Source organism: Nelumbo nucifera, chromosome 1 (genome assembly GCF_055504915.1).
Source record: "Nelumbo nucifera cultivar China Antique chromosome 1, China Antique-T2T, whole genome shotgun sequence".
NCBI lineage: Eukaryota > Viridiplantae > Streptophyta > Magnoliopsida > Proteales > Nelumbonaceae > Nelumbo > Nelumbo nucifera.
Genome location: NC_142649.1, coordinates 102366763 through 102438552, shown reverse-complemented (window position 1 = coordinate 102438552; position 71790 = coordinate 102366763). Strand labels below are relative to the sequence as shown.

Below are 71790 nucleotides of genomic sequence, written 5' to 3'. Positions count from 1 at the left end.
AGTGGGTAAGACCTACCCGGACTCAAGCTCACTCGGACGAGCTTCTCCTCAGAAGTGAAGTCTTTATAATGCAACCCGAGCTGAGCCAGTGATTGGAGCTCCTTCTTGGTCTTCCCATCCAGGATGACACCAGGGTCTTGAACGGCTATCCTCCAATTGGTGGGGAAGGGCCACCCCGTACTGCTCCGGACTACGAAGTAGTCCCGCTTCCAAGTTGGGACTTTGCTCGGGAGCTTGTGCATGAGTTTGAAACCCGGGCGAGGGGACAGGTAATAGGATCGCCTATGCCCGGGGAGAGCGCCTGAAGCGCTCTTCTTTATAGCCAAAATTGTACTGAGAACATTTAAATCTATGGAGAGGGAACGGTCAAAGCAAAGAGAAATGGACCCCACCACATTCCTTATGGAGTTCGGGTGGAGTTGGTCCAGGGTGATGTTAAAGTGTACCAACACCTCAATGATCAAAGGGTGAAGGGGAAGTCTGAGTCCGACTATCAATTGTTCCCTGAAGATCACGATCTCGTTGGAACCGTGCTCCCATGGGAAGTTGCTAGTGGGAAGACTATATGAGTACTCGTTAGGGAGGCGGAACCTCTGTATGAGGTCCTGAAGCCTCTCCGAAGTCATTATGGAAGGCCCGAACTGATCTGGTTCCCGACCTCGGTGGGAGGTGGACGCCAGATGACCCGAAGCCACCCGTACTTCGAATGGCTGGGCAGCAGAGGAGACACCTCGAGCCGAGGTACCTACCTCAGGCTCGTCGATGAGACTGTCTACACTAGACGACATACCGAACTAAAAGAAAGAAACAAACTAGAAGGGAAAAGGAAGCTCGGGAGGAATCACCAAAGAAACGCAACCGGACTGGAAGAACATAACGAACCGGAGGACCCGAGCTAAGAGACCCCTGGCGCGAGCTCAAACGCTAACGACGAAAGCTTTGTGGCGAAGAAAATGGCCAAGGGACCCCCTATTTATAGCTGCAACTGCGGGTTCATCGAGGCGAAAACAATTTAGCGCGTTTTTGACGTCCGCAAAGTCCAAGTTGCGTGAAGTCTGCGCGTAATCTGGACGCGACTTGAATCTTTTTTCGGTCGAACCGGGTGTTGGTACAGCTGGACGGAGCGCAAGACAAAGCGACATAAATACCGATGCCAAATCCACCCGACGCGTCATGACCTCCCCGCGCTGGGTCACCGCCGCCAGCACAGGGAGTGGGGGGCAATTGATGGAGGGTGATTTGGCCCGACCTCGTGGCACAGGTACACGTGGGTGTGACCTTGCTCAAACAGTGACTCAGCATGACAGCGCAACGAGCGTGAGCACAACTCGGAGGGAAAGTCCCACCGAGTTCAGCACAGCAACTTGGCAGGTAAACTACTCGCCGAAAGCCACCTTGCCCACGCCTCCTCCCCGGGGTTAAGGCGCTTCGGGGGTTCCCAAGTTCGGGGCACCCTGACCCCTTTTTGAGACCCGAGCTCCCCCCAACGGACCTCGGGTCACTCCCAGGCAAGAACGCACCGATTCTTCTCCGGACGCCCCGAGGGTCTATTTGCTCGGCATAACCGGCTACAGGCGGCCCGTCACTCAAAGGACAGCCCAGCTCAGGGTAATTCGCAGGAGAGCAGTTCGGTATACCACAAGAGGGCTTCCTGCCCGACCTCCGTACCCGACAAACCTATGAACAGCAGGCATGTCCCCCTCGCCGCGCTTGCCACCTTTTGAAAGGCATCCCGCACTTGACAGACACGTACCCTGCAACGATGGCCCCGCGCGTGCCACCTCAACCCTGCCTGTAATGGCTGTGGCAGACTGACAGTGGCAGTTATACCTACCCTGTCAGAGATCAGAAGGCCTGAAGCAACGGAATTCAGTTATAAGGGGCTTATTCTCAAGGAACAAGGTATCTTCAATCACTCGCGCAACCTGCACTCTTAGCCTTCGTTTTCCTTTAGCTTCTTGCACACAATACTAACTTAAGCATCGGAGCGTTCCTGCCGGAAAAGCCCCCGGGAATTCTTCCTCTTTCCTCTCGTTTCAGGTATCTCTCAGGAGCCACGCAAGTGCTAGGTAGGAGTGACCGGATTGCGCTACATCAATATATATAATTGTTAATATACATTATATTATATTTCAAATTATAATATAGTTATAGGTAGGTTTAAAAAAATAAAAAATAAATTTGTAAGTATGCAACTAGGAATGAATGGGGAAGAGCAAGGAAAATTTGGGGATCCCAGTTCCTCACAAGGACGGGGATGGGGTTGGAATTTTTAGCCCCAGTGAGGTTTACTACGGGGTATTTGAATTCAAGGTTGAGGATGGCTACAAAACTCGGTCCCACCCTACCCCATTGCCATTACTAATGACATCCACCCCATAAATAGGGAATCCTTCCAAGGTATGGGATGCGCTCCCCTCTCATTTTCTACTCTCACTTGCTCACTATTCTTAACACACCTCAGCACACGTACAAAGCACGTGTCCTTACACTAATAATATATTAACGGTAAATTTCTTAAAGTATCCTAAGTTTTAGGAAATTGACTTATTTACTCCTAATATTTTGAAATTATCTTAGAATACCCCTAATTTTTTAACGATTGACCAAATCCTCCCCGGCCATTAACATCCATAACAATTCGTTCACATGTGACACCACGTGACGTATATAATTTTTTTAAGGGTAAATTTCTAAACTACCCTTATGGTTTATCTAATAAATTGACTGACACTACCCCTACTATTTTTGACAATTGACTAACTTTACCCTTACCGTTAAGGTCTGTTAATATTCCGTTAAAACTCATTCGAGCATGTCTACAGTGGAGACACTGATCTTTTTCGAGGAATACCAGTAGAAAGACCTAGCCCTAGAACCAACGACAAGGGAAACCCCTCTTACTCTCGAAGGAGTGCAATAATAGCACATGGCGCTGGCGGGATAGAAAGCCAAGACGAGAGCAATTCTACTGCTACCATGACCGGATCCTTCTCCTATCAGAAGAATTGAAATGGTATGCCCTTGCAAGATACATCATCTCTTTAACAAAAAAAAAAACAAAAGATATAATTCAATATTGGGCTGCCCTTTAATATTCAATTGCGAGGGCCTTCTTTTTATTCAGCAAATGAGTACTTAGCGGTTTCAAACATAGTTCATTTTGGAAATTTAAAGAATGATGATAAAATAGTCTTTTCCGTCTTCCCGTTAAGAACGTTAATGTACAGTAGAGGAAGATTTGGGTGGCGTTCGATAACTCTTTTAAGAGGTTTGAAATTTGAAAATATTACTTTTCAGATTCCAGAAGTGTTTGGATATACATCTGAATGCTGATCTGAAAGTGCATTTTGGATCTAAAATGTTTAGATTGCAGGCCATCACTGAGCGCTCTTAGATGCGTTTCAGATGTGTTCAAAAGTCTAAAATGCTCTTGATGATATTCAAATTAATAGACATCCCTCTTAAACCAAATTTCTTCTCATTCAAGCTCCCAACCATCAGTGATGCAACGGTCAAGTCTTCTAGCGGTCTAGGTTTCAGTTCTCTTGGTGACCTATATTCTAGCGACCAACAGTCGTCCGAATATCGATATTCCGTTCTTCTGGCGACCATTGGTGACTCATTTCCTGGGACAGTTTCGTCGATGCCATGACAACAGAGGGAGAGAAGTGGAGAGCTCGAAAGGAGACGGCGATGGAGAACTCATTTCCGTTCTTTCGATTTCTCTCTCCCTCCTATCTTCCCATTGCCGCTCAACTCTCACCGCCATTGCAACCCTATAGTCGCCGACGTTTGATTTCCCTCTCCCTCTCCCCGTCTTCCTGCCACTGCTACTACAACTCTTAGTAGTGACGGTTAACACGCGTATCTCAAAAAGCTCTCTTTCTCTCTCTCTCTCCATCTTTCCGCCACCACCGCTGCAGCTCTCAACAGCGGCATGTCTTCGATTCCTCCTCCCCCCCTCTCTCCCTCCCCTGTCTTCTAGCCACCGTTGTTGCAACTCTCAGCAGCAGCGGCAGTTCTTTCCAATTTTATATTATTATTTTAATAAATTGTTTTTTGTTTTTTATTTTTTATAAATTATATTTGTATTAATTATTAAATATTTTAATAGTTTTAAGATATTAATTTTTTTATTGCTTCATGTTCTTTATTACTATTTTCATTATTATTTTAACTCTTAATAATTTATTATTATTTTATAAATTGATATGTATTTTTCAATTTTATTCTTATTTTAATAATTTATTTTTTTTATTTTTTTATAATTTACTCATATTTTTAATATTATTTTTCATTTAATAAATTATTTTTATGAAATAATGCAAATTGAACTCAAATTTACCAAATAGTCTATTTTAGGAGTAAAATAGTAAAATCAATGAATTTAAGATGTTGAAACTTTTAGATTTCAGACACTTTTAATATCTTTTTAACCTTTTAGATTTCAGATTTCAGATTTATCAAATGCCACCTTAGTCAATTGTTAGAAAACTTGGGGGTACTTTTAAGGCAATTTCAAAGTAGTAGGGGTGAGTAGGTCAATTTCCTAAAACTTTGGGTTACTTTAAGAAATTTGCCCATATATTAATATTAAAACATTATAATAGGTTCAGACTTAACCCTGATCCAACTCCTGATCTCCCATACTTTAAGAAATTTGTTTGGTTCAATTATTTTGATTTTCGATTTTTTTCCGATTAATTCGACTTGATAAAATTTCAGTTTCTGTTTCATTTTTCAGGATTACAAATTTGATTAACTGAAAAGGCTGAATTAACCAAAATTTATTATATATAATATAATATATATGTTATAATATGTTAATATAATATATTATTTCACCAATATATATATACGTATGTATGTATGTATGTATGTATGTATGTATGTATGTATGTATGTATGTATGTATGTATGTATGTATGTATGTATGTATGTATGTATGTATGTATGTATGTATGTATGTATGTATGTATGTATACATATATGATAATATATAATATGTACTAGTATAATATTAATGAAATTCAATTTAACCAGAATAACCAAAAATCAAATAAAAAAAATTTCAATTCGGTTTTTTTTCCAATTTTTCAATCATTTAGTTTCGATTTAGTTTTATATTTTAAATATTCAATTTTTAGAAATCCAGTTTATTCGATTTGATTTTTAACCAAATAAATTGAATTCTCACCCCATGAGTCCAATGCCTTACGACCCACCAATAAAACAAGGACAAAAAAAGGGGTAAATTTCTTAAACAACCCCTATTGTATAGCTAATTGTCAAACTCTTCCCTTACTGTTCATATATTGTCTTAAAATATCCCTACTATTTTTGACAATTGACTAATTACTCCCCTATTGTTAGGGTTCCACCACAATCTGCTCACATGCCACACCACATGACTGTTATATTTTGAGAAAATGATAGTAATACCCTTCCTCCAAAATTAGAGAAAAAACGCCGATGGTGGTTGTGAGCTCTGTGAACTCACAACATTTTTTAGAGCAAATGGACCCTCATTTTAAGATTTGAAAAACTTGATTTAGGTCTTTGATAGTGATTCCGTTTTCCATGGCAAAGGCAATAACCAAGAAATTTCGGGTTCTGAGGATTGGGAGAGGGAAGGTATTAGGCACTTCTCTCTCCAAGCTACTATAGCAACCCAATACGGGAATTGTTCAGGCTCAGTTTCTTTAAAAGAAAAACATAAATGGTTGCAATAATTTTTCAAATCCGGAGGAACATGCTTTCAATTTCTCCTAAGACCGATTTTGAGGTGATGTTATCGAGTCTTAGGTACTGATTTCCCTAAGACTCTCGCCTCTCTACCTCTATTCTCAGTCAAGAAGAAATTGCAAGCAATGGTTCTCCAACATTTCAGAACCTCAAGTAACCCAGAAAAAACTAAAAAAGACTTACCTTTCATATGTACTTTATCAAAAGATTTCCAGCAGCTAAAAGGACTTCAAACAAAACTTGAGTAAGGCAGGAGTTGGGCTGAGTGTTTTTGGTGTTCAGTTTGGAAGACAGGGGACGAGGCTTGAGCTTGGCTTTAGGGATTACAAGCAAAATGGGTATACTACAAAAGTTGGGAAACTCTCCCTTCCTTCTCTCTCTTTCTTTCTCTAGGGACCTCTCTCAGGTTTCCTCCCTTCAGTCCCCCTCGTCTCCCTCCGGTCTCCCTCTCGTGGGCTCAAATTAGATCAGTATTTATAGTGAAAGGGAGGGGGGTCTGGTTTAAATTCGCTCAGTTACAGTGCTTGAGATTCCACAGAGATTTTTCCCACAAATAGACAAAGATTCTTTAAAGAAATAGGTGCCTAGTCAAGCTTTCCTGTTTGGTGAAACTCTTTCTTCGATTTAGGGGTACTTTTCATGGGTTTTGTGTGTCCAATGGGATCTTGGGGCATACCAGACATTGTAGCCTAGTATTTGGGGTTATCTGTGGCAGAAAATGTAAATTTGATGAATTTTTAAAAGCTATTTTGTCTTTTTTTTTGTCTTAAGTAAAGGTCTGTTTGGTATTTTGAGCTTTTTGGGTCTATTAAGCTTTGTTTGATTGGTACAAGTGTTCTAATGGGTCAAGAACGGGTCTGACATCAGCCATCACCCTTTTAAGGCTTCAGGTTGGGCCAGATGATGTGGTAATTTAATTTAGTGTGTCAAAATAGTATCTTTCTAATTTAATGGTCAAACAGATGAATTATGATGTGAAATTTGGTGTGTTGAGGTTTTTTTGGGTCTCTGAACACAGTGGTGAGCTCTGATTGGACAAATAGTACCGAAATGATGGAGATCTATGGCTGACAAGTTTGGATCAACAAGATTTGCTAAATTATAATTTTTGTTTGATGAAGGGTCAAATTGAGGAATTTTGGGATGAAATTTGGTGGATTGGCACTTTTGAACATCATGAATCTAATGGAAGTGATGGATCTTTGATCAAAAGGTGTGGATTGATTGTTTTAGTTCAGATCATGGTCTTAGCTTATGGTTTTTCAATCAACGAAAGGGCATAAGAAGGAATCTTACTTTTTTAATGGTCAAATGGAGGTGTTTGGTCGTGAAATTTGATGTGCTGGGGTTTTTTAGGTCTTTGGATACGATGGTAAGGTCTGATTGGTAATATGAGGTTGGAATGATAGATGGTAAGCTCCAATTAATGAGATTTGCTCAAATAGGATCTAGGCTTGATGATGGGTCAAACGGGGGAATTTTGAGCTATAATTCGGTAGGTAACCATGGATTAGGGTGAGGAGTCAAGTGGATGATTCTGACCTGAGAAAGATATGGTTAACCTTGGTAACCGTTCAGGGCCATCAGAATGTGATCTTGATGTTTTTACGGTTGATTATCGTAGATTTGTGGTGGGATTCACTAGTTGATTGATTCCTACTGATCTTGAGGTGATGGGTGTGTTTGATTTGATTTTGAGAAGTTGGAGTTTGAACATTGCATAAATCGGGGCTGTTAGATAGGGAGTTGGCATGATGAATAGTAGATTTTTGCAGTTTACTCATGAAAAGTGATGTGTAACTAAGTCGTAGTTTTCCCAAGTATGGGGATAATGTCTGACCAAGGTTCTTGTTTGTCCTGTGGATTGTGTCAAAGGAGGGCATTTTAGGTTTTGGATAGTCTCAAGTTGATCTGGTTGTGTCTCTAACTTTTTGGGGTCTAAGTGGGGGTACAAAGAGGTAGGGTGAAGGGACCAAGCAAAAATTGGGTGCTAACAGTTGTCAAGATGCAACACCAAAGAGGGAGGGAGAGAGAGAGAGCAGGGGTGGCCACGAGCCGAGCTTCTCCTGATATATAGGCTCGTTTGTTAATCGAGCCAAGCTCGAGCCTAGTGAAGCTCGGCTCATGAGGCTCGTGAGTCTAGTATAATACATACATACATATACATATACGTATACATATATAAATATATATGATTTTTATTATATAATAATATGTTATATATAAACTTTTATTTTTATGTATAATAGCAAATAATTTTTATAATTCTGAATTTTTTGTATGTAAAATATTTATAATTTTTATTTTTAGAAAAAAACTTGGCTTGCAATCGAGCTTAGCTCGAACTTGCAAGCTTTGAACCAAGCCAAGTTCGAGCTCAAGTTTCTAACTCGAATTGAGCTCAAACCTAACACAATTTCAGCAAGCTGAGCTTGAATAGTTAAGTATTCGGCTCGGTCCAGCTCGACTTCAATCCACCCTGGAGGGAGAGAGAGAGAGAGAGAGAGAGGCCGCTTGGCATGGAGACCGGATCTGCTCCTCACACCTTGCGCCTCATACATCTCCCGTACTTATTAGTGAATATTCACGGGAGATGTTCCCAATGCATGGTGGATGTACCTGTGAGGCGCCCATTTGTGAGGAGCAAATCCCGTCACCTTGGCATGCTGCTCTTCACTAACTCACGGACATGGAGTTCAAGCTATGATTGGAGAGGTACAAGGAGCACAGCATGGTGGTCCATGCGTTTGGAATCATTTACCTAGAGGCTAGAATGTATCCGGAGAAGGTGGGTTGTCTTGTTGTAAAGTAGGATCGACCATTGTCACAACTAAATGTTTCTGCTTCGGTTGATCTAGATTGTTGGAAACATGCGACTCCAGCACGGTAGCTCCAAATTCTGGCTTGAAGAACCAACATTAATCCCCATATTGACACCAACATTCTCAACAACCACCATGACCGGAACACCCGGATAGGATAAATGATTCTTTCCAAAATTTCTCTCTGATTTCTAATTTGTTTATTTTTATTTTCAATTTGGAAAAGAATTGGATAATGCGATCTAGAAATCGACAATTTTTCGGTGGAGCCAGGATTTTCGAGCATCCCTTCTACCCTCTCTTCTTTTCCTCCGCCATAGGTTTGGAGCTTTGACCCAGGCGAGCCCAAAGATTGTCTTTGCATGTTGAGAGAGAGAGCATCTAAGCTGTCTTCTCATCACCTTAAATCAGCAGGAGAAGTAGGCCAATAAGGAAGAACATTAGAGAGAGAGGATTTCAAACTAGCTTCTAAAAGTCTCGCTAGCAAAACACACCATCGTTCTTCTGATTAAAGCTGGTTCCATATCTCTCCTCAGAGGGGAGATCAAAAAACCTATTGCACACATCGATCATCTTCTATATAACATCCATGGGAATGCCATGGTTTGTCACCTGCAATTGATCTACTATGATGAGCTTCCTGTCTTTGAATGACCAACTTAATAGTTCACAACAACTAAATCATTTAAGTTAATTGAAATTTAAAGCTGATTGTCCACCTGAAAGAACCCATATTCTTCACAGGCTTTCGCCATGTTCTTTAGAACTTGGGACCTCTCAGACCTTGCAATTGAGAGGGAGAGAGAGAGAGAGGTGGGGTGGGGTGGGTAGGGAGATGATGATGATGATGATGCGTTTGCATTTTTGAGGCATGCGGTAAACTTTCTCTGGAGGAGGTTTCACTTTGTTTCTCATTTCTTTACCCTCTCCCTTTTGTTTCTCAATTCTTTGTTTTCCCTTTCCTTCTTCGTACTGCGGAAGGGGAGGCCTAAGACTAACATGCTCAAGCAGGGGCGGGTCCCGTACACTCTTCCCAAAAAAAGTAGAAAATCAAACTCAAATAACGATCTTGCCTGAAGAGTTGCAATAGGTATCTCGTGAGGAGTTGCAGAAGTGTAGAGAGAGGTCGCAATTTGAGGCGTGCGCTTGTGTGTTTCTTCAGCTTTCTCAAAATTTTCGTTTGATAGGTTTTATTTTGAAAATTTGAGGAATAATAAAGGGTAAATTTGAAATTTCATTAAAGTTTGTCGATTAGCTAAAACACTAGGGGTAATTTAAGAAATTTGCCAAAAATAAAAAAACTAGTCTGGCGCGTTCGTTTGGATTTGGTTTACAATCGGGGGTCGCAGGAGATTTGTACTCGGCGGGAAGACATTCGTCTGGTTAAAAACTTATCCGGACGAGCGCGAGAAGGAATCAACCCCCGATTTTCCGAAGTTTGAACACGAACTATGGAACCACTAACGCAGGTGCAGGAGGAGAGACAAGATGCACGGCCGGCCTCGCAAGCCCACGAAGTCGGAAGACGCCGTTTCAACTTTCAATCGCTAAATCTACTGAGCTCTCAGCTTCCCCACAATCATCACAACAAAATGTAATCCCACAAACCCGAAAGAAAGCGGAAAAGGAAAACCCTTTACTTGAATTTATATCCTCTACACTGTCAGATGTGATCGGGGAAAATTTTCAATGATCAGGGTTTTAAATTTTACACCCATTTATGACGACGAGGTATCACAAATTATGCTCGAAGCTCCTAGAAAGTACAAACAAATTCTGAAGCTCACACTGGTTGGAATTACAGAAAGCTTGCCGTGGAGCATAATCTCCGCTCTGAAACCGATCCCGACACCATTACAGCCGTAATTTATATCCTCTACACTGTCAGATGTGATCGGGGAAAATTTTCAATGATCAGGGTTTTAAATTTTACACCCATTTATGACGACGAGGTATCACAAATTATGCTCGAAGCTCCTAGAAAGTACAAACAAATTCTGAAGCTCACACTGGTTGGAATTACAGAAAGCTTGCCGTGGAGCATAATCTCCGCTCTGAAACCGATCCCGACACCATTACAGCCGTCCTTGAACTCAAAGTCGTATGTTTTGATCGACCCTCTCATCGCTGTTCCATTTCCTCTTCTCTTGTCTAGTTTCATAAATAATAACCATTTTCTTGTTGTATTTCTAATAATGTAGGTGGAGAGTGCATTGAGAAGAAATTCTAATGAGTCTTATGGAGCTTGGCACCACTTGAAATGGGCTTTAAACAAGGGATTATTCTCACTCAATCATAAATTCAGGCTTTTGGATCAGTTCAAGAAAGCTGATTCTCGTAATTTTCATGTATGGAATTACCGAAGTTGGGCTCTCTGTCTGCTCGTGCTTTTTAAGTAGTACAGTTGTGAGATTCTTATTAGTTCTGATTTTTGTCGTTTTTAGGTTTGTTGTAGAATTGAAAATTGTGAAAATGTGCCAGAGGAGGAGGAGCTAAGGTTTACTATGGACATGATACATATCAATTTCAGCAACTATTCCGCATGCCACAATCGTAAGTACGAAAATTTATTCATCGTTGATGATTTAAACTACGACAGAAGATTCATAATTGGAGTTTCTAGACCGGCGGTTTGCTCCAATTTCTTGTATTGCAATTTGGAGTTACAATTTGTATAGATTGTTGAAGATTTTATGAAAATAACAACTGAACTTGTGTTTCTGTTCTTAGTTCTGATTTATTTGAATTTAATCTCGTAAAATCTGTAGGAAAACATATACAAACATAATATAGGTGAATGGAAATGTATGGATGTTGGAAATTTTGAGCTGGAGAGGGAAATTTCTATGCTTAGACTCTTTTAAAGACATGTGCCGGTGTTGTTGGTATTCCTGATTGATGGAACCAATTAGGGGGGGGGGGGGGGGGGCGGATTGGGTATTAAAATCTAGTTCATTTTTTAACACCATTCTTTCTCTAGGTTTTTGTTTAAGAGTACAAAAATAGGTGCTAGGAAATCACCAAACAAAAGAGACACAGATAGAACAGTCCGACCATTCTTTCTCTAGATTTCTGTTTTGATAACGTATTGAAATATTTTATTAGAATTCAAATTTAGGGTCCAAGACAAGGCTACACTCAGGAGAGAAGGGAAAATCTTTTAGTATTCCTAACTCTTGTCTTCAATCTTAGTGGATTTCAATGGATTTAAATTTCTATTGATGTATTTATAATGTACAGTTTGTAATTTCTCTCAAAGTTTATACTTGTAAACGTTTTTATATGGCTTCAGCCTTTGTTAGTAAAATTTTTTCTTTACGTATCAAAGAAATAAAGGATCAGCGGTCAAAGTTGAATTTTAAAGCTTCTCCAAGAGACTCAGCAGTTTGATGAGTATATGAGTAAGACAAATTTTGGCCCCACTCAAATTAGTAATTTATTAGAAGTCACTTTAGAAGAGATCCAAGTCCCCCTCTCTCTTACAACGATGCAATTGAATTTATTGTTCAATATTCTATTACCTTTTTCCTCCCACATTGCCAAGGAACAACTACAAAATGCAAACACATTCCCATGAAAAAACTTTGCCTCTTCTTCCAAAAGACACCTCCATGCAAAATTGCACATTATGGCTAGACCCATGCTTATGATAAGGGTTTTTCCTATATGTAACAATATGAGAGAAGGTAGACTTGGATGCTCTAGACATGTGCATTTTTTTATCAGCTCTCTAATCATGTGCATCGCAGAGCATTTTTCCTGTCTTAATAAATTTTTTGTGGCAGAGGAAACAAAAGCAATAAACCCTTCTTTATAAAAAAGGAATTATTATTAACTATTTTAAGTACAGCATCACATATTTTGTTAACCTAAATCTGCCGTTCACAAGATTTAGTTTAATTAATGTCAAAGAAAATATGATAAGTGTCAAGTGCACTTGAACATGATAAATAGGAAATCATTGCATTCATTGGTGATATTTTAGATCTTTATAATTCAAAGTTCAAATCTTTCTGGGAGTTATCCCCCCAAAATAAAGAAGGAAAAGCAGCCACTCCCTATCCCAATTTCCTTTTCTGTTGCTACATGGTTATAGCCTATGAAGGATGTATCTTCATTGCTTTGGATGAACATTTTACTTGTAATGAATTGAAAAGAAAAGTATTTTACTTGTGGTGTCTTTACTGCACCAAGCATCTTTTACAATGTATTTTCAACCAAGAGACTCCTGCATTTTTTTTTCTGTCTCATTTGCCGAAGCAGAGGGTTCAGGGTTTATTCCAAGAGAGAAAGTTTTGACAGAAGAGTATGATCTTGTACACCAAGCTCTTTTTACAGATCCAGATGATCAAAGTGGGTGGTTATATCATCTCTGGTTTCTGGATCAAACGGTTACGCCAGATGCTCCTGTGCTGATTTCTTCTTGGCCTTCATGGTTTGGATTTGATTGTATCATTTAAAGGAAATTCAGATGGTTTGTTATCTACATTTACAAGCTTCTGTTTGGACAAAGGAGCATTTCCACTTGTTATTTATTTTAAACAAGCAGTAGTAGGGGTCAATTCATCTACTGTAACTGTAAAACTTTTTTTGTTTTTGACAAGAGTGAAGATCTTATTTGCGTGCAACTTGCTACAAACAACTCAGGAAATTCCCTAGTTTGGATGACATATTGGAGATTTGCTGATATGAAAGATAAGTTTTTAAAAGCTTATCCAGTCAAGGTTAGAGTTGGTTGTTCCCACCATTATTGTCCTTCTGATTTCGTGTGTACAGTGAGTGTACATTCTATTAATCGGGAACATGGTGAATGTACACTTGACAGAGATGATTGTAGGAAAAGATGAAAGTTTTCATGCTAATGGATCTCCTTTTCTGAGTTTAAATCCTGTTCATTGTTTCTCCGGATCAAGTAGTTATCAGCAGACAGACTCTGGGTAGCATGAGACTATAGCTAATGAGATTGCTCTTGTCTGGCAGTTGTCTTAAGTAAACTGGTATATCTATCTGCTTTGATGAGGCTTTGAATACAGTTTCTCTATTTATCCAATTACATCTTATGTTCCTTACCTTTTCTGCTTTCTAATTGTAAGATTGGAAAGCTTACACTTGCATGCCTTTTAATGGCTTATGATGCGATACTAACATATAAAAAGCCATTCGTATATGGTTGGACCCATTCTAAAGAAGTTCTAGAACTATTTAGCAACTTGAAGTTGGACCCATCTCATTCCAGATATTACAAGGACAAATACAATTTAGTCTTATTGGAACTGGTCTCTCTCTCTCTCTCTCTCCCACCCACCCTACCCCTTCTTTCTGTGTCTATGTGCATTTTTGCTGTTTGATTCATGATTTTACGTGCACATGTCATTTTTCTTTAATATCCTCCTGGACTTCTATGTATTTGGAAGCACATGACTCTTTTTCATCTTATCTCACTAATCTTTAAATGGAAATGAAGCTAACGAATCTACTGCGAAAGTGGATTTTCTTTACTTCATTTTTTTTGCAACAGAAGTCGAATATAGTATTATGTTCAATATCTCAAAAAACTCAAAAATATTACATAAATGTGCTTGCATGTTTCTTTCATTCTACATCCCCCAACAAACAGAAAAGAAAATGAGACTCCACAAGACTTTTGGCTTAAAACAGTCAGAAAAAAATGATCAACTTTGAAAGGATCCCTTTGGGATACATTGTGTTTACTAGCTATGTAAATCTCCTATTTAGGGATGCAAATTGGGTTGTGCGATTTGAAGAATTTCAACTACTTTGGCCTCAAGTTGAGGCTCAGGCCCATTCAAAAATTGAAAAGAAAAATGCTGAAATCGACTTGATCTAAGTTTCACCCTTACCCTTTTTCTTGAAATGGTCAATAGTCTATATGCTGTATAGCATGGTATGCCATAGGAAAGGTATTTGTGTTTTGTCACCATGAGCTTTGAATCTATGATGCCCAGATATGCATGCCAGAGCCAGACTGGACATGAATACTGGAATGGGGATATGACTCTCCATTTCCCAAGATCCCGAAATGGAGACAGGTACATGTATCATCATCATCCATGCCTTATCCCTACAGACAGGTGCATGTATCACATTTAAAATACTTATATCATGGCTTTATACCTAGTTTTTGAAGCTGAGGCTGTTTGGTAACAGCTGAAATAGCTGAAATGAATGACCTAGTGCTTTTGTCTTTTAGCGGATAAAATAGTTGTACAATAAAATATAATGGGGTCTAGTAATCAACCCAACATGTCATCCATCCATCGAGCAGCTCACAGTCTACTTAATGACTTATTAACTAAAAGCCAAAGAAATAAGTTATTCAATTCAGCTACTTCGAAATGGCTATCAAACGCCCCTAATTGTACTCTGCAGTATCCAGTGTTGTATCATGTATTCTGTCCAATATATGTATGCTAGGCCATTTACAGGTATCTGTGTGTCATATCTTTGGATCCAAGATGGAAGTTGGCTATCCAAATCATCTGTCTGACAGCAGGTTTTCTGAATTAGTGATGTGTATATTTTTGCTGCCTATCAATCAACACTTGACTAGTACATTTCTCTTCTATGAATTATAGCCCTTAAATTTGATAATGAAGTAAAAAAGTAGGCCAGCAAACAAGCATGTGTTGTTACATTCTGAAGGGCTCTGGAGTTGACTCTTTGAAGTCATGATGACTACATCCTTAACTGCAAATTTTACAACTCCATGTTTTCTTTTAGTAAATGTAATTCTGACCTGCCAATAAAACATGGGTCACTTTTATACCATTTAAGATGTAATTGGAAAATCATATTTGTTTATTTCTGCAAGTGATTTCTAACATAGAGTCTCTGCTGATGCACTGCCGGAAATACACCGAGCCAACCTCTTGTCCTTTGCAATTCTATCTGCCTTTGATTACTATCATGAATTGGATGTATTGAGAATTTACTATGGGTCCAGATGCTAGATCTCAGCCACAATGAACTATGGTCAATTTTTAACTGCCATTACCCAATGTTGGTCCCGAAAATCTGGGGTCTTGGGAGGGGTGGACTGAATATAGTCCTAACCTTGGCATTTTGTTTGCACAAAATGGCCACTCTCAGATTTGAACCCACAATGAACTATGATCAGTTGAAAGTAAAGTTATGTACTAATACTGTAACATTATTTACTTCACGGAAGTCTTTAGATTGTATTTCTTCTTTCTCCTTTCTCCCATTAATAACATTTTATTTTGTGCCAATGAAAGGAAAAGAAAAATATGATTTCTTTCAAAATTGACTTAGATTACATGGTTTAGGCATATTTTCAGTACTTTTTCTAACTGGCATTATACAAATTGGAAATTATCTGGGGAATCTGGGGTCTTGGAAGGGCTGGACTGGGTATGGACCTAACTTTTTCTTTTGTCTCTTGGCATAAAGTAGCCACTCTCACACTTGAACCTGCATTCTCATCCTGGTCAGCCCAAGATTCATTAAATATCAAACGGGAGGAGAAAATGCATGAAAAAGAACACAAAAAACTAAAAAACAAAAAAAAAGATATATACTGAGAGTAAACAGCTGTGACTGTGTCCCCCGAAAACAATATATATATATATATACACAGAGAGAGAGAGAGAGTAGAAACAGCTTTTAGAGAGACGAAATAAACCTTGGCCCTGCTACTGCACCTCCCTTTACCTTGAACCAACCCAATCTCTTTCCAACCAGCAAGAACACAAAAAACTAAAAAACAAAAAAAAAAGATATATACTGAGAGTAAACAGCTGTGACTGTGTCCCCCGAAAACAATATATATATATATATATACACACAGAGAGAGAGAGAGTAGAAACAGCTTTTAGAGAGACGAAATAAACCTTGGCCCTGCTACTGCACCTCCCTTTACCTTGAACCAACCCAATCTCTTTCCAACCAGCTTATGATTACAAGTAAATCCCCTTAAATGAAAACATCTTTTAGCTTAGGGACTTTGCAATCTTTAACCTGTGCAATTCTGCCCACAGCTCTGCCTTGGTTGATTCTTGCCATCCAATAAGCTTGGAATATACTGTGAGGATGTTCCTTCACAATTTCTTAATACTTCCAACTCCACATGATCTTAGATTCTCTATGCTGCAACAGTCAAAGTTCTTCTTTGTAGTGTTGGGAAGGGAATTCCAAGGACTTCACAGCTTGTTTCTTGTTAACTAGGACTATTTTTTTGCCAATTCCTGGTAATGTGATCAATGGTGGAGGAAGCCAAAAATCTGCCACTTTTGTTGTGAAGCTCTCTATCATGTCTTCTCTGCTCTTGAATCTCTCCTGAAAAAGTTCTGTCATTTCTTTCTTCCCAAACAACACTACAATACAGATCCCTCATGCATTTCCTTAATTTTTTTACCTCTCTTCTTTGTAAGGGAGAAGAATCATGTTCTATATAGGCTTCCCAATGTTGATTTTGTTTGTTGGCAAAGGGGGATTTGATTCCATATTTGTGCTAGTTGGTGAATTCTCAGTACTAGAAAGTAGAAACCTTGTTAAATTTTCTTACTTGCCAGGAAACTCCTCTATAAGGTTTTAGTCTTCATGTCCTGACAGGATCATTATATCCATCTTTTCTGTGATTAGAACGTGAAATGTGGAATTTTTGTGTTCTAGCACTTGATAATAATTTGCAGTTGTCAATATAAATGAAACAAATCTTGAGACTAATTAATGGGATTTGGTAACAGGTTTGGAGGCAATGCAACTCCTGACTTGCTTGAATCTAAGCAACAACAGAATCCGCAGTTGTTGTGCACTGGAGTCTTTAAAACTGCTCAAATCTTTAAAAAAGTTTTGGATATCTCCTACAATGAGACTGGTGCACACTCTATTGGCACCTCTAGGTATTTGTGCTCTTCTTTATCTCATACAGTAGGTGCTGATTGGAATGTCGATGCATTCGTTACTGATGGCGTCAAACCGACAAACTTTTAGGGAGCTGCAATGATTTTTAAATACCTGTACTTGAGACAATTAGATCTTGTGGGGAATGCAATAGTTGATAACAAGTTTAGGCTATTGCTGATCCATGTTCTTCCTAGTCTTAGTGGTTTGATGGCGATGAGGTACATTAGTCTTCAATTTTTGTATGGATGGTCATCTCTTTCCTTTTTCTTTTTCTTGCCCTTTTTCTTTAAGACTACAGGTTTTTCCCTGTCCTTTTGCTTTTACCTGCAGAGAATTGTACATGTAAATTACAGTTACCATGCTGTAACTCACCAAGGAATCCTATGTTTTGATTGCGGAATAGCTATTGACTGCGAGAGGTAGTGTTAGTTTATTGTATTAAGTATGAAATATGAAATACTTTTGTCAGTTGACACTGTACCTTTCTTCTCTTCTTCCTTTTTCTGTCTTCCTTGGAATGAGATGCTCATGTACCTAGTATGAAATACTGTCACTCGTATTTCTTCCTCTCTTCTTTTAGTCTTTCCTTTCAATGATCAAACGCTTCATTTCTTGTCTAGTTCTACCTACGTGGGCGTATACTACTACTTTAGAAAGTACATGTGGGTACTACTTAGTACCAACTACCAAAAGCTATTTGTCAAAAGGCTAGATACTCCATTGGCTACCCAATTAAGTTGGATCAACTTTATCTTTCATATTCAACCGTACAAAGAGGATATTGATGGACCATTTGATCTCTTTGGCCTGAGACTTTTTGTGGATCCCAATTCCAAACCCTTCAATGTGGGTCCCAATTTCATTGAATTGGGTCAATGAAAGAGGGAGAAGAGGAAAAGAGAAATACAAAGGAGTCCAAGGAAATGATGGTTTAGTGTATTAATATTAATAGATGGACAGTGGGCAAGATTAGTTTACTTTTAATTTGATTGTTTTGCAGAGTTTATTACGCGGAAGTAAATAATCTTTATCTTCGAAATACCATTCTCATCATGGTCTTAGTCTCTCAGATGAAGACCGAGGCTCCATGGAGATAGAGCCCAAAGCTCCCACAACTAGGCTAGTCATAATTGTTTTTGACCGTTCAACAACGTATTGCCGTTCTGATTGGATACCACAATCATTGACACATATTTATATAAATCTATATTCTCTCTGATTCTGTTCATACCCAAGTTGTCTCCTGTTCCTCTGGTACCCTTTTTTTTTCACTTTGTGCAGAAATGGGTTCCATTTCCAGGAGACGACGCCATAGTGATAAGGTGAGGATTGTTCATTCAGTTCATACTGGCCTAGCCTATGTATGCCTTCGCTAAGCCAATAATTTAACACTGTTACTTGAATTTGAAAATTTGTTGAATTAGTTGCTTTCAAGCTTTAAGCTAACAAAGACCCAGACACAGACCCAGAGAATTGATCCATCCCAGACAGTTTGAGTGTTTAGAGCTTTAGACTGACTTTAGCAGCTTAAATGCTTCCATCTTACGTCCTTGGAATTAAAAAATACTAAAGAAAAGAAAAGGAAAAGAGGGAAAGAAAAATACCCTGATCCAAAAGGAGGGGGAGGTGGAAAAGGGAGAAGAGACTAGAGAGGGAGAACAATGAACAATGGTTGTTATTCTGGATGGTGTGGACCCCGAATGTCTGGTTTCTCTTTTTGGACACTGTCTAATAAATAAAACCCTTTCTACGAGATCATAATCTATGCTCTAAATTTTTAATTACGGAAATGATAAAATTTTAAATAACAAGTACCTCACCTGAATAGTGGAATTTGCATATTTGTCTGAGGGTTTTATAATAATAACACTGGTGGAAGGGGACATGCACGTGCCAAAGGGAGAGTTTGTATTATGTAGAGCTCAGGATGGAAGCTGCATGCGCACGTGCCTTACAGTCCAATGGCTTTTCAAAAGAAAAAGAGTTTTAGGGTGTGTTTGGAAGGGCTTCGGTTTTGATTGAGCTGTTACTATGTGTCCGTTTGAATGCAGCGGCTTCTGCTGTTGTACGAGTCAATAACCTAGAAGTCATGAAGTCCTGTTAGAGTCCAAAAAAAATCGACTAGTTTATGAGAAGCGGCTTTGTCAACACTGTGTGGATTTGAGTCGAGCCGAGCTAAATAATTGGCTATTCGAGCTTGACTCACTGAAAAGTCACAAGACTCAAGCTAAGTTTAAGCTAGAGAGTTGAGATCGACTTAAAAGTTCGTAAGTTTGAACTTAACTTTGAAACAAGCTTCTTATAAATATAAAAAAATATATATATTTTTATTTTACATATAAAAACTAAAAAAGTATTATATATAATATTTTTGTTTTTATTTATATATATATATATATAATATTTTTATTATATAATCTGGATTAAGCTTGTGAGCCTTACAAGTTGAACTATATTAAGCTTGAAATTGGCTCGACTAGAAAACAAAATTATATATTAGACTTGAATTCAACTTTAGACTGAATCAAGCTTAAAAAGGCTTGGTTCATTTTCATCCTAATCAATGCAGCTCATTTTCACCATAGAATTTATATATATAATCTCGACTAGAAAACAAACTTATATATTCGACTTGAATTCAATTCAAAGCTCGGTTTAGACTGAGGCAAGCTTGAATATCTTGTAAAAGGCTTGGTTGGTTTTCATCTTAGTCAACGCAATTCTTTCACCATAGAAATCTCTCACAAATGGGCTCTAAAGTTAGCTAGCTCCATGAGAGAGCCAGTTTATTGGGTGAAGGGAAGCATAGTTGGGCATTTCGGGTTTCTCACCAAAAAATAGATTTTAAGCTTTTCATGTGGGCCCACCACCTTGTAAAGCCAAAGCCGTTGGGGTGAAAGCCCTCCCAAACGAGCACTTGATCAGAAGCGGTGGCATTGACAAACGACAATAAGAACGAGTACTATTGCAGCCCAGATCCCCTGAAAGCAAAGCAAAAATGGAGCAAACGCCCTATGGTAATGGATGCTGCTCTCGGGGGTGTTTTGCACGGTGTTTGCTTTCAGAAAAACCCGTCTCTTATTATTATTGTGCCAAGTGTAAAAGCAATTCTCAGTCTCCCTCCTTTTTGCAAGCATCTTTATATCTCCAAATTCTCTTATCTCTACAGACGGAAAATAAAATAAAGAATTAAAATAGATTGGAATAATGATAGTGCCTCCCCATCTCTCTCCAGGCCCATCTCATCCAGTATACAATGCGTACAATGATAGCACGTGGGCCCAGCTTACCTGGCCCATAATAGTATAAATAATATATCCCCTCCTTAGTCCTTACAGACAAAACAATTATATATGTCTTTCTTATGCTTCCTTTGTCTTCCACATCTCCTCTTCTTCCACCACGTCCACCCCTCTCACATCTCCCGTTTTCCTTCTCACCATTTATGCTAATCACCTTTTCTCTCTCTCTCTCTCTCCCCACGTACGTTCTGTTCAGGGGAATCAATATTGATAGATCCACACAAGAAAACCATCGACGGCCATCCGATGGGCTTATTCTGGGCCCCAGAGCCCAGGTCCGCCAACTGACGTGCATGCATCCGCTGGGCTGAACTGTTGGAACAGAAAGTGAGATACTAGATACTACTACACCTACAAGAAGACAATAAAGCATGGGCATGGGCGGATGGGCCTTTCTTATCAGCAATCGGAGGACCCTCACCAGCAACCAAACATGTCCTTTAATCCGTGTCAGGTGTCCTCTTCCGACACGTGTTTGCATCTGCAGCTGTACACGTCTCTACAGCTGGGCCCCATTAAAGAAAGGGGACGACCCATCACCCAAGTAGCTGGTGGCCGTAACCAAACAAAAGAACTGTGCCCGTAGTCATATCTTCCTTCGCCCCATCGTCTTTGACTCTTTGTTTGTTTATTATTTTAATAGTTTCTGCGCCTGGGCCCCCTGCTGAGTGGGCTCCACCCCAATCCAACACCCCCTGTTTCTGTAATGTTCTGTTCCACACGGAAATGGAACAGAACAGGGTGCGCTCGTCTCGTGCATTTTCTGTTTCCGGAAAGGACCGATACTGCGTGATCTTTGCTGTCAATGTCAGTTGTATCCCTATGCTCTTTACCCCGAAATGACCAATCTAACCCTTCCCAATCATTAAATTATGACGCCCAACTCCTGAGGGGAACACCTGACTTACCCGACCCCACGCTTGGGTTGACTGTGGCCTTATTCTGTCCTTTTCCCCATGGCAAGGGTAGCCCCGTAATTTCGATCGAGTTGGCGGGAAAACCGGGCACCTGGTTTCCCAGTTTCTTCGGTCTGACTCCCGAGTCTGAACCCGGCACTAAAATCCAATCTGACGACGCTCCCTCTTAATTTCCGGACAAAGCCCGGTTCTCTCCCTCTCGCCACGGCCCCATCTCCACCTTTTACCGTACCGGTGGGTTCGCTGCACAACTCAAAAGCATGCCTTTCAAAATGACAATATTACCCCTACGATCTCCTGACGTTGCATTCCACCTTTTTATCCTTCGGGTCAAAGGAGATAACGCAGATATACCGTCCGAGCCTGACAGATCGTGTTGCTACTTAACTCTCACTCTCTTTGATATGTATGTGGTGGGAATAATAAAGGGCAATTTGGTAATTTGGATCACGTGTTTGATTCGGTATAAAAACGATCCGAGTCGAGTCATACAGGAGAAGGGAAGTTCGCCGCCTGATCTCCCGCAACGTTGTAATGTAAACACTTCACATTTGTTGGGCCGCAAGAGATCGAGAAACCACCGCTAAACCCTCCCGTTAAAAACCTACACCTGGTGATGATTCAGCTCTCTCTCTCTCTCTCTCTCTGTCTTTTCTTTCTGAACTACGACCTCCGACAGTCCTTCCCCGTTTACTCTAGATGAGTCCATGGATTCAAAGGAGAAAAACTCATGACAGACGACTCGTCTACTTCTGCTTCACCTCCTTCTCTTGATCTCTTCATGTGTTCTTGAGAGGAACACTCTTTGTCCTGCTCGCAACCCTTTTTTAGTTCTTACTCGAAAACCAGCTCGGGAATTTATATTTTCAGCTGGAGGTGATTGAATTCCTCTCGTAAAGTTCTTTCTCTGGTGTACCTGGTGATTGCTGGGCGGTTTGTATGTGTCTTTGGTGTTTCTCGGACGTTTTAACTACCACTACTACTACAACTAGGGGGAGCTCCGAAGATAGCTGAACTTTTGTGAGGTTTTCGAGAACCCCGAAAATGGCGAGTGCTGGAAAAGGTTAACCAGGTATTTCCATTTTTTATACAGCCTGCAACCGTAAGTTCCCAACGCGCTCCGCTTGTTTTTCTGGGATAAAATCGTAGCTCGTTTCGTTTTTCCCGTTACTGCTTTTAAAGCTTCTCTCATTTTGAGAGTTTTTATTTTTAGGTTTTAAAAAGGAAAAGCTGCTGAGGAGAAGAGAAAGCTTGTGGTACTGACGAGACATGGCGCCGGCGGGTAACTGGCTTTCTTCCTCCGTCTCTCCGTTGGAGATGCTGCCTTCATGCCAATCTTCGATGTCCGACTCCTTCCACCAGCACTTCTTCTTCGACAGCTTCTATGGAAACGGTACAAACCCAAAACCCTAGAAAATAATAATGACAACTCGCTTATATATCATTCCACCTTGCAAAAACGCCTTTGAGCTCACGCGGTTCTCGCTTTTCTGCGAGTGGACACTGCATTAAAACCAAGTTTCTTATTCTTTGATGGAGCAAGAAAGAAACCATTGATAGTAACAGTGCCTAGAGATAATTACTTCTCTCGTTAAGCCGCTGTCGCTGATATTTCAGTTTTGAGTTTTCCACTATTGTTTGCAGACTGGGCAAGTCTCAAGACCCAGATGCCATACACAGAAGAAGAAGAAGCCAAGGAAGTGAAGGATGTGAAAGCACATAATGCTGCTGATACGTCCATGCTCGCGAGCTTAAACCCTCAAATCCAACATACAGTACCGAAGCTCGAAGACTTTCTCGGTGGCCATTCTTCGTCCTTGGCTCGATACTCCGACAGCCAAACAGAAACTCAAGAGTCGTCGCTGACTAACGTCTACGAACAAGGATGTTCCAGTCTCTTCGCTGATCAACACCATCATCTCACAAGCATGACTGCAACGGCTGGGTTTCAGCCGGCCTTTTCTGCTAATTCTGGTTCGGAGGTCGACGATTCCGTGTCGGTTGACGAAACCCAACTCAGAGATTTAGCGGGTCACTCACTTGAGTCAGGTAGCGAGATGGTATTCTCCCATGCACCGCCTCAGTCCTTGTCACTGGCGGTCGCTCAGAGCTCGGAGAAAGCCGTGGTACCGGTCCAGTTGGAATCGTCAAAGAAGGTTACGGATACGTTTGGGCAGAGAACGTCGATTTACAGAGGGGTCACAAGGTAAAAGCCTGAATCTAGATCAAAAGATGAAGCGAATGCTTATTTCTGTTATTTGGAAGAAGATACATTTCGGTTTCTGATATCGAACTTGGTTTTTGTCTTCACGCGTGAATGGTCGATGCAGACACAGGTGGACGGGGAGATACGAGGCGCATCTGTGGGATAACAGCTGTAGGAGAGAAGGGCAGACCCGGAAAGGACGGCAAGGTAAAACTTTCCCTCCATCTCAGTTCAGTTCGATTTTTCAGAGTGGACACATGAGAATCTGCGGTTGCTGGGGTTCACTTTCCATTGGATTTTGATATTCAATTCATTTGCAAACGTTATTTTTTTCAAGCGTTGTAGCGATAAGTCTCTCTGCGTGGGTGGGTGGGTGGGTGGGTGGGTGCGTCACAGGTACAGGTTCTTTCATTTGTGCTGTTTGTTTCATATGCCGCCATTCTATGTGAATGTGATGTTTGACGAGACCGACGTAAACTTTCCTCTCTGTTCTACTTCTGCAACTCTCCCTTCTCTCTCTCTCTCTCTCTCTCTATCTCTCTCTCTCTCTCTCTCTCCTGGGGTGAACGGGGGTAGCTTGCTCGTTTGATGACAAGGAAATCTCCCTAAATTTTCTGTCGGAAATATTTGATATGACAGCATCCGAATACCAGACATCAAACGTCTGAACCCTGCTCTCTCTCTCTCTCTACAGTCTGCTGCACTAGAAGCTATCATTAGTGGAGTTTTTATCCTGGCTTTTCTATGCATTAACCATCCATGCATAATAACTATGTCTGGTTATGATTCTGATTCCTGGTTTCAAGGTTTATATTATGATCTTTGCCTTATCGGGGTTGTTGAATGATCTTTATCGCGGTAGATGCAGCAAATAGATGATATGAATTGCCAACAGCTAGAACCAGGCAGGATAATAAATAACCATTTTCCTGCAACAGTCGAAAAGGGATTCCTGTTGCCAATTGCTGTAAAGCGGAGGGGAGTTATTGTATAATTAACATGGTAGTCGCTTGTCATGTCGATGCGAAGCGTCTTTGACCGTATTTAAATGTCATTCGACACTCACTGAAATGCCTAAAATCTCTCTCTCTCTCCCCCTCTGTCCCGGGTAAAAAAATTTTCTTCGTCGTTTCTGTTTGTCAAAAAAGGAAACTAGAATATGGAAAAATTTGTTCAGGTGGGTTGAAATTTGTCCTTTGTATTTCCTTTTCTTTCGATCTCTTCTTTTTCTATTTTTCTGTTGTTTTCACCCTCATTTTTTATACTAATATGAAGGGGACAGAAAAGGAAGTGGGAGTAGAAATTTTTGACCATTATTTTGACTGATGTGTCTCCATTCTGGCTTTCTTCTTTTTTGCATGTAACATGGGATCTCGCTGTCACTCAACGTTGGATTCGATTTAACAGTGTATTTGGGTAAGTCTGGCTTTCTCTTTTGTCAATTCCTTTCCCCCCAAATCCTGGAAAAAGATAAAAGGAAAGGAAGCCAAAGATATTGCAGAAGTGGAAAATCTTTTGTTGGATTAAGAAGTGCAACAAGCTATGAGGCATTTCCGTGACCGTCTAGGTTGTTGTGCTGCGTTTGGATTGGTTGTATGAATTATTTGCCAAAAAAAAAAAAAACAGATTGGTATGAATTGGATTTTGACGACGAAACTGGAATTGTCTAGTCCCTGAATCTCCTATTCGGGTCCACTTTTTCTGTTGTGGGGTTTGAAATAATCTAAGTTTTTTTTCCCCTTCGAAATGATTCTGGGGATGCTTATTTCATTTCTGTTGGATTGAGACAGGAGTTCAGGTCCAGCTCCGCTTCTGCAATCCAAGAATAAGACAGCCGCTTGTTAAGCATCGGAATAAGATGATTTCGGGATTTTATATTAAAATCACCACATTATTTGTCCTTCTTAACAAATGCTGAGCAGCAGGAAAAGAATCCATTATATAATACATGATTTGCTGGGTTCAAATTCTGTGAAAAATCATTAAAACAGGCTGTATACGTGAATAAAAGAGTGCATAATTTCTCTTATATTAATTGACGATGATGCCAATGATGACTAGAACTGCGTTGTTCTATGATCAGGTGGATATGACAGGGAAGAAAAAGCAGCCCGGGCTTATGATCTCGCTGCTCTGAAATACTGGGGTCCCACCGCCACCATCAATTTCCCGGTATTTACATTGCCGTTCTTATATTTGATTAGATGGCGAAATTTGAGCAAGTTTAGTTGACAAAGTTTCCTCTTTCCCTCTCAAATCTTTTTCAGGTTTCTGATTATACCAAAGAATTGGAGGAGATGAAGAATATGTCGAGACAAGAGTTCATTGCTTCACTCAGAAGGTTTACCCGTTCTCTACCTGTTTTGATGTTTAGGGTATATGGTTTACAAGTATTTCTCAATTCATGATTCTTACTACAACTTTCAGGAAAAGCAGTGGTTTTTCAAGGGGAGCCTCAATTTACAGAGGTGTGACAAGGTAAAAGACCAAAATCTCAATTATATTAAACTGTCTGTTTGGTCTGTTTGCAATTCTATCATCTAAACTTGTCCTATTCTGCAGGCATCACCAACAAGGGCGATGGCAAGCCAGGATTGGACGGGTAGCAGGAAACAAAGATCTCTATCTTGGCACATTTGGTGATTATTATTTATTTTTATTTTACTTCCCTTTTGATCGGGTATTCATTCTTGTCATGGCACATTTGGTGATTATTTCTCTTATATCTCTATCCAAGTGTTTAATCCAATGGTCCATGCCATCTTCTCTGGGTTTTTGGTCTCTACATTCACCAGACTAGACTACTCACTGGGTTGTTGAATGCATGATCAGGCACAGAGGAGGAAGCAGCGGAAGCATATGATATAGCAGCAATTAAGTTCAGAGGGGTTAACGCTGTGACCAACTTTGAGATGAGCAGATACGATATAGAAGCCATTACCAACAGCGCCCTCCCCATTGGGGCTGCAGCCAAACGCCTGAAGCTCTCCTTTGAAACCTCAGCAGATCAATCCTTGGACCGTAACCTCCATGATAGGCAGCCTCAGAGCAGCAGTAGTAGCAGCAGTATAAGCTCCATGAGCATTGTTCCTGCTGCTCAATGTGCTATCCCAGTGGATGCACCGGCAGGTCTCTATCATCAGAATCTCCACCACCTTCACTCTGGCACAGGCGGTTCTCTAGATTCCTCCACATCTACTTCACCATTGGCATTGCTGCCACCACCACCACCACCACCGTGTGGCCGGAAATTTTTGTATGGGCTGAGTGCACCCATCGACATAAATGGTCACTTCAACGTCACTGACAATCCTCCCCAACTCCAAGCTCAAGCCCAAGCTGTAGTTAGTCAGCAGCCGTGGAATGTGGCATCTTCCTCCTACTGACCAGACGTTTGTAGTTTCACTCTTTATCACTCCCGAGGCCCCAAGTGCTTTCCCCTCTCACTCTTAGTCTGTGAGGTGTGGAAATTTACAAAATGTGCCGACTGCATGCATGCTTATTGCTCACAGTCACAGACAAGTTCTTTTTTATTCGAGGTTGGTGCCTTTTGAATTACAACAGGACAGAGTCATTAAGTTTTGAAATGTGAATCTGGGTGGGGCTCCTTTTTGTTTTTCTGGGTTTTCTGTTTTTTTTTTTTTTTTAATTTTCCTTTTGGGGAGTCCCCACTCTCCAGTCTCCACACTCACAGTTCCGCTTTCTTTAAAATGTACCTCAATAGTCCTCACTGACTTTCACAAATGGGAAAAGAAATATGAAATGTGAGCGCTATTCGCTACCATCCAACAGGCCAACCTGCTTTTTATGAAATCACGAGTCACCATACATTCAAGAGGTTTTGTCCACACTCTATACCATACATTCTCATTCTGGTCTTTAGCTTTTGGCCGTCCGTCTGTCCATTGCTTTTGTAAATTGTTTCCTTGGACAATACTCTGGAGAATGAATGGATCATGGATGGACTAAACTGGAGTGGCTCTATCTCTATGGTTTCGGTGGTTAAGTGGGTTTTGCCTTTAATCTGATTTAGATGTCGGATTCAACTGGTTATGATGACATATGGCTCTGTGGCTTGCGTACAAAATTGCCAGTGACTTTAACTAAAGACTAATAGTTGCATTCTGCAAAGTTTCGTCAACGTTCCGTTAGAGCGTTCCACAACAGATTGTTTTTTGTTTTCATTTGTTCTGATTTCTGAAATTGCCACATCACAGGAGGAGAGTCTCGTTGTGATATGGGCTCCCAATGCACAAGGTGATGACTGATGGGCAATTGGGCACGTCTGTCCCACTTTTATGGTGGGTCCCGGTCTCATGGTGTGATGTGTGTTGGATCAAGTTGGTAGGGGTTGGAATGTATATTGTTGGCAGGAGATCCCAATTGATAGACTGTGGGTGGGGTGCCCCCACAGTTCATCCCCTCCATGATTTGGGAACATCTCCCAGCTTGTAAGGAAAGAAAAAACGTTGTAATAACGATTATTTTCGATAAGAAGAGCATTGAGAGAGACCAAACAAGAGCACATAAACAGAAACAAAAGGAAAAATTGTGTAAAGTGTAAACAGCTTAATAACACAATATTCAGCTACAAATCATCTGTACTCTGTTAAATTCATGGGGAGATATTTTTGATATGCAGTTTGACACCGTGATCTAGGCTTAGAAATTGCTGATAAATGAAAGATAAGGGTTCAGCTTAAAACAAGATTTTTGTTCCACACCTTCTGATTTTCAAGGTGTGGTCTGAGAAAATATTTAAAAAAAAAAAAACATAAAACATATAACCAAACATCAGACGTAATCTGAAAAAATAAATTTCAAATGTGACACTGGTGTAGGGCTGTTCATACTCTTGTTCCATTTAAGACTCTGATGTGGGCTTATATATGAATGGGTCTTAAATAATGATTCTTCCCAAGTATAATATAATGAGTTAGTAATAAAATGATGCCAAGAAAAGGTCTATTTGTGATCATTGGCCACATATGTGCTCTCTATCTCTAGATTTCTTACTAATGTCGGTGTGATGAAATTGCCTTCTGGGTTGCTAAGATTAAACCGTATATGCTCAATTGGAGATTGCATTTTCCTCCATATTAACTGGAAATGAAATACTCTGAGCACCTGGGAAATTAATAGGAAAAGATAAAAAGAAAAACTATGGACTGGGTGGGTTACAGGAGTAGACGCTTTAATTTATTTAAAATTTGGGCAAGTCAAGGAGTCGTGGTGATGGGCCAATGGAAAGAGGAACATTTTCCATATTCCCACACGGCCACACTTGGGCTTAATAATTAATATTCTCTCGAACGTCGCAAAGTGGCTTTAGTTTGAACTGGCCGGCGGCAGCCTGCATCATTAAAACGTCAAAATTGCACTGTGCCCAAGTCTAAACGGCACAGAACTTATGGAAGCATCAAGTGTGGAGTTGGGAGAAATCCTAGAAGGTGTCAATTGGACTGGATTTGGTCCCATCCGATTCAGTCCAAGAGTCTTACTTACTTATTAATGGATTAGACCCGATTCGTAAAAGTACTTTTGTAAAAGTGTTTTTATAAAATTATTTCTGTAAAAATGCTTTTATAAAATTATTTCTTTAAAAGTGCTTTCATAAAAGTATTTTTGTAAAAATACTTTCATAGTAGTATTTTTTATAAAAGTGCTTTTGTAAAAATACTTTTCATAAAATTACTTTATAAAAGTGCTTTTGTAAAAGTGTTTTCTTTAAAGTGCTTTAGTAAAGGTACTTTCATAAAAATAATTTTATGCTATCTTTAGTTTTGATTGATCTCAAATTGGAAAAGGGTTTGGCCTCATGATCAGATTATTGGAAATTTGATTTAGGTCCAATTCAAACCAATAAAAATATGAACCAATTTATTTTGGATTGACCCGATCCAATAATTATAATAGACTGTCCAAATCCGATTTAATAAGGTTTGGATCAGATTTGATCCAAACCAAAACCAGTCCATTGACACCCCTACCTATGATTATCCAACAACTAATCAATCAGATCCACAAGATAATACTGAGCTACACCAATGTATATAGCAAGTAATTGCTGCACTATTTACACAGATGGTTCATTTGTAAATCAAACTGAAGCAGCAACCGGCTTTGTCATTGTATCACCAGAGAATAGCAGGGTCAATAGGACTGGATTTGGTGCAATCTGATCCAGTTTAATGTGAAATCATTACAAATGGATCAAGCCCAATTCAATCTAATGAATATTTTGGACCATTTTGTATTAATTCAATTCAACGTCAAGACTGTTCAATCTATTCAATTTCGTTTTAACTTAGATTGGTTTCAACTCAAACCCGGTCCATTGACACCTATATTCTTATCTTATATTAATGGATCAGATATTAGCTTAATCCAACCCAATCCAATATACATTTATTATAGGTGGACCAGGTCCAATCCAATCTAATAAATATTTTAGACTGGATTGATCTAATCCAATATGTCTTATTGGTCCATCCAATTTGTTCAAATTGATTTTGGACCGGATGGGGTCCAATCCAAAACCGGTCCATTGACACCCTTAGCAGAGGAGGCTGATTACAGCAGTTGGATCAGCATGAAAGCACAATAAGCAGTACATACTGAATGCTTTAAGACGAGCTCATGAGCTTGGGATCAGCAGAGTTCAAGTCTTTATGGACGCTCGACAAGTGATATACAATGCATGAATAGATAAATCAAATGGGATAAAGAGGCCTTATATGAAGAAGTTTTGCATCTCAGGAAACTCTTTACAATCTGTGAAGTAGTATATATTTCATGGGAAAAGAACTCCATAGCCCACAATGTGGTTAATAAATCCAGACTACACAAACAGAATATGGAATTTCATGATCAAATCCCAGATTGGTTGAAAACTTTGTTATGTAATCAACCAATCACAGAGATTTCCTGTAACTCTTCCCGTTTGAATGAAAGCTGTTTTTTGTTGTGCCAAAAAAAAAAAAATGAACCAGTGTTTTAAGACTCGGATCAGAGCAAAAATCTGAATGCTTTCTAGGGGTTTTACAGGTTAACTTGATGGTTTGTCCATCCAATCCACTGAAATCATCATTTGATCGGGACCCAGAAAAGCTACCGGTTCCCATTTTCATAGTCTGACCATTGGATCCGGGCCAAGTTTTAAAATATTGATCCTCGTTCACTTTTCGGTAAGTTATTTATCCGGGTAATTGCACTTACCTGAATTGTGCAGGTAAGTGTATTAACCCATGTTCTTTTATTTCTTAGGTAAATAAAAGAATGACTATTTTAACCATAAAAAACCATTATTAAAAGGGACAATTTTATCCCATCTAAATGTTGACAATTTTCCCCTCAAGTGGAAAATTTACTTGTTCACCTAGGAGATGGGTATCACTTTCCCGGGAAGTGATACCCGATACTCAGAGAAAATAAAATTTTTATCAACCTACATAAATCTGAAAAAAGAACATAAAATTTCCTCTCAGAATCCAAAAAACGATCAGACCCTGAAGAGACAAAATAAAAACCAATGTAAAAAATTATTCACATGTAAAATCTATATACAGAACAATTGAAACACTTGAAGTTTTTGTAACAACGTAAGGATGGTATCCATCCAAATTTTACTAGTTTGGAGGATGTGTAAAACACTTAGTTAGGCCTGTATAGACAAAGCTGGACCATTGCTCCAATTAAGCCCAATAATTATCTCACACCCTTTATAGACAAAGTCACTGATGCTAGTTTCCGCCACTGACTTAGACAATCGAATCTTTCATTGGATGTCAATTCCAGTTTGGGTATATCCCAAATCTGAAATTTGGTGAGAAATTGTTGATTTGGTTGCATCAAGGATTAAACTATCAGTATTAGTATCGTATCAGACATCGTAGATATAGATATAGATATGGATATGCTTTAGAAAGACATGGATATGGATGAAAGATATGAAAATGCTTGAATACGCCAAGGAAATACAAACAAATAACATAAATATATTAATAATACTAAATGTAAAGTTAAATTAACTATGAATGAGATATAAATACATGAAATGCACACTTTAAGCTTAGTTTAGAAAGAGTACAAATACAAATATGTACAGTACAAATGTATACAAAATAATATAAAATGCAAGGTTTTGTACTCTACAAATTTGTATTTGTACTCCTTCCAAATTGAGCTTTAGTGAGGTATAAATACAATAAACAATACTAGAACTCTAGAAGATGTACATAGCATACAATAATTAGCACTCTATTTTAGTTTTTATAATTATAAATTTCATTTTTTATTATATTTTGGAAAATTTTTATTTAGTATTTTTATATAAATAATCTCTATTTTTTAAAATAATAAATATATTTTATTTTTAAAATACAATTGTTTATTTTACATATAATTTTAAAATAACATATAAATCATTTAAAGTAGATAAAATAAATTATTTTTATAGTTTTCAGTTTTTAATAAAATTTTTGGGGAAATTAACTCTTAAATTATTTAGTTCAGTTTTTATAATTATAATTTTCAATTGTTATTAATGTTTTAGAATATTTATTTATTTATTTAGTACTTTTATATACATAATAACTCTATTATTCAAATAATAAATATGTTTTCATTTTTAATATATAATTTATATGTAAGATAAAATACATAAACAATTTAAAATAAATTAATTAATTTCAGAATTTTTAGTTCTTATTAAATTTTTGAGAAAAATTAAATCTTAAATCAAGATTTGAATATGTCATATTCACAACTGGCAGGATACACATAGAATTGTAACATATCCTGTGTTAGTGAACATGGATATGTATCGTACCAATACTTTAATCCTTAGGTCACACCCTGATTGAATAATTGACCTGCTTGACTGGGTCCCTGATTACAATTTACAAATTACACCATATAAAATTAGGGTGTTTAAATATATGAAAAGTAAAATTGATCATCCTGACCTATGCGTCCAAAGTGTTAAAGGTGTCTTCGCCCATTATAATTTTTGAAAAATGCCTTTTTTCCCTCAAATGCCATTTTTTATCTTTTTTATTTATTAAAAATTTAAAACTGAAATAAAAATATAAATGAAACCTAAGATATAATTATATATTATTTATTCTATATAATATAATATATATTTTCTAACCCACCCATCCTCGATGGTTGAACTGTTGATTCGTAGCCCAGAGCAAAATGGTTATGCCTCTAGATAGGTTTTTAAAGCACTGATTTAATAAGGGTATTCAAATCGAGTAAATTAGGTTTCTACATAAACGGCCCATCTTGTTTATGCCTCAAGGAAAGATTATTCTAGTTTCAGTTGCAGGGAGAACCAACTCAAATGGATGAACAGTCTTTTTTTTTTTTTTTTGTACTAAATGAATTAAGCTTCATTGATGCTGGTCAAATAAGAAAGAGTTTACAAAAGAGATATCACCATTCCACCAGAGGGACAAAAAGGGAGGAAGGAGACCTCTCCATACACCTCTAGCTGGGCACAATAGACTAGCCAGTTTATGGGCTAGAACATTACAAGACCTATGAATATACGTAAACACAACGTTCAAAACTCCTAGAATTCATAGTAATATCATGCAAGACAGGTTTCAGATAGAAAGGGAGTCCAGTAGTAGACCCTGTAAGTCCGTCAATTAAAAGCTTACAATCCGAGAAGAGACACACTCTGGTACAATCCAATGATTTTGCAAGACGGAAACCTTCAGGAACAGCTAGAGCTTCAGAGAATATAGCAGAGCAAGGCAGGCAAGTCACAGTCGCAACAGCTATGAAACTATTATCAGTACCTAGAATCAGAGAACCAATACCAGCAAAAAAACCTTAAAAAAACGCCCTATCCACAAAGATCTTTGCAAAACAGTTGAGGTTCTCTTGAGCAGGGCCAGCCACCTGTCTTTGCTTACTGTAAGGAGTTTCCTCTCGTTGGACTGGGAGTTGGGGCATGAGGTCCCTGCACAAACAATGGTAGTAAGAGTACAGAACCAGGCGTTTGTACTATATCCTTAAATTTCATCAATTTTTTTGATTTCCAGATGGCTCAGACTAACAGAGCAATGGAGCTTAGAAGTTCCTTTCTATCTTTTTTGGACATATTAGGCTCATCTAATAAAATCATCAACCAATCACTAAAGGTTCCTTTATCAGTCTCTGAGAGCCTACAACCCAGTTGGGATCCAAACCAGCAAGCTCTGGACAGGTTACACCATAGAAGTGAATGCTCAACTATGTCTATATGTGACTGACAGAGGGAGCAAAGGTTGGAGGGGATTACTCCATGTTTCCAGAGGTTTAAGTTTATAGGAATTTTTCCATGGACATCCCTCCATAAAAAGTGTTTAGCTCTAGGAATGACTGGTAGTCCCTGAATTTCTTTCCAGAGCATTTGGCCTTTTTGGTTTGCCCCGCTTGTACCGACTATATTCCTCTTGTTATCAACCAATGCTTTTGTAGTATGATAAGCAGTTCTTACTGAAAAGAAGCCATTTCTCTCCCACTTCCAAATGTACTCATCTTTAACATCCCCTTAAGGAATGCAAATTTCCTTGACATCATTGACTATATTATTAGGAAGCCACTCATCTAGAAGTCTAACATTCCAAGTTTTAGAGGTTGGATCAATTACCTCCCAAACTCTACTGAAGGGACAATTTAGAGGTTTGTCACAAGATACTTTGTGATTGTGGCTATTAGGAAGCCATGGCTCATCCTAGAAATTTATGTCCTCCCCATTACCAACTTGCATAAAAAGGCCTTTCAGTAGAACTTCTTTGCCAGCCATGAGGCTTCTCCACCCCCAAGAACACTTGCTACGAGGTTTGGATTGTAGGAAAGTATTGTTTCTGCAATATTTTCCAAAGAGCACTTGGTTCAAGAGGGAGTTAAGTTTTGTTAGCACTCTCCAGGCCTGTTTTGCAAGGAGAGCTAGATTGAATGCTTTCGGATCCCTGAACTCCAGTCCTCCTTGTTTGGGTTTGCAAAGAAGTTCCCAATTCATCCAGTGAATTTTGTTTTTACTATTTCTCTCTCCCCACCAGAATTTTCTCATAGTTTCAGTCAACTCATCACACAAAGATTGGGGTAATAGGAAGCATGACATAACATACACAGGAATAGCTGAAATAACTGCTTTGATAAGGATTTCCTTACCAGACTTGGACAACAATTGTTCATGCCATCCTTGGGTCTTCTTAATAGCCCTTTCTTTTATGAAAGAGAAAATCTCTTTTTTTGATCTGCCAATTTCAGCCAGGAGACCAAGATAAATTCCTAGTTTGTTACTCTTCTAAAGCCTAAAGCTTTGGAGAGCATTATTTGAACTCTAGGGTGAACAGTTTTACTGAAATAAACTTCTGACTTGTTCATATTCACCTTTTGACCTGCTGCCAACTCATACTTCCTAAGAATATTAAGAATCTCATCACCTTCTTGGATAGAGGCTCGTACAAAAATATAATTGTCGTCTACAATAAGAGATGAGAGATAGGAGGGCTATATCTACTTATTTTTATCCCTGAGATCTTTCTATTTTGCTGACACCACTCCAAATTAGAACAGAGAACCTCAACAATTATCAGAAAAAGAAAAGGAGACAAGGGATCTCTTTGCCTAATGCCTCTTGTGGGGTAAATCACCCTACTGGGTGAGCCATTCACTAGAATTTTGTAGCTCACTGAAGAAACACATTGATAGACCCAGTTTCTCCACTTCTCTCCAAAGCCCATTTTATGCATAGTATCCATCAAAAAGGACCATTCAACCCGATCATAAACCTTAGCCATATCCAATTTAATTGCCATGAACTTATTCTCGCTTTTTGATGATCTCAAATGATTTAAGAGCTCATGTGCAATGAGAATATTGTCTGAGATCTGTCTGCCCGTGATGAAAGCACTTTGGTTTGGCCCTATGATGGAACCCAACACCTTTTTTAGCCTATTTGCTAACACCTTTGCTATAAGCTTATAGGAGGTATTACAAAGGCTAATTGGCCGAAATTGGGAAATGTTACTCGGATGCTTACACCTTGGGATTAAGGTTACGGAAGTATTATTAAGCTCCCGAAGTAGGTACCCCGAAGCAAAGAATTCTTTCACTGCCTTTATGACATTTTCTTTAATGGTTTCCCAATATTTTTGGAAAAAAATGGTTTGGTAAACCATTAAGTCCAGGGGCTTTTGAGGGGGCCATCTGAAAAAAAGCAGCCTCTATCTCTTCATTAGTAACATCAGCTTCTAACATGGAATTCTAAGCATCATCATTTCTTCTAGTTATTTTGTTCAGCAAGTTTCTCCCTCCTTCAGATCTTTGAGTGGTGTACAAGGAGTCAAAGAAAGTGGCTATACTCTCTCACTGAGGTCCTCTTGGTTCTCAATCCAGTTCCCATTATTGTCCTGCAGCTTACAGATTTTGTTCCCATTTCTTCTAATGATGGTAGAAGTATGGAAGAACTTCGTATTCTTATCACCCCAATTAAGCCATTTAACTCTAGCTTTTTGGGCCCATAGCATTTCTTCCCGTTTCAGCTCTAGATTAATTCTCTTTCAAGCTCCCTTTTTTCCAAACTATTGGAATCACACTGATTCAGTGAATTCATGATTTTCTTTATTTTATCCTGAATATTGCCAAAACAAGATCTGTTCCACCTCCTTAATTTATTTTTAGAGAGGACACTCTCCGGGCTAGCTTATACATCTGGGATCCTTGAATATTTTCATCCCACGTATCCTTGACTATCTCATCACATCCAGCGCGAGTAGTCCAAGCTTGCTCAAATCTGAAAGGCTTGGGGCTCCAGGTTCTATACGGACTGGAATCCAAAAGGATGGGGCAGTGATCCGAATGAATCCTGGGTAGGTGCTTGAGGGTACTATTCTCATGCATCATTCTCCATTCATTGTTTCCAAAAGCTTTGTCTAGCCTGATTTCCACCAAGTCTTCCTCCCTATTGTTGGTCCAAGTGAAACTATAGCCACTAAAACCCAAATCAGTGAGGCCAAAAGAGTTAATCATTTTATTTGGGTCCCTGGTTGTAGAACCTGATACCGGATTACCTCCTTTCTTATCTTCCTTGCTGAAAATGCAGTTCCAGTCTCCTATGCACATTATTGGGAGGTCAATTGAACTGAGGAATCTAATAAGATATTCAAAGAAGACACCCCTGTTTTGTCTTTTTTGTTCTCCGTACACACAACTAAGGCTCCAAATCTTGTTATTTTCATCTTCAATTTGGCATAAAAATCCAAACTTAGATTGATCCAGAATGGTAACATGAACTGAAGCATCCCAACACAGAAACAGGCCTCTAGCTATTCCATTTGTAATCTAACCGTAATCTTTTTTTAACTTTATTCCATCAGCATTTAGTTTCCATTGAAAATACAATATTAGGACGGTGATCTTGGAGCAAAAATTTCAGGAATCGAACTGTCGAAGGGGCCCCAAACCCTTGACAGTTCCAAGATAAACACCTCATTGACCCACCCATGGCTGTTCAGGGACAACCACCAGAACCCCAGCTTGGATAAAAGCGAGATATCCAGTTTCATGCTTTACCACCCACAATCGACTTCTTTCAACAATCCTAACAATTTTAATCTTTTTGTTTATGCTCTTTCTCCCAAAGCCTCTCATCACCTCTTCCATTTTTTGTTTATAGGTTCTGTAGCCTTGACCCTTCTGCCTAGCCTTATGGAATTTCGTCTATTTGCGCATTTTCTTATTTGAACCCATTATCCATCTTGGCCATTCGTTACATATGTAATATGCCAAATAAAAGTAAAATTCACTATACAAAATATGAGACATTTCAAGCCAGTTATAGGGTAGCCATACCTGTCTCGGGCTTTTCACATTAGTAGTCGGGTTGGCAAGGTCCGAAGAGTTGGAATCCGAGAAATCGATCTGTCTTTTGCTTCTTTTGTTGGCACCTTCCGGATCCTCTTCCATATCGGAAACCACAAATAAAACTCTTTTAACAAGTAACTTTGTGTTGCTAATGCTTCCCTTCTGTATGTTTCCTTCCTTACATGTCTTAGCGAACATGTCAACCCTCTCGATGTTGTCATTCAACTTCAACGGTGAAGAGATCTCAACTTTATTCACTGACCCCATTTCGGTAAAGACTATATTGTCAAGATCTTTTCTCTCTCCGTTCGAAACTCTAGCCTCCGTAGTTCCATCTTTTGAGAGTCGAGAAGTTTCTGCTTTCTGGTGACCTCCCACTGTACGAGGTTCCTTGGGGGAAAAGTCTTTACCTAAAAAGGGGAAGTCTTGAGGGTTTTCATTAATCCATCCTCTTACGGCTGAGTCAATTGAGAAAAGGGGGTCCTGCACTTCCCCTACCCTCTTAGTTGTAGAGTTAGCTACATCATTTCGGTAGTTGTAATGCATTTGCATTGGGCTCTGTGTAACCGTGCCTGCATCGTCTCCAGTTCCGTTCATCGCCGATGAAGACCCCTTCTTAGTGATCATCTCAATTTCTGCCCTTTTTTTGCTCGACTTGTAAGGGCTAATGTCCATTGGCGTTGGAAGGATTTGGGCATTGAATCTGTGAGGAGATTATCCATTCCATGATTTGGCTTCTATCCCTTTTGATCCAAGAGCTTCACTGTTGCTCGATCCACTCCAATCACGTCCATCTCGAATTGAGGTCATCACAACAATACTAGATGGGAGTATTTGGTTCAGCGAGGGACTCTGGGACGCCAATAGCCAAGGACCGTATGAGCATGGACCCGGACCCATGGTTTGTTTCGCCAGCAACTCTCTCCCTTTAGCTTGTAATTTCTTCTGAAGGTCAAACTTAGTATAGCTTCTGGTTTCTTCATGACCTAGAACTCCACAAAAATAGCAGAAGGTAGCCAATCTCTCATATTGGAAATTAAACCAAGCTTTCTCACCATTTGCATTCACTCCCACCACACCAGTAGGCAATGACTTGGTGATGTCAATCTCAACCTGAACACGTAGGAATCTCTCCCAAAGACCCATTTCATTGATATTTTTAGTATCTACCCTAACTGGATTTCCAACTTTGCTCATTAACTGCATGCCCTTTGCAATCGTCATACAATCAACTGGAAGATCCACTATTCAAATCCAAAAGGTATCGACTGAGGAATCAATCATACTGACTGGAATACCTGGCATCCGTTATTTGAGAATTAACGGTTAGCTTTTAATGGACCAAGGTTTTTCGTCCTACACAATGTTTCTATCCATCTCGTGGTTGAATCTGAATAGCAGGATGTCGTTGTGCATCTCCAGGATTTTGAATCCACTTCTAACCATATTCCAGGAGTTTGTGATTGCTTCCTTAACACCATCAAGGTTTAGGGGCTTATCACAAATCAGTTTGCCTAATAGGCAGAAATTACTTTCTTGAACGCTAAAATACCTTCATTGAAAGGCACCTCAGGAGTTTGGATGGATAGTGTTTTTGCAAACAACTCTTCTAGGCATTCAAGATTCTCAAAGCTTCCGTTTCCCTCGTTCGAAGTCGGAAGAGGTTCCTCTTGTTCCATTCAAAGGGAAAGGGATCAACGAAAACCGTGGTGGGGAGAGGTGCGAAACTCATAGGGAGCAGTAGAGATAGACACAGAATGTTGAAACTCACAGAGAGCATGGGAAACTCACGAGGAGCAGAGGAATAGTCTAGTTTAGGTTAAGTGCCATACGCCTATACCACTTTATCTAATTTGTAACATTGTTTAATAGGCTTAAGCCTTGAGGTGTGATAAATACAACTTGAGGTGAGGTCCATACATTTTTCTCAAGGCTTAAGCCTTTCCCAAAATGAGGCCTAAGCCTCAAATCTCAAGGTGTGAAGCATAGCTTTAAGCATAAAAAGGCATAAGCCTCAAGTATGAATAGTTATTTAGTGAAGACCAACTCAAAAATACATATTTTTTTCACAAAAAAAAGCTCTATATGAGACAAATAGCGATGACAATTGGGTGGGTTGGGTTGGGTTGGGTTTGGTTTGAGCTTCAACCCAACCCGTCGAACCCGCCAACCCATTAATGACCCAGTTATATAAAATTAAATGGATTGGGTTCAACCCAAACCCGCTTTAACCCAATCCAACCCGCCCAAACCCATTAATCTTATATTTATGGACTAAAAACAAACTCTCTTAACAAATAAGTTGGTCTTACCTTGGTGGTAATTGTATTTACTATTTACACAAGTGGTGAAGGTTCAAATCACATTACATGCATGTTATTTTACATAGGCGGACAAGTCATTTGACTATGTTCGGATTTCGGGTTTGACCTAACCACTTAGATTCAAACCGGTCTAACCAACTTGAACTATCTAATTGGATTATCTTTGAGCTAATCACATCAAGGGTGGTTGAATCGTTTAGATCTGTTGGACCAGACCGGTTCAATCAATGGTAGATTGACTTGGACCGAACCATATCAGGTTTGTACACAGGTTTGGGACTGAACCGACTGACCCGAAGCGGGTCAATGTAAGTAAATTGGGTTAGTCTAGATTCAAGTCGGGTTGTGTGGATATTGGTCGACCAAATGGTCTAGACCAAGCAAAGCACGCAGACACCGAACCATCCCACCCGAAACTGTTTCGAATTCGGGTCGACCCGGATCAACTTGTATCGGGTCGGGTCGAGCTATATGAATGCTAGTTGGACCGGACGACCCAAGCCGGGCAAAGCAAGCGGTACCAAGCCATTTCACCCGAGGCTATTTTGGATTCGAATCAACCCAGATAGGTATATGTTGGATCGGGCCAGACCGCATTGCACTGGTCCGTACTTGGGTCAAATTGATTTGGATTTATGTTAGGTGAAGTGTGTTGATTCAAGACAAAACTAAATTTAGTCAATAATTAATAAAAAAATAATACATTAATTATAAATTATTTAATTCAAATGAAAATTAAAAAAAAAAGGCTAAGGAATTAATACTTATGTTTGAAATGGTTAACCCAATGGTTATCCACAACCCAACCCAACCCAACCCATTTAAATGGACGGGTTGAGCGATGGGTTGATCACACAACCCGCCAAGTAAATGAACGAATTGGGTGGGCTAGATACTGAGTGGGTTGGGTGGGTTCAATGGGTTCGATGAAAAATTGCCACCCGTAGAGACAAATAAAAGGAAAAATGAAAAAACCAATAAAAAAATCAAGTTTTATTAGTTTCTCTTAATATAACAATAGAACAAGAGAATTCAATGCAAAAAGGGCCAATCAAATTCTTTCTTAATATAAGAGTAGAACAAGAGAATTCAATGCAAAAAGGGCCAATCAAATTCTTTCTTAATATACAGAACAAGAGAATTCAATGCAAAAAGGGCCAATCGAATTCTTAGTTGCACTTGTGTAAATCAAGTGGGATTTTTTTCTTAATATTCTAAATCCAACATCAAATTTTGTTATTTTTCTAATGGATTTATTTTATTTTTATTGATTTTCTGTATAGATAAAATCAACTAAATAGTTTACTTTCTTATGATCTATTAGATGACCATAAATCAAATTCTTCATATGTTTCTTTTTACTCTAAATTAGTTGTTTGAATAATTTGAAAACTTTGCATTTTTGTAAAATGTCTATAATTGTTGTAGTTATTATTTTGTTTAATGCTTAAAAGCTAAAGTTTATCACTTACAAACTTCTGTGTACCTTCTACCTTTCTAACTTGATAAATTATGTTATTTTATCATTTATTAACTTTAATTAAATTTTTTATTTTTTTCTTTTTCTGCTTATCAATCAATTCGGCTTTCAGCTTCAGAGTTGAGAGTCAGTAACTATAGTTACAGGAGATTCGAAACAAAAGGGAGTTCGAATGAAAAAAAAAATACAAATAAACAAATGATATAAAAATAAAGACATCCCCATCCTATCTTTACCAAAAAATGGAAGTGGGGGAAGAGCATATTCCTGGTTTCTTTGTGCAGGAATATGCTCTCTCCCCCATTAACGACATCAAGTATCTATATATTAAACAACAGCACAAGAAAAACATTTACAGCATAGTGAAGCATTTATCCAGAGATTATTATTATTATTATTACATTTCAGATCTGCGTCAACAGATGTTGTGCAACTATAGACTCATCTCCACATTAAAAAACCCTGGAGACAAAAAGAGACGCTGCTATACACATTCCCAAGCAGCAAAACAGAAGCACCGAAATCTCCACCCACGACCAAGACTTAAAAATACGTACAGTGTGCGAGGGAAGGAGGCTGGTACCTGGTAGTGCAGAAAAGGAGCCTCCGGCGTTTAAGAAAAGTCTTTATTGATTCAACTTCCGAAACCAATTCGCTAAAACAAATAAATAAATAACAAGTTCAAACTTCAACGTGGCAGCTCTCCGCCTCTCCGTACGAAGCTACGAAGTGAAGCTCTTCATGGGGTCTCCCCTACCTCATTGAGGCCCATCTGCACCCACTGCAGCGGGGATTTTCAGTAACTTTTTCAGTGAATCAACGATACTTCCAAACGGCGGGCGCTGCTTGGGATCACTGTCAAAGGAAAAAGAACTATCAACATGTTGTATATTTACCATTACAGAATGTGAAAAGAGTTGTAATACGTTCATGCTCTTGTTTGCCTCTCGATTTTTAACATACTTCAGGGTAAAAACTAGAAAAGACGGGTGGGCAATGGAGCCTTTGTTTTCTCAAGCAATCCAAGTCATATTATCTGTGTAAGTCGAAAGTGAAAGATGACTTCCTTCATACCCTATGCAACTAAACAGTGTTTTAAAAGGCGGAGTGGTGTACGCGTAGAGGCAAACGAGGTAGGGGTGCCCACTAACCGAACCGTGGGCTTTTTTTTTTTAACCGAACCGGTACTATCGGTTTTTGAAAAACCGGTAACCGAAACCGAACTAAAACGAATCGGTTAACCAGTTAATCAGTTTCGTTTTTCGGTTTTTTATTTTTACAATATATATTATAAAAATATATAATATTATATTTTAAATAATAAATAATATATCACATATTATAAATATATATTTATATATAATGCATATTTATTAATTTATAATATATAAAAATATTAAATATATATAATATATATAAATATATAAAAATATATGTATACCAGTCGGTTCGGTTAACCGCCGGTTTTCTATATTGGTTAACCAAAAACAAACCGGTACCTTTGGTTTTTTTAAAACACTGAACTGACCGGTTCGATTAACCGATTTTTCAGTTTAGTTTTGGTCGGTTTGGTTTTTCAGTTTTTTTTTTCTCACCCCTAAAGCGAAAGTGCCCCCAAAATGCCCTGAGGTGTTGATGTGGTATATACCTCATGCACCTCACACACGCCTTACATAAAAAAGAGAAAATAAAAAAGAAAGAAACAAGAAAAAGGAAAAGGAAAAGGAAAAGGAAAAGAAAAAAAAAAGAAAAAAAAAAAGGAGGCATTTGGTAAGCTTATGCCTCTTCCGTTCTGAAATACACCTCACGCCTCCAGGTAGAACACCTCTGAGTTTTAAAACATTGGTGATCAAATTGCTGCAGGCCTATAATCTGTAAGTCATTCAAGTGAAAAATGAATTCCTTCAATACCATATAGGCCCATTCAACCTATGTATTGGTGACCAAATTGCAGATCAGTCTGCCACAAATTTGGGGTTAAGACATGAATGCTTGTTTGGACTTCTTTTGCCAAGTTTATAGAGTGCCTAGAGTTCTATCATGTTGACTGGAAACCATATTATTAATGACAATAAAACAATATTATCTACTTAACGTAATTTGGCACTTACTCTGCCCAGCAGGACTCCATCAGGGATGCCAACATAGGACACGTACTCTGAGGGATAGCAAGCCTTCTGTTCTGGAAAGCAACAGCACCAACCACCTGAAACTTTGATGTGTAAGTCCTGGAGAAAACATATGTCTGGAATATGGCCACATGCATACAAATAACAGAAATATCAAAGAAAAAGCAAATGTTCAATGACAATACTTGTGCCGGACTGAGTCCACTCCAAGGCTGTTGCATGGTGACAAGCTCCCATAAGACCACTCCGAAACTGTAAACATCAGTTTTCTCATTCGAGGGCTCTCCCCGAAGAAATTCTGGAGCCATCCACTCAGGCTGAAATGGAAAAGTAGTTAGTTAAATTCTGTTAGGAGAACTGTAAAGAAAATCTGGAACCTGCAAGTGAAAAAACATTTAGCTCTCTATTAAAGAGCAATGTTATATGTTGCTGGAAACATGTAATTGGCATCTATTACGTGAAAGATTAGTTTGACATTGGGATAAAAAATGCAGATCATTAAATTAAACAGAAATCTGGTTAAGAACATGGGAGGAGATTAAACAACTGATGCATGGAAAGTGAACAAATTCATCATGCATTTGCATTTATTTCAGATGCTGTTGTGTATGTGACTTGAATTCATAGTTGTAGCCAGCTCCATGTCCTGACTACGTTTGTGGAGAAAAACTCGAAGCAAAAAATTCATTGAGGTCTGTGGTGGATGTGGAGGGCTAGGGTTCAAATATGCGTCCCGTATATAATGTATCTTGTGATTTGAGTAGTAGTAAGAAATGATTTAAGTACTAATAATTTAACAATGGATATGGCTTTAAATAGAATGGATTAGCAAAACAGGACCCATGTAGCCGATCCCATATAGTTGGGATAAGGCATATGGATGATGATGATGATATAATGTATCCTGTCCTTTAGGGCTAGACATCAGAGACATGTTAAGTGTGAGGGTTTTAGGTGTAAAAGGCGCTAGGGTTTGAGATAGGCTATTTTCTTACACTTGTACTCCATTGTTTACTGTGATAGTGGATTTCTGCTCTTCCCTCTCCCATCGACATAGGCATTAAGGCCAAACCACATAAATCTGTGTGTTCTTTGAGTTCTTTGTTTTTCATTTTATTTTTGTTTCTCTATTTGCCAATCAGTTTCAGATCTTGAGGTTTCCATTCCACAACAGATACAACACACTATATCCACATTAAAACTATCTCCTGATGATTTATAAGAAAATGCAGAGAATGACCAATCAAGAACAACCAAATTTTGGACCATAACCAGGGGCGGAGCTAGGTGGGGGTGGGGGGACCCAGGGGAGGCCATGGTTTGAAAAAAAAAATTTAGTTTGTGCTGTGGATATTGGGGAGAGAGGGGGCTCGTTGGGATTTGGTCCCCCCTATGGGTTGACCAAATACTTATATACAGTTAACAGTGGACTCACCTATAACCTGTATTACTATTACCTATAACCTGCCCACTGCCTAGCCCACCTGCCTGGGCTTGCCCAGTGCCCAGCCCACCTGCCTGCACTTGGCTACCCGCCTTGTACCGTTACCCAACCCACCCACCTTAGTCTAGCCATTCCCTTGTAAATTTGTAATTAACAAGGCAAAAAAATGGAAATCCAATTAAAAAAAGAAAAGTATATAAAACATTAAACAACAACTGAAAAAACAATAGAAAAGCACTCAGTAAGCGTTTTTTCTTAATCAAGTAGTCAACAACAATAGAAAAACACTTATTCAAAACCGTAAAACCACTTGACATTTTGATGAGTGAAAATTTTCAATATATCATCTTGAAATCAACAGAACAGATAATATCTAATGAAAATAAATGTATAAACATAATAAAAAATAGAATTTAGTTACAATATTCAAATTAGAACTATTGAACTAATCTAATAAGCAACAAAACCACAAAATTTTGAATTAGGAGTTAAGGAGCTCTTGAAAGCACAAGAAAAAATCTTGTATTAACTTTAGAATTTTGGTATTTAGAATCATGTATTAGATTTTATTTTAATTGTTAGCATTTTTACTATGAAAATTAGGATCTGTGTTTAAGTAAGCATATTAGCTTTTGCCCCCCCACCCCCAAGAAAAAATCCTGGCTCCGCCCCAGACCATAACATCCAAGATTCAAGTACCCGTTCTGGAAACATATACAATGCACCTATTGACCTAAGAAGCTCCCAAAGGATCTAAAAGATTTCAAACTGATGTTATCAAAAGAATGCCTTTGAATGCCCAGGAGCAAGAAGCAAAAGTGTAAAACATTCATACCGTGCCAGCAACAGATTTTGATGGTATGAAAGTTCTTGCCTTAAACCTGGACAACCCAAAATCACAAACCTGCATGCAAGAGATTAAGGTAAAGAAATGCAGGCAACAAGATAAAGACTTTATGCTAAGTCGGGTGTGTAGTCTCCCCTACCTTAACTGTCCAGTTCTTGTCAACCAGCAAATTTGGAGATTTAAGATCCCAGTGAACTATTGGAGGGTTTAGACGATGGAGATAATTGATACCCTTAGCCTACATAGAGTAAACAGTAAAAATGATTACAAGAATGAAGATCATTTGCCGTAGGTCAAAAAAATGATGACAACAATGACTGTCACAGACCACATCCAATGCCATGCGTAATCTTCTCCTTTTATCCAAGATTTCACCAGCAGATGCCCTATGTATGAGGCGGTAAAGGCTACCCCTGTTCAATAAATATTTAGAGAACACTGGAGGCTAGTAATGCCAAAACGTTGTGCCCGAGGGGACCATTCTTACATAATAGAAGAATCTAAGATTGTATACCTAGGCAAGTATTCTGTCACAATTGAAAGATGTGGACGCTTTGTAACTGCACCCATGAAAAGAACTAAGTTTGGATGGCGGACACGTTTCATTATTGCAACCTACAAAAAAATTTAAAGAATTAGGTCACTGAAGGCAGTGAAGCAACCATACAAACATCTATCTTAGACTAGCTCAGTATGAAATAACACATGGCATAAAAATGACAAGATCCCCAAATCCAATGGAACAAATCACCTAACATGTTAATGGCTCTTTGACTCACATGTCAATACAGTTTCTAAAATGCCTTGAATAATCTAAATAAATCATTTTCTAATTAGGACTTTAAACAACAGTCTTAAAAAGTTCAAAAAAAACAAAGAAATAACAGAGTAGAAAAATGACTATTAATTAAACTGATTCAAACTGCACAGAGCATATAAATCATAAGATTCATGGATCTAGTCATAGAATTAACAATTATAATAAGTTTTTTTTTTCCACAGAAAGGATTCAAACATATGGTTCAAATAGAAACCCTTTGGATTCCCAATATGAATTGTGAATCACATAGGTAAAATGCACAGAGAAGAAACGTGATAAACAAGTTAACATGAAGTCGAATGTAGCAACCACTTGCATATCACTAGAACCTACCTGCTTTTTTATAGACGGTACATATCATTAGAATGATTTCTTATGTAGATGGAACTGATTGAAAAGATGTGGTCATTGCACAATGAAGGATACTAATGTCATTAAGCATGCTCTTGCATGAGGAAGGTTTCCAAATGTTTAAAATTTAAAGTGGCAAAAAAATAATTTGAGAAGGACAAATCTTGGAAGATGATTATCTGCTGACAAAAGTAACTGCATTTTCATATTTATTATATGCATACCTCCCTGAGAAACTCCTTCAATTGATCATCATGAAAATCCTGAATAGTTAGAACCTTGACAGCAACATCCTGCATTGCAGGTTTCCAGTCAATTCTTTACAAACGACCAGAAATTAGTTGGATGGACAAAATATTGGAAGATAGAAATCACAGAAGCAAAAATATGGCAGCACAATCTTTAGATAAGAAGGAAAGGAAAGAAAAATACAAATTTATATGCATATGTATGCATGATTAGACTACATCATGACGAGCATTATTACATGTTATGAGAACCAATATTTAAAATTGCAGAGAACAAAGTATTTAGAATTGCAAAGATGCAAAGAAAGGTTTAGATGCAGAAGGTATGAACCTCAAGGCTTGAAGCATAAGCCTCACTGATTCTTAAGAAAAAAAATTAAAATAAATGCACCTGAGAAGCATACCCTTATGTAAGAAAATCTTTTAAATGAATAAAAGATCACATAACAAAACACTTAAATATGTCAAAACATAAATTCAAATAAACACACACACACATATATAATATAAACATATAAAAACATTCAAAATGTATCTAAGAATATGCTTACTTTCAGGCATTAGACTAAGGTTGAGCGAAGAGGAATTTTCCTTGAGGCTAAGGTTTTTAAAGCATTGGTGAAAAATTATACCAGGAATTAATGAGTTATGTTAAAAGCATGTTAACATGCTTTTTCTGGCAGCATATCCAGGCTCAGCTTTAATTGGATAAAATTCAGGAAAGAAGTGTGATATAAGAATAACAATAAATCACAACAAACATATATAATTTAAATGTGGTGAAATGAAATTCCAATGAAAACAAGCAATAGAAAGAAAATATTTTTGTTATCAGTAACAGAAAATGATTAATAATGAAGGCAAAAGACCAAAAAACGAGCTTCACAGATGCAAAATGATTAAGCATACCCATTACAATAGTATCTGAAGACAATAAATGTAAAGAGATATAGAAGTATGAAAGACATTGGACTGATAGACAGAATGAAAATCAGGACTAAACTCATCCAGCCCAGGATCACATCGCATACTAAGTAGGCATTTCAGATTCTCCAGTGGGATATATCTCCTATTATCTTTTCTAAATGTATTATCCTATTTGCAGTAACCAGAGAAAGCATTCACTGGAATGCCCAAGTGGAGAACTGTGTGAGATTAAGAAATGGATCATAGCTCTGTACAGCATGAGCACTTTAAATCACCAAACTGCTACCCACCCAAACAGTAGGATCTCAAGCCCAAATCATCTAGCAATAATTGCAAATTCAGAGTCCACAAAAAGATTGGCATATAGGTTTTTCTTATATTTTGAATCTGATGAAGTATGAAACACAAGAAAATGGTGTATACTTCTCAAAGGAACAAGGTTAGCTATATATCCCTCTACTACTGAGTTCTAGAGGACTTAAACAGAGAATGATACACGAGAGAGAGAGAGAGAGAGAGAGAGAGAGAGATGGAGAGAACAGGAACGTAACAAATAACTAATACCAATCGTAACAATTTTGTATAAAATACCAACCGATCCATGCCATTCAGCACGATGCACTGTCCCAAAGGAACCTACAAAAAAAGAATGCAATAAGTACAAAAGGAATTACCAAACATATTCCCCATCCCAAGGCAAATAAAAATGGGGAAGAAATGCTCAAGATATGGTTGTACAAGTCAATTAACAAACAGTAAAAGGTACCAGCACCAATGCGTTCCTTTATCTCCAGCTCATCCCATGAGATCTCAAGCCAGTCCATTGCAAGAGAAGGCTCAATATTCACATATCTTGGGACATTGGCAGTAGCAAGATCACCTTGATTCTTGTCTGTTCTCTCAACCTCTGACAGCTCAATTTGACTACATGCTTCTAGTTCAGGCGGCTTTACTGCATTGTTCATAGACGAACTTCCACATGCAACAAACCCTTCTCTATAAGTTTCTTGAGTAGGACCTTTGTTTCCATCAAGTTTAGATCCAAGCATTGGAATTTCTGAAACAGCATCTGGAGTGGATCTTCGAATGCAACCATCAGTTCTATCCTTGGACTCCAGAGGCATCACTGATGATTCTGATCTTTCATAAGCTGTATTACCTTGTGAATACATAGAGAACTCTGAATCTTTGAGAAACTTATGGTCATTCATCAGTTGAACTTCTTTCCTGGAGCATGTGGGAGGCCTACCTCCATGGTTGTTACTTGCTGCAAACAATCAACTGGATGATCAGTTGTTCAGCTAAATAGACGTACTTATGAAGTTTATAATCAGATTCTGTGCATAAATCAGTGTATTGTAATTACAAATAAATGTGCCTGTATGTCAGAGATAGGTAAAGGCAAGATACTCTAGAACAGGTAATTTAGTACATGAACAAGAAGAAAATAGTGCCAAATCATAGTTGTCAAGGTGTCACCTAGGCAACAAAGCACACTTGGTGTGGTGCCTAGCCTGAATACCTTGACATATCAAATCCACCCATCTAGATGACTAGTGTCTGCCTAGTTGTTTTAGGGTTTTACAGTTGAAACATAAAGGTTCCAAAGAATTTGGGAAGAGAATAAGAAATGCAAAAGATGGATAAAAAATCATTTTCTTATTCTTTTTGGGTACTCTCTCTCTCGTGAAATATTTTTTTTCCATTTTTCATTATTATTTCTCTTAAATCTTTTATTAATATGAAATTATAGACTTAGTTGCTAATAATTTATTGAAATGTAATTGCCCTATTAGATGCTTGTTACATTATAATATCATGTTTGAAAAATTGAAATAAGTAGATTTGAAATGCTACTTATCATGATGATGGTTTACCATGGCCGTCAAATTTTATTGTTTATGCCCCTGCCAAAGCAATTAGGCAATTTATCATCACCTATAATCCTATACACCTTGACAACTATGAACTAGAAAAAACTGGTGAGTTTTACTGCAACTCAGATGCAGAGACTACTGGAGGTTTCTGCCATGACATGTTACAGGGTGTTGGAATTCTTTGCTGTAAATTAGCTATAAATTAGGCTACAAATCAGGTGTAATTAGCTATATAATTGTTTCCTTATTTAGAATAGATTAGGCAAGATTTTCTCTTTTAAAATAGGAAACAAGTCCTAACGTTTAGGACTCCAATTGTATATAAAAACGTGTTCTGCTGGAATAGAAAAAACAGGTCATTCAAACCTAATTATTCACATGGTATCAGAGCAACCCTAGACGCCTCCTGTTCTTCCCACAGCCGTCCTAGGTCAGTTCTCTATCTACTGCTTTTCCGGCAGCATTCTACACTGCTTATTCCGGCAGTAATCATCAGCCATCCTAGCCTTTATCTCATTCCCGGCAGCAACATCAAATACCATCCATGACAAACACCAACAAATCTTCAATTGAAACTCCAAAACCCTCCTCCTCAAACGTCGAAACTGTTATGTTCAACAACAATGGCGGAGACTTTACAAACTACTCATCCACACCCATTACCATCTACAAATTGAATGGCCAAAACTACATCCAATGGTCTCAATCCTTCATGTTTCATGTCTGCAGCAAGGAGAAAGAAGATTATCTCACCGGAAATATCACCAAACCAGATGAAAAAGATGCTGGTTATCGGATTTGGAAGAGAGATAACAGCCAAGTTATGTCTTGGCTAGTGAATTCCATGGAGCCACACATAGGAGAAAATTTTCTCCTATATGAAACAGCTGCAGAGATCTGAGAGGCTGCAAAAGACACTTATTCTCACAAAGACAACACCCCCGAACTGGTGACAATTGAGGGCATCTTGCATGATCTCCGACAAGGTGATTTATTTGTAACCGAGTATTACAACAAACTCCATCAAAGCTGGCAGCAACTGGACACTTTTGAAAAATATTCCTGGGATACTACCGCTGATCTCAAACAATACAAGAAGATAATTGAGAATAAGCGGGTCTACAAATTTTGCTTGGGACTAAATTCAAGTCTTGATGCTGTAAGAGGAAGGATATTTAGCCCAAAACCACTGCCAAGCTTACGTGAAGCATTCTCTGAGGTCCGAAGGGAAGAGAGTAAACGCCATTTGATGCTGGGGATGGAAAAATCAGCTGCTGGTGGTGAGTCATCAGCCTTGGCTGCCCGAAACCAGCAGCAGCCATGCAAAGGGGGAATGCCATGGTGTGAACATTGCCGCCGCCCTGGTCATACCAAAGAAATCTGCTGGAAACTCCATCGAAAACCTGCTGATTGGAAGCCAAAGACAGCAGCAGAGAAGGAAATTCGAGGCAACATGGCTGGCAGTTCAGAGCAACTTGCAAATTTTAGCAAAGAGGAAATAGATGGACTGAGAAGGCTGCTGCTGCAATCACAGCAAAATCCACCAGTTGTTGGGTTAGGTTCCATAGCTCAATAAGGTAACTTTCTTAAGGCTTTGACTGTAAAACAAGAGCACTATAAACCTTGGATTGTAGACTCTGGTGCTTCCGATCACATAACAGGAGATAGGCGAGTTTTCCACACATATTCTCCTTGTAATGAAACTCTCACAGTTAGAATTGCAGATGGTTCTTTGGCAAAAGTTGAAGGAACTGGTTCGGTTGTGGTATCCAGGGACGTAACACTAAAATTTGTTCTATATGTTCCTAATCTAGACTGCAACCTACTCTCCATAAATAAAATTACCCAAGATCTTAACTGTATAGCTAATTTTTCTCCTTATGTCTGTGAATTTCAGGATTTGACTTCGGGGAGGATGATTGGCAGTGCTAAGAGTCATGCTGGGCTCTATCATCTTGAGGTTCAACCGGATTCTGTAAGACGATCTCATCTAGGAGTGAGTGAACCTATTTCTTGTCACAATAATTCTTATGTGTCTATTAGTGAGTTGAAAAGTGAGAGTGAGAGGTTGGTGATGGTGTTGCATTACAGGTTAGGTCACCCAAGTTTTATGTACTTATCCAAACTTTTCCCAAGTTTATTCAGAAATAAAAGTGCTAGTTCTTTTCAGTGTGAAATTTGTCAATTTGCAAAACACTCTCGCATTTCATACCCAATTCAGCCATACAAAGCATCGAAACCTTTTTCTATGATCCACAGTGATGTTTGGGGTCCATCTCAAGTTCCAAATGTCACAGGAGCTCGGTGGTTCATCTATTTCATAGATGATCACACACGACTCACATGGATTTTTCTCATGAAAAATAAATCAGAAGTTCCTCAAATATTTAAGAATTTCAAAAGAATGATTAAAAATCAATTTCAAACTTCTATTCAAATACTTAGAACTGACAATGGAAGAGAGTTTTTTAACTCTAATCTTGGCTCATATCTATCAATTGAGGGAATCATACACCAAAGTTCCTGTGTAGATACTCCTCAGCAAAATGGGATAGCCGAGAGAAAGAATAGACACCTTCTGGACATTGCCAGGTCTCTGTTGTTTTCATCCAATGTTCCAAAACGTTTTTGGGGTGAGGCTATACTTACAGCAGCATACCTAATCAATCGACTTCCATCCAAAGTACTAGATTTTTCCACTCCAAATCAAGTATTTTTACAACACTTTCCTCAAAGTCGGCTGATTTCCTCTCTTTCGCTAAAAATATTTGGGTGTACTGTGTTTGCGCATATCCATCAACAACATCGAACCAAGCTTGACTCTCGATCCACCAAATGTATCTTTATAGGGTACTCTCCCAACCAAAAGGGTTACAAATGCTTTTGTCCTAACAACCAAAAGTTTTATCACACCATGGATGTCACATTTTTTGAAACCAAACCCTATTACCCCAAAACTGATATTCAGGGGGAGAGTTCTTGTCAAAGTCAACCACAAGAATATCAGTTTTTCTTGGATAGCATAGATTGCACACCAAAAACACCGGAAACACTTGAAACACCTTCTCCAAGTGTCCAAATTGAACCTGAACCAAAACCAACTGATTCTGAATTTCCCGAGATAATTGTCTATCACAGAAAAAGGGGAGAACCGAAGGAATCAGAGACTCTAGCAGATTCACAGATACTGCCAGCATCTGAACCTGAGGTAAAAATCCCTACATCTGACTTACAGACTGTGGAGGAAAATTCTGCAGGTACTAGTTTAAGTGATCATGATAATTCCGATGAGAACCTACCCATTGCACTCAGGAAAGGGGTGAGAGAATGCAGAAGCAGGCTATTGTACCCTATTGGCAACTATGTGAATTATGAGGAACTATCTTCATCTTACCAAGCATTCACCAGCAAAATCAATTCTATCTCCATTCCTGATTCAATCCAAGAAGCCATGGCTATCCCAAAATGGAAGAAGGCAGTTAATGAAGAAGTTAATGCTCTAGTGAAGAATGGTACTTGGGAAATTACTGATTTGCCTCATGGAAAGAATGTGATTGGGTGCAAGTGGATCTTCACTGTAAAAGCAAAGGCAAATAGTAGTATTGAGAGATACAAGGCTCGGTTGGTAGCTAAGGGATTTACTCAATCCTATGGCATAGATTATGAGGAGACCTTTGCTCCGGTTGCAAAACTCAACACTATTCGAATACTTCTCTCTCTTGCAGCAAATTTGGATTGGCCCCTCCATCAACTAGATGTCAAGAATGTGTTCTTGAACGGGAATCTAGAAGAAGAGGTCTATATGGACATTCCCCAGGGACTACAGAACTCATCAAACATCAACAAAGTTTGTAGACTAAAGAAGTCACTTTATGGTCTCAAACAATCACCCTGAGCTTGGTTTGAGAGATTTACCAGAGTTCTGAAGAGTAATGGGTATATACAGGGACAGTCTGATCATACAATGTTTGTCAAACATTCTTCAGAAGGACTGATTTCTGCGTTGATTGTCTATGTTGATGATATTGTTCTAACAGGGGATTATGCTGAGGAGTTTCCAAGAGTCAAAGAATTTCTGACTAGAGAGTTTGAGATCAAGGACCTAGGTAAACTCACATACTTCTTGGGAATGGAAGTGGCTAGGTCTAAGCGGGGCATTGCAGTTTCTCAAAGAAAGTATGTACTGGATCTTCTTAAAGAAACAGGTATGCTTGGGTGTAAACCTGCAGAGACACCTATGGACTACACTACCAAACTTGGTTCAAATAAAGAAAGTGCTCCTGTAGATAAGGGAAGATATCAAAGGCTTGTAGGGAAGTTGATCTATCTCTCACATACTAGGCCTGACATAGCATTCTCAGTAAGTGTTGTTAGTCAGTTCATGAACAACCCTACTGAAGAACACATGACAGCGGTGTACAGAATCTTGAGATACTTGAAAATGACTCCAGGAAAGGGACTGTTATTCAGAAAAAACTCAAGTAGGGAAGTGGAATTGTATTCTGATGCAGACTGGGCAGGCTCAATCACAGATAAACGATCCACTTCTGGATATTGTACCTATGTTTGGGGAAATTTGACAACATGGAGAAGTAAAAAGCAAGCTGTGGTGGCTAGGAGTAGTGCAAAAGCGGAATTTCGAGCTATGGCTCATGGTATTTGTGAAGGAATTTGGGTGAAAAGAGTATTATCCGAATTGAAGATACCTTCTGAGGGAACAATCCAGCTACTGTGTGATAGTCAATCTGCCATCAATATTGCTAAAAATCCAGTTCATCATGACTGAACCAAGCATGTGGAAATAGATCGGCATTTTATCAGAGAAAAGATAGAAGGGAAAGTAATCAAGCCTGTTTACATTCCTTTCAGACTGCCGATATCCTAACTAAAGCACTTCCAAGGGCGCATTTTGAAGATCTTAGTTGCAAGCTGGGTATGATAAATATTTACAACCCAGCTTGAGGGGGAGTGTTGGGATTCTTTGCTGTAAATTAGGCTACAAATCAAGTGTAATTAGCTATATAATTGTTTCCTTATTTAGAAAAGATTAGGCAAGATTTTCTCTTTTAAAATAGGAAACAAGTCCTAACGTTTAGGACTCCAATTGCATATAAAAACATGTTCTGCTGGAATAGAAAAAACAGGTCATTCAAACCTAATTATTCACACAGGGCATAAAGACACTCCAAGCCACAATCCCAAATTCTAAATGCAAAGTTTGGACTGTGGAGATAGATACTTAACTACCACTATAATTATGTCTATCATAGACACAAGAATTGTTAGAGTTTATCTCCCCATATGAGTTCCCATACCATAATAATGTATCCAGGCCTGAAATGTCTAAAGATCCTCATGTAATAGAAGAAATATTAACTACATTTATGTCATACATGCTACAAAATCTTACATATAAATAACTCTAGAAAACACATTTTCAAGCTAACAGGATCATACCTGAACTTTGAGGAATTTCAGGAAGAGCACAGAAGTGTTCCTGGTACAGCATTTGACTAAGGGAAGCATTACCCATGAGAGGTTGATGGAAATGCTTTGGAGGAGAAATTTGGAATGGTGAAGGCATTGATGAAAGTAAAGTTCCATTGATTGAAGAATCTGGACCATGAACATTTCCTGGTTCTCCAATTAGATCAACTACATATTCCCTGCTAAAAGGTATGCATATACATATACAAGAGAATAGTAGAGGATTAGAAGGGATTATCTTCTCCAAGCAAGCAGAAAAACGTATGAAATATCTCAAGAACATGTTAAGAATTTGGAATTAATAAAAGTTTTACAAGAGATATAGTGGTAATTAGTCCTCCACTATTCCATTATCTAAGTTGTTTTTTTTTTTTGATGAATCATTATCTAAGTTGTTTAACGTCCTCCAAAAAAAACAAGCTAAAGAGTATAATGACTACTACAAGGTAGAAGCATGCAATGAAGAAAGAAAGCAGAAACAAGGATTATGTTACATAGCCAAAAGATCCGATATATCTTCTGCTAACAAGTACTGAAAAAAGAAGGGCCAGAAGGATCGTTTCCCAATATTGGTCCCATATACCCAGGTCTTGGGAGGAGTGGCCTAGGCATGGAATATATCTTAGGCATTTTTTGCACACAGTGCAACTCTCAGTATTAACTACTTTCTCACACTTGTTGGTCCAAGACTTTACCATTGTATCAAGCAATGGCCCTTTCATTGGGACAAAAAAATAAAAGAAACAGAAAAAGACTAAAAAGAAATGCAGAAAGCATCACACAATTTGACCATGTTCTAGAATTGTCTAGTATACTAAAACTGATGACAAATGGAAAAAAGACACAGATTAGCACATTTGAGAAAATTCAAGCAAATTGGACAATATGGGTTTGAACAGAAAATGTGAAGCCACAAGAGGAAAAGAAACTCTCAAAGTTCATAAGATTACAGGAAGTTATTGAAATAGTATCAGTTGCTCAGTTTACATGGACGTCCACAAAGATAAGGAGCCGAGGTCAAAGCAAAAAGGTCTAATAAGCAAACTATTTCCTTACCTTGACAACTGCATACCATCTCCAATTTTTACAAGACAACAGGACTGATGGTCTGCTGCACAATATTTGCACCCGCTGGCTATCCGACAAGGAAGGCCTACATGATCAGCCAATTTCTGCACATCAATAACCCATCAGGATCACATACTAATTACATTAGTAATATACAATATAGCTGCATACAGAGGATAACCGTGCTCAAATTAACATCCCCTGCATCAAAACGATGCTTGGAGCATCATGATTTGACAAAATAAAATGATTGCTTTCAATATGTGCATGAAAATGTAACTTATTGAATTAGTATAATTTTTCTATGTTTCACAAAAAAAGATATGTTAAATAGAACTACTTTTTGTTTATTAACATTAGTGTTTTACATAAACATGTCAACTGGGACTACTTTATTTTATTATTATTATCATTTCATGCATGTGACTATTGTTTGGTCCTGAAATGCCCCTTGACAATCAGATTGCTAGTAGAAGATGAGCTCTGAAATGGAGATAACAAAGAAGCATGAAAAAACAAATGAGATTTTAGATGGTTCATCTTGATAGTGTACATCCATGGGAGGAGAGTGAGTAGATGGTTTGTTTTTCAGTTCAATGATTTCAACTTGTGGCATGAAGAGTGACCTGCATTGAACGTGTAATAGTAAACCTCATTAGGACATGCTGCTTGTCACAGCTGACCACAGTGGGGTTAGAAGTCATGTGGATGGTGGACTATGTTCTAGATTGTTCAATCAAAGCTTTTGAATTGAGGGAAGGAACCCTAGGGAGGATTATTCTACTTGTATGTTTTTCTGATGAAACAAGAGGGATAACCGTAATTTTGAGGATAACTGCAAGATATGGACCTGATGAATGTACAATATCATTATGTTGCCGGTTGTCTATTAACAACCAAGCATACCAAATATAGTAGTATACTGCATTCTTCAACAGTTAGGATTCTCTATCCCCTCAACAGTCAATACTGCCCCCCTCCAATTATTGTTGGATATGTGACATGTAATTACTTATGACAAGAAAGAAAAATAAATAAATAAAAAGGCAAATCCAGACTTGTCAAGTATAATAAATGCATGACAACTCAATCAATGTGAATATATATGCCCTGCAGAGAATGTAAAAAACTTCTCTTTATGTCTTCACCAAAATAAACTTTAGAAGGGAAAATGGATTTAAGAGGAAAAAGAACCTCAGACCAGTATTAAATTTAAAAGTCAGATTTATAAAACTGAACACATAGCAAACACAGCTTCCCTTTGCCAGACTACTAAATTAACTGCCTTATGTTTAGACAATCAAAAATGGAATCAAGGAGAAAACTTTCCAATGAATAGAAAACAAAAACATTATTCATAGAATGGAAGGGTCAATCTGTAAAACTATAAACAGAACAAAATCAATTAAGCAATAATATTGTTCGAACAAAAAGTGAAAGATAGTCTATTTAGTTAAACAAGCATCCAACAACAACCTCATTATTTTGACAAGAATTCTTTTGGTTCATCACACAGTCTAAAATTACCTCCTTTGAGTTCTGAGAGGATAGAATTGTGCAGTTCTCCTATAGGGTTGCTTTAGAAATGATAGAAGAGTGACTTATTAGATAACAAAAAGCAATCTAATCATCATGAAAGATGAAAAAAATCACAAGCCTACACAGAACTAGTGTAGTAATTGGAGTTTAAAAAGAGCATAAGTTATCTGTCTCTGTGAATTGAAAACAGTAGTACAATATTAGAGACAGTGAAAGAATGTGCAAATTTTTTATCACAATCAGAGTTGGAATGTTTAAGAGAAATTCAGCTAAACCTATAGAAGCTTCTTCTCCAAAGATTTATTAAAGGAACTTCAATGAAATATCATGTTTTTAATCATGATTTGGTGGATTCATTCGTATATTTATGCACCATGACTTGCCAAATATCTTTTTTTGGGTGGGTGGGGGGTAGAAAACCAAATATCTAAATAAGTAACTTTTACCATAATTTTCGATCCTTGAAAGTTAAAATAGTACAAAATCTTATCTGATATTATTATCCAATTTAACAAAGGGCCAACTAGAACTTTATATTCAACTTCTGACAAGAACTTAGGAACAGAAATATACATTTCTTTTGGAAATTAACTTCATCAACCACAAAAGAAACAAACTCAGCCTTTCATGTAAGCAGCCAGACACTTCATTATGTTGTCTTCCATAATAAACTGCAGGCGAGGTTTATATTTGGCTTTAAAAGAAACTAAAACATGAACTTTGTATCCTTGAGGCCCTTGAGTAACAGACATGCATATGGAAGCCAAAACTAGTTGTTAACCTATTCATCACCTTTTCAAGTTATTCATGAATAAATTTATAGAAATGGAGAATACACAGTCAATAATTTTGCAGCAATGACTTGTTAATGTCAGCATAGTTAAATGCCATTATTAGTTCTTCATTCAAGGGTAAGAATTTTCTCCAGAACAGAATGAGAAAGCTGTTGGCACCCAATGTTGCAACTTGGGTTGTGTTGGGTTGGGAAATTGTTAAATGTTTAATGGACCCAAACCCTAACCGAACCGACGTAGTTGAAACTCTTCAAGTTCAAATTGGACAACCTGAATTTTAGCCCTTATCAAATGGCAGAAAATAAAATTAATTAAATCAGATCAAATTTCTAAAATTTGGTGTCAACAGGACAGTCAATAAGGCACTTGGGGTGCTATTTCCATCAAATAAATGTTTTGATTAACTAGTTGATGTATACAATTGCGATATTCGCTCTTGTACCTCAGCAATATAATTGGAGTTTAGTGCATAAGCAATTTGTGTACATTCTATACCATCATCCCCAATCCCATATTATCACTACGGGGGCTCCAATAGATATCTTGTTTAGCCTTCATATTAGGATTTTTGGGTCAGAAACAATCAAAGGTGCCTAATTAGACAGTATGACCTAACATCTTGAACTTCCATGTACCAGAAGAACCATTTCAGACATACAAAAGAACTAATACTAACAATTATTATACTGCCAAAACTATATATCAAAAGAATTAAATGTCAGTTAGGTACTTGTAATCTAAACAATGGATGAAAATAAAGGCTTAAATCTGAAAGAGATAAAAGGTGATTAATGCATTTAAACAAATGGTAAGCCACCTTGAAAAGAATGGCTCGATGTCTACAAAGTCCCATAGATAGGCTGCCAATGGGAACTACAATACACCGTCGATAATCCTTCAATCTCTTGCTAACCAATTTCCAATGCATATGAAGGTCACCATGCTCCATTGGAAAAGCACCCCTTCAAATTCAAACAAAACAAGATTAGATCAACGAAGCAAGCAAGTTAGGATCTAATAATGCACTGAAGACAAAATTAAAAACTACCCCATATGGAAAGAAACAAGTTTCCCAAGCTTGTTTGCCAAGAGTAAAGTTTTCCCTGAAGCATGATAAAGTTCTTGCGCTTTGTCTTCAAGTTCCTTTAGACGTGAATCCTCACGTGTGTCAACAAGAACAACCTCCATCGATGAATCACAAGGATCAATGGCTTTAAGTGAAATCAATGGCGGTATCCGTTTACCTTCCTCCAACTCATTGCACATCACCCACAAATACGGATTCATCCCCAGGATGTTATAAAATCCATCTGATATCTTATCGGAATATGATAAGCATCCGCTTACCTGCAAAATGCAAGAATAATGAAGAGCTTAGGCACCTTAAGTACAAATAGGACAAGACTTAAAGGCAATGAGATTATGAACATCGGTCCGATCTTTACTTGAAGCTTACACTATGTCTTCAACTAGTTCCACTCTATCTCCACTAAATCCTATAAAAGATTCTCCCAACCCACCATCAAGAACACTTAAACTATTGAAGCCAACCAAAAAATCCATCTTTTTTTTTCTTCATTTCCGACACCCCAAGCTGAAATGTACGACCAAAAAACAGAAATGCTTCTGTTCTGAGAATTAAGAGGTCGAAAGTAGATGCACCAGAAAAATGACCCAAACCTGTGAACAGTTTTAACAAAACTTCTTTCCGTATGTGAGAAAGGTAGAGAAAATGAATAAGGCTTTGCGTACCCAGAGACGATAAGAAACAGCTTCTATATCAGAAGAAACACCAAGGGCCTCTGATAAACTCTCTTGAGTAAAAACAGGTTCATCAGCGAGAGATGCTTGAGACGTGAGCCGAACCGCGAGCATAAGCTGCAGATAGTAGCTCTCCCGTGACTTTTGCGCCAAAGTTTCCCTGTTTTCGTCGTCGTTCTCATGTCTGCTCGACAGCTGCGAATCCTTAGCATCGGTTGAGACATTGTCGTCAACCGTCGTCGCGGAGAAAAGGCTCCAAGAATAACTACTCTCACTCGAAAGCCTCCGCAATGACACCTTCCGGCCAGGAACCGAGTCCCGGCTGACGATCACCTCCGGTGGTTGTTCCGGTAGAAGTAAAAGCTGCCTTTCCTCATTGCAGGACCTTGAGTTTCCGTGAACGGTACGATCAACCTTCCTATCAGCCAACCAACTTCCAAAAGCCGCAAATTGCTTCCCAAATTTAAGCTTTTCGTCCGTGAAAAGATCCGACGCAACTAGATTCTTACCAAGTTTAGTCTCCTTGGCGATATCAGACGCTTTCCGGTCGCTTTCGGCATTAACAGTTCCCTCCGAATTCTTATTCTCGTGATCCGGCAGCAACAGCTTCAACGATGGATCATTTCCTTGAATTGGAAATTGCCGTGGAAAGAAGTAGGTAGTTCGGTGAGGCATCTTCACGAGTATCACGAGACAACAAACAACACACGCTTCGCTTCCTTTCAATCTTTCATCTATTCACATCCTCCATGAACACCAACACTTCCCTCTCCACTCCTAACTACAAAGCCTAACTTATCGTCAAATCTCGGCAAGTCCCCCCGGACCTTGGAAGAGAAGCAACAAAGCAGGAACGCCACTTTGCTTCCGATCCACTCCAATCCGATCAAAAACAAAAATGAAAAAAAAAATAACGAAAAGAAGGATAATCGAATGTCAGAGTCTTATCAACTGTCAGTAGCTTGACCAGCTTCAATACAAACAGTGAGAACAGAAAGCTAATTGGCAGCAAGAAAAAGGTCGAAGCGGTTTTGCAGAGATTGAATTGAAATCATTAAAAAAAGGATACAATTCGTCGTTGGGATTTGAAAATTGGTTTCGCAGGAGAAATCGAAGCGGTTTTGGAGGGAGTAATCCAGTTCGGAAAGCGGTTTATCAAATCCATCAACTGTGATAAGCTGACGAGTGACGACTCCCCGCAGAGCGGTCAAGTTTCTTGTTTCGGAGATTTTAAAGCTCGCTCTAGTCTCAAGCGAACGACGAAAGCGGTTGGAACTTGAAAAAAAAAACAAAACATACGCGCGAAATACTAACCAACGCCTCCGCGTACTTGCGCACCCTTGCAATGCAAACCTACACGTTAGCACCTCAGCGAGTAAACCAGTACACGTAAGTTGAAAGCACTAGTGTGCGCACTACCGACCATGCACAATCTAGAAACTAGCAAGCCAGGCACATTAGACATTACACGTAGAATAACAAATTTACTCTTCCGTCCCCCACTGTTGGCGTAACTTCCAGGGCCTCCTTCGAGTTCCTGAGAATTTTAGACCAATCCTAAAAATTCACTACCTATTTTTTCACCCCCTTGATATAATTCTTGCGTGTTTGGTCCATCAGAATTGCTTTTGCAGGCCAATGGGACCAACTACTATTAAAATTGCTTTTGCAGACAAATGGAACCAAACACCAGATGGGTATGGTATCCATCCCGTCATACCTACCAGAAAGGGATTTCTGAGGCCAAACAACAAGCATGAACACCAGCATAGATTGGCTTCATTTCCACTCCCCCTCAAACCCTAACAGAGTATGGAGCTCAGATGGGTTGGATTTATAGGGTTTTTGTATTACAAAGTTGGCTTCAATTTCCCACCGATCCATGTGACAAATCGTGAAAGGTGTTTGGCTTCACATGATGGATAGGATCCCATCATCCATAAAGATATATTTCAAGGTGGAGGGACTAGGGAGGAGGCAACAAAGGATTTCAGTTCTTATAATAAGCACTTGGAAAGTACTTTTATGCTGAAACCAAAAAAATAATTTTGGATGACATTTGGCCAGGTACAAGTGGGCCTTAATTTCGGTAAAAGATGTGATTTGTCCACGGCAGATTCATGGACCTTATTCATGAACCCCCGAATTTCTCTCCATTTGCTACTCAGATAGGAGTCATGGGACACTGCAGGCATAATGGGTCTCCTTCATCCTTTGAAAATAGAGAAACCATCAAAGTGGATTAATTGGGCGGCCCACTTACAGCCCATACGACTGAGGTGTGGGCGTGGGCTAAACGAACCTGATCCATGCAAATGGAATCATCAAGGAAAGAGATGAATGTGAAGTTCATAAATGCAGTCGGTTAAAGGACTCCACTTTGTTGGCAAGTTTGACGAGGTATAACGAGGTGGCGAACCACAGGGGGGGGGGGGGGGTTCATCGTTCATGCATCTATAGCTTTCCGTATACAAGACACGTGTAACATGCGGATTGGCTCGTTCCTTGGGGATTGGCCCCGCGTATCTTGCACGTACAAGTCCCAGTCATCAGCAGTCACACTCGTCGGAGATACTGCCTCGAGTAGTTGAAATCTCATTGGTCGGTGGTGGGTCTTTGTTCCTAATTCCTATGTTTCTGGGCCTTGAGCTGGACACGTATTAATTAATTCCAGGTAATACCTTTATCTTATTATGTGTACGACCTACGAAGGTAGGAGTTCTCCACTCCATGTCAATGGATTCGGCTATGGGCTTGGGATTTGGGCCAGGCCTCTATTCTGCTTGATATTGGGGCCCAGTGGGCTTTATATAGATTTGAAAATAATTTTAATTTTAAATGCAGATAACGGGGCCTACATCCATCTAGAAGTCCCGTCCTATGTATGTCAACATGATCCATGACTGCAATAAAATAACTTTTCCTTTTTCAACGATTTCAATTATTGATGTGATTTTGATATTTAATTTGGTATAATTAATTAATTACTTAAGCAATATTAAGACAATAAACGTATTTTGTCATTGATTGATGTGATCTTGATTGGCGAAAATCAGTAGACAACTTTGGAATTAATTAAAAAAATATAAATCATGGGTTAAAAAAATCATAACTCAATTAATTAATTCTACTCTGATTCCTTTAAATGTGCTAGCACGTGCAGTCATCCAAATAAAAGAGAAAAAAAATTAAAAACATATATATAGAAAAAAAAAGTGGATGCTTCTCTGCTTGAACAAACAGTCAAGAGTGGGGCATCCACTATTAGCCATCCAATTGGTATGTACTTAACCACTTTTAAGTTATTCTCTGGATGGCCCATCTCTTAGAAGGCCATGACGGAGACAAGGAGATGGGAAAAGATGGACGTGGTCCTCAAGCTAATGCTTCCCCACTTTACAGGGATGTAGGGCAATATCAAAAGAAGTAACATACAATTTCGTCACTAACTAGGGCATCAGATGTCTTGGTGTTTTTTAATGGAATGGTTAATAAGTGGCCCTTAGAGAACTCATGATTGGTAGCTTACTAGTTTAATAATTCCCACTAAGCATTTTGGAGAGATATGGAGGACATTGTAGTTTACTAGTAGAATAGAAATTGATGATTGCGCGATTTGGAAGCTCTAAGTTGGAGAATTCTTTGGACGTATTCGTGTGGTGAGCTGGATTAATCTGCAAAATAATACTCAGAGGGATCGGGGTGGAAGACCCGGTGAGGTCGCTCTGATGCTTAAGTCAGAATACTGTGTATTTGCAAGCTAAGTATGAATGCTAGAGATCTTGAATGTGAGTATTCGTGCATACCTTCACCTTGAGGATCGATGCCTTTATATAGTTGAATAGTCGTGATCCTTACGAAAAGGCTCCGCGATCCACGGGCTGCATAGATAAGATCCATTCTGTTTTTGAATGAGAGCAATGCACCAGTTGATAAGGTTTATCACTTTCCTCTGATTCGGGCGGGGTGAGGATGAGTCCTGTTATTAGACGTTGTTATCCTAGGAGATTCGGAGTCCGTTGGTGAAGCTTCTGGAGTCGATTACGGGGCACTTCAGATCTTTGGTCCTGAACTGGCACCTCGGCTCTTTGGCTCCGAACTGGAACCTCGGTTCTTTGGCCCCGAATTGAATTAGGTGTCGAGGTGCCTTTATGGCGAGGTGCTCAAGGCCCCAAGCTCCCGAGCTACTGGCGAGGCTCCCTTGCTAAGTTGTCACCCTAGTGGCTGATTGCATCCATGTGTACCTCGGTCGCTAGGTCGGGCCAAATTACCCCTCATCAATTGCCCCCCACTCCCCGTGCTAGGGGTTGCAACCCTGGTGCGGGGAGTTTACGGTCAACGCAAGCAGGTTGGCCTGGTTTCTTCTTGGCTCACCTCTCGGTTTTATGGTCGGACCGATGTAACCCATGTGGCTCAATGGAAAAACCAGGTCGCATGTTGGGGACACGCGGACGTGACGCGGTTTATAAACTCCGCGGACACCAAAAATCGCGCTTAACCGAAACCTCTCCTCAGAGAGAGTGCGGCCGGTTTTCACGAGAGTCGTTGGATTGCGCCAATCTGCTTTTCGAGACCGGAACGGCGGGCTACCACAAAGGCTTCAAGCTCAGCAGGTGGTTGACCCGACGTGAGTTTCCTCACCTTGACCTCAACGCCATTACAACATCAAAGATCACCGAGGAGATGGCCCTTGAGGCAGCTAAGGACCCTGACTCCAAAGAGGAGGAGAGCGACGACCTCCTTGGCGAGGAGACTGTGGAAGGGGATGAGGGAGGTGATGCTGCCGCCGATCACATGGAGATTGATCAGCCAACCAACGCTGCTACTAGGGACGAAGAGCCCCGAATTGATTAAAACCTCTTGCCACTTTTTTTGGACCCCCCGTACATAGTGTATGTCTCAGATCTCCGATCTCGGCTATAGTTGTTTTTTTTTGCCATGTACTCAGAACTTTTTGTTAATGAAGCATAGTGATTTAAAGATCCTTTTGTGTACAAAAATTTTTCTAAGTCTTAGTTATCCCAAAATTTTTTCTAAGTGTTGATTATCCCAAAGTGTCAAGCTAACGAGCTGAACTCCAAGTAGGAATAACCAAAATTTTTTCTAAGCGTTGGTTATCCCAAAGTGTCAAGCTAACGAGTTGGACTCCAAGTAGGAAGAACAGAAAATTTTTTCTAAGTGTTGGTTATCCCGAAGTGCCAAGCTAACGAGCTGAATTTCAAGTAGGAATAACCTAGTATTGCTATACGCCGAGGTGGATGGACACTGTAGGGTATGTACCCGACCTATCTATGCACGAGCTACTCACTTGCCCAAGCCGAAGAGGCGATTGGGACTTGTCGCGCCTATGCCGAGGAGGCAATTAGGACTTATCTGCCCATGCCGAAGAGGCGACTAGGACTTACTATAATGCTAAGATCTTCTGTCAGCTCGGCACCGTGGCCCTTAGACTTATGGGAGTGACTCATAGTCCTCTCTCCAACTCGTTGTCTTTTTTATCAGTTCAGTGGTCCCATGGTCTTAGAGGAATTTTACCTTGGAGTCGTGGACTCATATGTAGTGCCTTCTTAGGTTATCGATGTTACATGCTCGAGGTATCTGCTTCCCTTCCAAAGTCTTGAGCTCATACGTGCCTTCCCCGAACACCTGCCTTACACGGTACGAGCCTTCCCAGTTCGGTCTGAGCTTACCTGTGTCGGGCTCAGGTACCATAACTTTCCAGAGAACCAGGTCGTCGACACGAACCTGTTGCTTCTTGACCTGGGCATTATAGTACCAAGCTACTCCCCGTTGGTAGGCCGCAGTCCGAATGTAGGCCAGGTCTTGCACCTCCTCTACCAAGTCCAGGTTGGTATGAAGCTCGTTGTCGTTTGCTTCCTCATCATAGGCCTCAAGTCGCAATGTGGGTACCTCGATCTCTGCCGGGGTCACCGCCTCTGTACCATAAGTGAGGTTGAAGGGGGTCTCACCTGTCGCAGTCTTGATAGTAGTTCGGTAGGCCCAAACGACACTGGGCAGCTCATCCACCCACAATCCCTTTGCTCAAGCTAGGCGAGCTTTCAATCCGCGAAGTATCGCCCTGTTAGTTTACTTCTGCTTGTCCGTTTGCTTGAGGGTGTACCACCGAGGTGAAGTTTTGTTGAATTCCCATCTCTACACCAGTTTTGGAAATTAATATCTTCAAACTGCTTCCCATTGTTGAATATCAGCACCCAGGGTAGTCCGAAGCAGCATACTATGCTCCTCCAGAAGAAATTCTATATGTTACAAGTTGTGATGGTTACTAAGGGCTCGACTTATACCCACTTCGTAAAGTAATCTACTGCCACAACTAGAAACCTCCTTTGTCCCATTGCTAGCGGGAAATGAGTGAGGATGTCGATTCCCCACTGTGCGAAGGGCCACGGGCTAGTAAGGTACTTCAAATTAGCAGTAGGTTAATGGTGAATATTGGCATGCCTCTGAGATTTGTCACACTTCTTGACGAGCTCAAGTGCGTCCGCCTTCATTGTGGGCCAATAGTAGCCCTACCTTAACACTTTCTGTGCGAGGGCTCTGCCCCCCAAGTGTCCATCGCACAAGCCTTCATGGGTGTCGCGAAGTATGAGCTCAGCTTCTAAGGGTCGCAAGCAACGTAGGTAGGGGAGTGAGAAGGCTCTCCGGTACAACCGTCCGTCTACGAGGATGTACTTGACTGATTGATGCTCTACCCTCCGAGCTGTATTGTGGGCCTAGAAGTATGGGTGTAGTTTCTGGGCTGCTATGACCAGCGCGTATGCTAGTTTCTCGATCTCTGGATACGTAGCCTCTGCATCCTGCAAAACTTTACTAACATAGTAGATGGGTCGTTGGACCTGATCTACTTCTTTGATCAGTACCGAACTAACTACTTCGTTGCTCGTGGAGAGGTATAGTTTTAACTCGTCCCCTTCTTCAGGTTGAGTTAAAACCGGTGCGGTACTTAGGTACCTTTTCAGCTCATCAAAAGCGAGTTGGCACTCTTTGGTCCATTTGAAATTCTTGCTCTTTTTAATTGCTTTAAAGATGGGTAGGCATTGGTCTGCCGATTTAGACATGAAGCGGCTTAGGGTAGGTACCCGGCCAGTCAGCCTCTAGACTTCTTTTACTTTCCGAGGTGGTCTCATATCTAGAATTGCCTTTATTTTTTTCGAGTTAACCTCGATGCCATGTCAGTTGACTATGTAGCCTAGGAATTTACCCGAGGTGACTCCGAAGACACATCTATTCGGATTTAATTTTATATTATACCTTCTTAAAATTTGAAAGACATCATTTAAATCAATTAACAAAGAGTTCAAAAATTGGGTCTTCACGACCATGTCATCAACATAACATTCTACTTTATTACTGATCAATGGTTCAAAAACTTTGTTTACAAGGCTCTGAAATGTTGCTCCAGTGTTTTTCAGTCCAAAGGGCATGACCTTATAACAATATAGCCCGAGCTCAGTTACAAATATGGTCTTGTTCTCATCAGTAGGATTCATCCTAATCTGGTTGTAACCAGAATAGGCATCCAGGAAACTTAGCAACTCGTGCCTTGAGGTCGCGTCCACTAGGCGGTCTATCTTGGGCAATGGGAAGACGTCTTTCGGGTAGGCTCTGTTTAGGTTGGTGTAGTCGACGCACATGCGCCACTTGCCATTGGCCTTCTTCACCAGAACTGGGTTGGCCACCCAGCTCGGGTAATGGACTTCCTTGGTGAAGTCTGTCGCGATGAGCTTCCCGACCTCCTCATTGACTACTCTCCAACATTATGGGGCGAGGTTGCGTTTCTTTTGTCTTACTGGCCTGACTAAAGGGTCGGCATTAAGCTTGTGAGTTATTATTTTTGGGTCAGTCCCGGGCATCTTTGTCGTGGACCAAGCAAAAATGTCTAAATTTTTAAGTAAAAAACTTACTAGTTGAGTTCAAAGTGGCTCGCTGATCGAGGCATCGATCTGAAGAGTTCTGGTCGGTTCGGTGTCAGAGATCGGTATGTGGACCATTTCTTCTTTCGGGGCAGCTTGTTCGTCGGTGTACTCCACTGGTTGCTCGAGCTTGACGTCTTCCACTAGCTTTGCTTTTCCTTTCAGAGCGGCCATGTAACACTTGCGGGATTCGAGCTAGTCACCTTGCACGACCCCCACTCTGTAATCAATTGAGAACTTCATCACTAAGTAGTAAGTGGACACTATCGCATGCAAAACGTGCATGATAGGCCGACCTACTATCGCATTGTAGGGGGAGGGAGTCGTGACCACCAAGAACGTGTGCTCAAATCGTACAATGTTTGGCCACGGGTACTGTGACTCGACCAAGAGGCCTGACCTCTTCGCCGCTGAACCCTATCAAGGGTGTATCTGTCGGCTTCAGGTCGCTCTGTTGTAACTGTAATTTGTTGAAGGTCTCCTTAAAGAGTATGTCTGTTGAACTGCCTGAGTCTACTAAAATGCGTTTCACCTCGAAGTCGTTGATCCTTAGCTTCACTACTAAAGCATCATCATGCGGGTACTGGATCCCGCACGTCGTCCTTTGTGAAGTAGATAGGTTCTTCGAGCCGAGGTCGCTTTGGCAGTTTTTGCCTTCATTCTCCAATTCGCGAGCCAAGGTCCTCCCAACTGCTGATGTACATCCCGCAATGATGGGCTCGTCGGTGATCATATTGATCACTCCGCGAATTGGCCTCTCCTCTAGCAGTTGCTGAGGTGGCTGCTCATTCTGCCTGCTAGTCTTGGGGGCATTCCTCCTCTGGTCCCCCTGACGATCTCCCTGACGGTCTGCCTGCCCCCTCTCTTCTCGCAGGATGTAATTCTTCAGGTACCCACGACGGATAAGTTCTTCGATCTCATCGCAAAGATTTGTGCAATTTTCCATGTTGTGTCCATGATCTCGATGGAAATGGCAGTAGACATTCGGGTTTCTTGTTGTCGGATCTCCTCTTAGCCTGGGAGGCCATTTGACGAAGGAGGAGTCCTTAATAATCATTAAGATCTCTCATCGCTTAGCATTCAGAGGTGTATAGTTCATTCTCTCTACGGGCGGAGTCTTGGAACGCTGACCTGACTTGTGGCCGCACGAGGGGGATTCTTTTTCTGTCCACTGTTGCTCGTCCCTTCATTCTCTCTCTTCCACTTTTCAGCCAGTGGATTATCAATCTTCAGGTTAATCTCCTCCTCGGTACCAATGAACTGGTCTGCCAACTTAAGAAACTTGGTGATATCTTTTGGTTTGTTGGCTACCACATGCCACTTGAACTCTTTGTGGGTGATTCATTTCTTTGTTGCAATGAGACGCACCGCTGGATCGAGGTCCGGTATCTGTAGGCAAGTATCGTTGAAGCGCTTGATGTAGCTTTTGATTGACTCTCCTTCCCTATGAACCACATTCAGAAGGCTCTCTTACGACTTTGGGCATTTCTTGCTGGTAATAAAATGCGTAGTAAACAGGTCGACAAATTGCGCCCAGCTTTTGATGGAGCCTAGTGCGAGGTTCCTATACCAGGTCGTAACTACCCCCTGAACGTGGTAGAGAAGGCCACACACATGCAGACTTCGTTAGCCCCGACTAAGTGCATCTGAGATTGGAAAGAATCCACATGATCATTGGGGTCAAACGACTCGTCATACTTATCTAGTGGGGGAACCTTGAAGTCTTTTGGCATTGGGGTTGCTTGGAGCTCGGGAGATAGAGGAGATGATTGGCTAAGCAAGGGAGGCACAGTCTTCGTTGCCGCCGAGCTCACTTCTTCCCTTTCTTTAACTTGCTCTGCTTGTTGGCTTGGCTTTGTTGGCGGACTGTTTCTGGCCGAGGAGCGACGTGTCTTACGCGTCGCCTTTGTTGCTTCTTCACCGGCTCAGCGTTGGTGCTGCTGATCTCGGTCTGGTCTGGTATCTCGGCATCATTACGGACATTGTCACGAGGTGGGTCCTGGTTCATTCTTGCCGAGTTCTCCTGGTTGTGGAGTTCGCACCGGCTATCACAAGGCATCGAAGGGACCGACCTCGAATTCGCACCTCAGACTTCGGGCTGGTTGTTATCTCCCCGCGATCCATTGTTCTCCTACTAGGAATGCCGCAACGGGTTGGCCCTGTTGAGTTGGCTATTCTCAGGCCTATTTCTAAAGTTTCCTTGTGATACTGGAGGAGTGTGTTGACCGTCCCTCCTCCCACGAGGTGGAGTCTAACCCCTGTGAGGGATTAGCACCTGCGAGGTCCCCTCACCTCGATGGTTCTAGTTTTGGCCCTGGCGCAACCCTGGGTGTTGGGGTGGAATCGACTGCTGGTTTGGCTGTAGTGGTGGGAATTGCTGCTGATACTGCTGGTACAGGTAGTACTGTTGATATTGTTGAAACTGTTGGGCCTGTTGCATCTAGATTTGTATCATTCGGACGCACTGAACGATGTCATGGAATTGGGAGTGCTCAATTCTAGGGGGGACCACGGATGGCTTAGAGAAAGTTGCGCTCACTAGGGGGAGCGGGATGCTCACTTGCGTGGTGCCCTATGGTACGGGCAATGACGAGACCCCTGAAACTATAAGGGGAATAGTAAACTGGCCAATACATACCGTGGGGCCTTGGGGGAAGGTTGATGGCTGATCTTGCCCCCGGGTGGTATTCATCTCGATGCTTTTTCCGGTGTTGCTAAAAGAATCCATTGAGATAGATCAAAAGATAGAACTGCAACTGAGATTGGGATGACCTTTTGATTAGTTCTCACAGATGATGTCAATTGATGGTGCGTGATCTGGAAGCTCCTAGTTGGAAAACTACCTAGACGTACTTGCGTGGTGAGCTGGATCAATCTACAAAACAATGCTCAGAGGGACTGGGGTGGAAGACCTGGTGAGGTCACTCCGATGCTTAAGTCAGAATACTATGTGTTTGCAAGCTAAGTATGAATGCTAGAGAGCTTGAATGTGAGTAATTGCGTGTACCTTCGC

General features: G+C 39.6%; 3 protein-coding genes and 1 pseudogene across 7 annotated transcripts; 2 read left to right on the top strand and 2 right to left on the bottom strand.

The window, feature by feature from the left end:
* The first annotated feature begins 9474 nt into the window (after positions 1–9474).
* On the top strand, positions 9475–16501 carry LOC104611931 (geranylgeranyl transferase type-2 subunit alpha 1-like; annotated as a pseudogene). The gene is made up of 5 exons (XR_016077759.1): positions 9475–10522; positions 10596–10671; positions 10772–10918; positions 11015–11123; positions 12834–16501. The product of XR_016077759.1 is annotated as a geranylgeranyl transferase type-2 subunit alpha 1-like (transcript).
* A 5672-nt stretch (positions 16502–22173) lies between these two features.
* LOC104611932 (AP2-like ethylene-responsive transcription factor AIL6) lies at positions 22174–27716 on the top strand. Of its 2 annotated transcripts, XM_010279218.3 has the most exons (10): positions 22609–22747; positions 22889–23068; positions 23320–23881; positions 24006–24088; positions 25289–25297; positions 25965–26053; positions 26149–26222; positions 26309–26359; positions 26444–26520; positions 26714–27501. In XM_010279218.3, the coding sequence occupies exons 2-10, from the start codon at positions 22945–22947 to the stop codon at positions 27265–27267; spliced, it is 1623 nt and encodes a 540-aa protein (XP_010277520.1). In that variant the 5' UTR covers positions 22609–22747; positions 22889–22944; the 3' UTR covers positions 27268–27501. The 2 variants fall into 2 exon arrangements, with proteins under 2 accessions (XP_019055718.1, XP_010277520.1); XM_019200173.2 differs by lacking the exon at positions 25289–25297 and having other exon boundaries at positions 22174–22747; positions 26714–27716.
* Positions 27717–33244: 5528 nt separating this feature from the next.
* On the bottom strand, positions 33245–39566 carry LOC104611933 (uncharacterized). 2 transcript variants are annotated; one of them, XR_016077753.1, is made up of 3 exons: positions 37739–39560; positions 33694–33857; positions 33477–33606 (listed from the first exon to the last, which is right to left on the bottom strand). XR_016077753.1 is itself a non-coding variant. In XM_010279220.3 (2 exons), exons 1-2 carry the CDS (start codon positions 38423–38425, stop codon positions 33807–33809), a joined length of 738 nt encoding a protein of 245 aa, XP_010277522.1. In that variant the 5' UTR covers positions 38426–39566; the 3' UTR covers positions 33245–33806. The 2 variants fall into 2 exon arrangements, 1 of the variants encoding a protein (XP_010277522.1); XM_010279220.3 differs by having other exon boundaries at positions 33245–33857; positions 37739–39566.
* Positions 39567–41879: 2313 nt separating this feature from the next.
* LOC104611934 (serine/threonine-protein kinase CTR1-like) lies at positions 41880–62100 on the bottom strand. 2 transcript variants are annotated; one of them, XM_010279221.3, is made up of 15 exons: positions 60838–62100; positions 60134–60432; positions 59903–60047; positions 56741–56856; positions 55655–55866; positions 49087–49587; positions 48916–48956; positions 47370–47438; positions 46489–46589; positions 46303–46387; positions 46114–46212; positions 45963–46031; positions 43869–44000; positions 43666–43760; positions 41880–42409 (listed from the first exon to the last, which is right to left on the bottom strand). In XM_010279221.3, the coding sequence occupies exons 1-15, from the start codon at positions 61519–61521 to the stop codon at positions 42313–42315; spliced, it is 2745 nt and encodes a 914-aa protein (XP_010277523.1). In that variant the 5' UTR covers positions 61522–62100; the 3' UTR covers positions 41880–42312. The 2 variants fall into 2 exon arrangements, with proteins under 2 accessions (XP_010277523.1, XP_010277524.1); XM_010279222.3 differs by having other exon boundaries at positions 55655–55863.
* Positions 62101–71790: the final 9690 nt, after the last annotated feature.

Bases quoted from the DNA above. Each gene is read 5' to 3' on its own strand.
- LOC104611932 (XM_010279218.3), top strand. From the start codon at position 22,945: ATGGCGCCGGCGGGTAACTGGCTTTCTTCCTCCGTCTCTCCGTTGGAG. The intron at 23,069-23,319 runs GTACAAACCCAA...TATTGTTTGCAG, and splicing joins CGACAGCTTCTATGGAAACG to ACTGGGCAAGTCTCAAGACC. The intron at 26,054-26,148 runs GTATTTACATTG...AATCTTTTTCAG, and splicing joins CCGCCACCATCAATTTCCCG to GTTTCTGATTATACCAAAGA.
- LOC104611933 (XM_010279220.3), bottom strand. From the start codon at position 38,425: ATGGACATTAGCCCTTACAAGTCGAGCAAAAAAAGGGCAGAAATTGAG. The intron at 33,858-37,738 runs GTATGGCTACCC...TTGTTTGTGCAG, and splicing joins ATGTGAAAAGCCCGAGACAG to GGACCTCATGCCCCAACTCC.
- LOC104611934 (XM_010279221.3), bottom strand. From the start codon at position 61,521: ATGCCTCACCGAACTACCTACTTCTTTCCACGGCAATTTCCAATTCAA. The intron at 48,957-49,086 runs GTACCTTTTACT...CTTTTTTTGTAG, and splicing joins AAAGGAACGCATTGGTGCTG to GTTCCTTTGGGACAGTGCAT. The intron at 47,439-48,915 runs GTTGGTATTTTA...CCTGCAATGCAG, and splicing joins GTGCTGAATGGCATGGATCG to GATGTTGCTGTCAAGGTTCT.